Source organism: Zingiber officinale, chromosome 1A (genome assembly GCF_018446385.1).
Source record: "Zingiber officinale cultivar Zhangliang chromosome 1A, Zo_v1.1, whole genome shotgun sequence".
Lineage (NCBI taxonomy): Eukaryota > Viridiplantae > Streptophyta > Magnoliopsida > Zingiberales > Zingiberaceae > Zingiber > Zingiber officinale.
Window position 1 is genome coordinate 7,338,378 of NC_055987.1, and position 60,948 is coordinate 7,399,325.

The 60,948-nt window shown below is 44.4% G+C and overlaps 3 protein-coding genes and 1 non-coding gene across 5 annotated transcripts; 1 reads left to right on the plus strand and 3 right to left on the minus strand.

The window, feature by feature from the left end:
• Positions 1-18,513: 18,513 nt before the first annotated feature.
• Positions 18,514-22,528, minus strand: LOC122016808 (probable 3-hydroxyisobutyrate dehydrogenase-like 2, mitochondrial). 2 transcript variants are annotated; one of them, XM_042574222.1, is made up of 5 exons: positions 21,436-22,528; positions 19,885-19,965; positions 19,461-19,547; positions 18,724-19,365; positions 18,514-18,635 (listed from the first exon to the last, which is right to left on the minus strand). In XM_042574222.1, the coding sequence occupies exon 1, from the start codon at positions 22,414-22,416 to the stop codon at positions 21,451-21,453; it is 966 nt and encodes a 321-aa protein (XP_042430156.1). In that variant the 5' UTR covers positions 22,417-22,528; the 3' UTR covers positions 18,514-18,635; positions 18,724-19,365; positions 19,461-19,547; positions 19,885-19,965; positions 21,436-21,450. The 2 variants fall into 2 exon arrangements, with proteins under 2 accessions (XP_042430156.1, XP_042430148.1); XM_042574214.1 differs by having other exon boundaries at positions 18,724-19,547.
• A 19,189-nt stretch (positions 22,529-41,717) lies between these two features.
• LOC121996292 (protein MIZU-KUSSEI 1-like) lies at positions 41,718-42,359 on the plus strand. The gene has a single exon (XM_042550210.1). The coding sequence runs from the start codon at positions 41,718-41,720 to the stop codon at positions 42,357-42,359; it is 642 nt and encodes a 213-aa protein (XP_042406144.1).
• Positions 42,360-43,884: 1,525 nt separating this feature from the next.
• LOC121999477 (EEF1A lysine methyltransferase 4-like) lies at positions 43,885-46,634 on the minus strand. The gene is made up of 5 exons (XM_042554157.1): positions 46,400-46,634; positions 46,231-46,327; positions 46,004-46,142; positions 45,821-45,903; positions 43,885-44,277 (listed from the first exon to the last, which is right to left on the minus strand). The coding sequence occupies exons 1-5, from the start codon at positions 46,486-46,488 to the stop codon at positions 44,203-44,205; spliced, it is 483 nt and encodes a 160-aa protein (XP_042410091.1). The 5' UTR covers positions 46,489-46,634; the 3' UTR covers positions 43,885-44,202.
• Positions 46,602-46,673, minus strand: TRNAD-GUC. The gene has a single exon. It is a non-coding gene; the product is annotated as a tRNA-Asp (tRNA).
• Positions 46,674-60,948: the final 14,275 nt, after the last annotated feature.

A 60,948-nucleotide genomic window follows, 5' to 3' on the forward strand; every position in this document is an offset into this window, starting at 1 on the left:
TGCAACATTCCTCAGGTCAAGGTTGACCTGGTTGACCAAGCTTGAGTCTTGGTTTGGATTTCGATGTTTGACAATGCAAGGTTGATTGAAGAAGAGTCAAGTAGGTCAAGGATGACCGGATACTTGACTGGGAAGTCCTAACTGGGATGTTAGGCAGGAGGAAAATCCTGGTGAGTGAAGCCAGGTGAAAGACCTAGTGAGTGAAGCTAGGCAATTGGGAAGTCCTAGTGAGTGAAGCTAGGCAGGAGAAAAATCCTGGTGAGTGAAGTCAGGTGAAAGACCTAGTGAGTGAAGCTAGGCAATTGGTAAAGTCCTGGTGAGTGAAGCCAGTTGGGCAAGAGAAATCCAGATGGGTCAAGGTTGACCAGACATCTGGTGAGAGTCCAAGTAGGTCAAAGGGATTGACCGGATACTTGGCACGAGGAAGAAAAGTCCAAGTAGGTCTTAGGGAGTGACCGGATACTTGGCAAGAAGAGAAAAGTCCAAGTGGGTCAAAGAGATTGACCAGACACTTGGTGAGAGAGTCTTAGTTGGTCAAGGGTGACCGGATGCTAGGTCTTATGTACCAACAAGTCATGGTTGACTAGATGTTGGTTTAGGGGGCTTTGGGCTTGGTTTTGGGCAAAAACCAAAATCTGGATTGATCCGTGGATTGATCCAGCAGGTTTGGATTGATCCGTGGATTGATCCAGCAGGTTTGGATTGATCCGTGGATTGATCCAGCATGTTTGGATCGATCCACCGATCGATCCGGTGAGTCCCCGCGAACAGAACCCCTTTGGATCGATCCGTGGATCGATCCAGAGGTCTGATCGTCGATTGGAGCTGCGATTTCGCGCGATAAGGGCTGGATCGATCCGTGGATCGATCCGACTTTTCCGCGCGAAGGCGCTGGATCGATCCGTGGATCGATCCAAAGCCTCGAACGAGCTGAATCCAATCGTTGGGTTCGACCGTTGGCGCATTTAAAGGCATTGGCGTGCGATTTCTTCAGCAGAACTTCACCGATTGATTCCAGATTCATCACAGCTCCTCCCCAGCACTCTCTAAGCTCCTCACCGCCAGTTCTTGAAGGTTCTTGGAGGTTCATCCAAGTCAAGAGGCGAGTTGCAACGAGAAGAAGAAGAAGCTAGGGTTTTTACTGCATCTCTTGTAAGCTTTTGCTTATTCTTTACTACCCTTTCTTCTACTTGTATTGAGAGTCTTGTAGGGCTTCTCCGCCTTCGGTAGTTACCGAAAAGGAGTGTTTATTAGTGGAGGTGTGTGTGTGTGCGTGGATCCTTGGACTAGTCACCTCTTGTGAGGTGGATACCAAGTAAAATCCTATTGTTAGCATTGTTGTAGTTTGTTTCTTTGTATTTCGCTGCGCATCACTTTGAAGAAACAAGCAACGAAGCACGACGAGCACACGCGAAGCTATTCACCCCCCCTCTAGCTACTTTTTGGTCCCAACAAGTGGTATCAGAGCAAGGTTGCTCTTCACCGGAATCACCGCCGGAAGGGGCAAACATAACAAGCAAAGCTAGAGGGTGAAGAAGTTGGAGCAAATTCATCAAAGTCAAAGAATTCAAGAAGCTCAACTTCAAGATGCAATTCCAAGATGGACTTGGATTTGATACAAGGGTGGCTCCACCATACACATCCACAAGCTTCGATTCTTGGAGATCAAGAATTGAAAATTTCTTGATGATGGAGATAGAGCAATGATTTTCTCTAATGGAAGGTTTTAAGGCTCCAAGGAATTCAAAGGGCAAAGTTCTCAAAAGGAGCAAATGGAGCCAAGAAAAAATCCAAAGATGTGAGGCCAATGACAAAGTGACCAAGCTTTTGGTCAATCTATTGCCGAGCAACATCTTGGAGGAAATTGGAGAAGTTGAAGATGCCAAAGAGCTATGGAGCAAATTGGAAAAGGCTCATGAGATCCCCTCCACTGTACCTAACCAAGAAGAATCCAAAGAGGGTGACTCATTGGAGCAAGATCAAGAGGAGGACTCCGAAGTTGAGAGATGCTCAACTTCCGAAGAAGAGGAAATCCAAGAAGCTTCATTCTCAAGGGAGTGTAATCAAAAGAGCAAGGAAGGAGCATATTCCTTGTTTCATGTACAAGAGGATGAAGAAGAAGGTGAAGCCTCCACCTCTAGGATTGACGGGGAGCAACTCTTGGTGACACCGGATCAAGAAGAAGGAGAATCCTCCACATCCGGGTCAAGAGAAGAAGAGGATGAAGAAGCTTCCACCTCCACAAGTCAAGATAAATCAATTGGAGGGAAATCGATTTCGGATCAAGAGGAAGCCTCTACATTCATATCAAATGGAGGAGCAAGTGTCACCCCTACACAAGAAGGTATAAATAGTTCAATTAATAATAAGAATCATATTATATGTTTTGAATGTAGGGAACATGGGCACTACAAAAGCAAGTGCCCTAAATTGGCCAAGAAGAAGGGCCAAGTGGCACCTAAGGGCAAGGAGAAGCCAAAGGAGATCATCCCCGGAACAAAGAAGAGCAAGGAGCACATTGTGTGCTTCTCTTGCAATCAAAAGGGGCATTATCGGAGTCAATGCCCTAAGGGGAAGAAGATGGTCAAGGCTCAAGGAGGAAGCTCAAGTCAAGGGGGAGCCTCTAAGGTAAAAAGGAAGGTAACTTTTATTGAGCCTATTCCTTTACATTATGGTAAAAAGCATGCTAGTTCTAACTTATATCATTTTAATGCTATTTACCATAAGAATAGAGAGCATGGTAAAATTAAGGAAAATAATGTAGCTTACCATGCTAAAACTACCACACCTAGGATTAGGAAGGTAGATAAAAATCTAGGCAAACACACTAAGGACCTTAGCTACAAGCCTAGAAATAAAAATGCTCATAAATTTAATGGAAAACCAAAAACTAAGGACTTAGTGATAGAAAATCAAGTCTTGAGGTCAAGGCTTGATAAAATGGAAAAGACCCTAAAAAGGATGGAAAATATCCTAAAAGGGCAAAATGAGCATAGCCTAGGTCTAGGAGCACAAAGGTCATCTAATGGCCATAGGGGTTTGGGATACAAACCAAAGGCTAAGAAGGATGTAATCTCTTACCATAGAGTTCCATATAGTTATGGAACCAACCCTAGGTCTAGTGGTCAAGCCAAAAATACAAGGGAAGTTATCCCTAAGAGTATTTTTGCAACAAATGTGACTAAGACTTCTAAGAAGTCTAAGAAAGTCACAAAGAAGGTTACAAGGGAAGCAATCCCTAGAGTTGACCTAGAAAAAGTGACCAAGACTTCTAAGAAACCAAACAAGGTCACTAGGAAGGTATCTAGGGAAGTTATCCCTAGTGAATACCTAGAGCATCCAAGGAGCACCAATAGGTTTTGGGTTCCTAGGAGCATTTTCTCTATCCCATAGATGGGTTAGAGAGTGTCAACTCTGAGAAGAAGGGTAGTTAACCCAACTTTGAAGAAATTGACACTCAAGGAGCATTTTCAAGTGTTTTGTTAACCTTTGAAAATGAAATGGATTTATTGTTACTCTTGGAAAGAGTAAAATGTGCTATAAAGGAAGAAATTTGAGATGACTTTAAATGGCACAAGAAATCAAGTGTTAAGAAATACCAAATTGGGACTTTGGTATTGTCTTAGGAATTTAAGGCAAATCTAAGCCTTAATTTAAAGTGATTACTCTTATGGGAAAATGAAATATGCCAACATTTGAGGAATGTTTTAAATTTTAATTGGCACCATTAATTGAAGAGATTAAAGACCTGAACAGTTGGGTTTTGGCATTTTCCTAAGGAAATTGGGCAATCTAGGGTTTATGCTTTAGGATTAGCTAAGGGTTAAGGATATTTAGATAGATAATCTAGGTATATTTTAATTATGCAAAATCTTGCCATGTTTGGTTGCCCATTATATGCCATGACATCATGTTTTATTTGTGCATTCATGACTTATTATGAAAACTCAAAATACCATGTCATGACATACATACATCATGTAGTTATAGGAAATTTTCTTCTGAAAATTATTTCTTTTTGATGTATGCCATAACATTATCATGCATTATGTTATTTCCTTAAAATTAAGGACAAATGGCAGTTATCATCAAGTGGCATACCAAATGACATCCTAGGTGGATGGTCAATATCCACAAGATGACTAGATAAATATGCATGAACCCTAGGTTAGAGCAAAACCAAAATTAACATCTCACAAAGACCTATAAGATGACTTGTATGTGTTTTATGCACAATAGATACAAGTGAGATGTTAGGAAGACGAACAAAACTCAACATGCTGAGTTAGTGCATTTCCTTGAGTTTTAAGTTCATCAAAACACATAGTTATGTGTTTTCTCATCATTGGGAAAGCTAATGTACAAGTCATGTGCATTAAGCCCAAGGAACATGGTGGGATATTGGTTTTGAAAATGTTTTCAAAATAATTTTGGAAAACCTTGGTGAAGGCTATCTTTTGATAGTAATCACCATTGAATAGTTAGACACAAACTTGAAGAAAACACTAAAGTTTTTACAAGTTCTCAAGTTTGTGTCAATCTTTGAAAATATGATATATTTTCATAGAAAACTATTTTTCCATGATAAATTATACCCTAAATAATGTCTACATAAATTTTTACGATTTTTAGAATTTTGTAGAATTTTCTAGGGGTTTCTGAAATTGGCTGAAATTGAATTTCAGCAATTTCAGGCCTCTAATCGATCAGTGGATCGATTGGAGTGCCTCAATCGATCAGCCGATCGATTGAGAAGGTATTTCTCGCGAGCAGAAACTCGCTGGATCAATCAGCCGATCGATCCAAGAAGATTGAATCGATCAGTGGATCGATTCAGCAAGGTTCAATCGATTGGAACCCAACTCCAATCAATTGAAGATGCTGATTTTGGCTGGGAAAGCTTATTTTCAGCATTTTGAACCTATTTTAGTCTAGGTAACCATTCCAAACCCTTGAAAATACATTTGTATACATAAAAAGGGTGTTTTCGTGTGAAAAACAAGGATGGATTGGTTAAGAAAGGCTAAGTTGAAGTTTAGGTTGAGGTTTGTTTCAAATTTTGAATATTTGAACCTCAAAACTTCTAAAATTGGGTTTCCTAAAGTTTTGGGGATTCCAAGTCATTGTTGGTGCAATGACAGAAGTTACCACCATGTCTTTATGGGGAGGGACTCTTTAAAGACATAAAAATTATTTTTTCATGAACCTTGGAAGGTGGTTAACCTTCCGTTAAGAACATGCTCAAGGTTGAGCATTTGAACTTTAATGGGAAGTGGATATCCTCATTGTTCAAGTGGTTTCAAGTGGATAATGCTCAAGGATGGGCATTTTCCTACATTGAGGGAGAATGTAGGGTTAAGGTTAATGAAGGGTATGAGACATTCATTATCGTGCTGATCACAACGAGTGAAGTTGTGAACGACGATGAGCAACTCTTCAGGGGGAGAGTTTTCAACAAGTGAATCTGTTGATGTGTGCCCAAAAATGGGGCATGGTTTGATGTGTGCCAATAGGGGGAGAATGAAAGGGAGTAAGTTAGGCTTTTATCACCTAGAGGGAGTTTGCCCTCTTAGGGGGAGAATGAAGGGCTTAACTTATGTATTCATTACCTAGTGGCATGAAGAAGGTTTAGGCTATGGGATCAGCCTAACTTACATGTGGTATTGTAAGTGATAGTGTTGGTATTGTCAAACATCAAAAAGGGGGAGATTGTTGGTGCAACATTCCTCAGGTCAAGGTTGACCTGGTTGACCAAGCTTGAGTCTTGGTTTGGATTTCGATGTTTGACAATGCAAGGTTGATTGAAGAAGAGTCAAGTAGGTCAAGGATGACCGGATACTTGACTGGGAAGTCCTAGTGAGTGAAGCTAGGCAGGAGGAAAATCCTGGTGAGTGAAGTCAGGTGAAAGACCTAGTGAGTGAAGCTAGGCAATTGGGAAGTCCTAGTGAGTGAAGCTAGGCAGGAGAAAAATCCTGGTGAGTGAAGCCAGGTGAAAGACCTAGTGAGTGAAGCTAGGCAATTGGTAAAGTCCTGGTGAGTGAAGCCAGTTGGGCAAGAGAAATCCAGATGGGTCAAGGTTGACCAGACATCTGGTGAGAGTCCAAGTAGGTCAAAGGGATTGACCGGATACTTGGCACGAGGAAGAATAGTCCAAGTAGGTCTTAGGGAGTGGCCGGATACTTGGCAAGAAGAGAAAAGTCCAAGTGGGTCAAAGGGATTGACCAGACACTTGGTGAGAGAGTCCTAGCTGGTCAAGGGTGACCGGATGCTAGGTCTTATGTACCAACAAGTCATGGTTGACTAGATGTTGGTTTAGGGGGCTTTGGGCTTGGTTTTGGGCAAAAACCAAAATCTGAATTGATCCGTGGATTGATCCAGCAGGTTTGGATTGATCCGTGGATTGATCCAGCATGTTTGGATCGATCCACCGATCGATCCGGTGAGTCCCCGCGAACAGAACCCCTTTGGATCGATCCGTGGATCGATCCAGAGGTCCCAATCGATCAGTGGATCGATTGGGACGCTGCTGCTTCGCGCGATAAGCGCTGGATCGATCCGTGGATCGATCCAGGCATTTTTCCAGAGCACAGAGGCGCTTTGGATCGATCCGTGGATCGATCCAAAGCCTCCCCGATCGATTGGGAGCAATCCAATCGATTGGGATTCGACCGTTGGCGTCGTTTATAGCTGTTGGCGTGCGATTTCTTCAGCAGAACTTCACCGATTGATTCCAGATTCATCACAGCTCCTCCCCAGCACTCTCTAAGCTCCTCACCGCCAGTTCTTGAAGGTTCTTGGAGGTTCATCCAAGTCAAGAGGCGAGTTGCAACGAGAAGAAGAAGAAGCTAGGATTTTTACTACATCTCTTGTAAGCTTTTGCTTATTCTTTACTACCCTTTCTTCTACTTGTATTGAGAGTCTTGTAGGGCTTCTCCGCCTTCGGTAGTTACCGAAAAGGAGTGTTTATTAGTGAAGGTGTGTGTGTGTGCGTGGATCCTTGGACTAGTCACCTCTTGTGAGGTGGATACCAAGTAAAATCCTATTGTTAGCATTGTTGTAGTTTGTTTCTTTGTATTCCGCTGCGCATCACTTTGAAGAAACAAGCAACGAAGCACGACGAGCACACGCAAAGCTATTCACCTCCCCTCTAGCTACTTTTCGGTCCTAACAGAAAGCACACCACGTGCTCTTTGCCTTTGCATATCGGGACTCCGGCTTTCTTGACCTTTGGCGCCGGTGGAGACTTCCTAACCCTCTTTGGACACTTACTCTTGTAGTGCCCAAATTCCCTACACTCAAAGCAAATTATGTGTAATTTGCTAGAAATTAAAATGCTTGAGTTACCTAGATTTGAGGATGGATGAACGCTCTCTCCTTCATCCCTTCCGGAGGTAGAAGCTTCTTCTTCTTGCTCCGAGCTTCAAGAAGAACTCTCCTCTTCTTCTTTAGATGTTGAGTGGCCCTCAACTTCTAAATCCATTCCTCCATGATGTGAACTCCTTGGCTCACTTGACTCCTCTTCATGACTTGAAGTGGAGTTCTCCTCATGGAACTTTGCCAAGTTATTCCACAAATCCTTGGCATCATTATATCCACCTATCCTACACAAAATATCATTAGGTAAAGAAAATTCAATGATTTTCGTTACCTCATCATTGATGGTTGATTGATGGATTTGCTCCTTGGTCCACTCCTTTTTCTCTAGGGTTTCTCCTTTCTTGTCCATCGGAGGCTTGAAACCTAATTGAACACAACTCCAATTTTCAAGGTTAGTCATAAGAAAATACCTCATTCTTACCTTCCAATACGCGAAGTCGCAGCACTCGTAGAAGGGTGGAAACGTGATGTCTTCTCCGAGTCGATCCATTCTCTAGCTTGTGCTCCCACGGGTGTTAATCCGACGAAGAGCGCGCCTTGCTCTGATACCACTTGTTAGGATCCTTCGTACGGAGGCTAGAGAGGGGGGTGTGAATAGCCGACCCCAAATCGTCGCGTTTCTACACACTAGGGTTAGCGCAGCGGAAAATAACACGTAGAAACGAAGGAAAAGAAGACAAACCTCAAACAAACCGATGTAACGAGGTTCGGAGATGAACTCCTACTCCTCGGCGTGTCCGTAAGGTGGACGAAGCCTACCAATCCGTCGGTGAATGAGTCCCCGAAGAACCGGCTAATACAATATACTCCTTCTGGGTGGAGAAACCTCGCCACAATGTTTCTTGCACAAGCAAGATAGGAGTACAACAGATACAAGAAAGCAAAAGACAATACAAGTGTAAAAACAATCTTGCCTTCTCGTCGACTGGAAGAAGCAACAGCTCCAAGCGCCTACAACAGCAGATGGTCCAGCCGGAAGCTCACGCGAAGCTTTGGAGGATCTCAATCAAAGCTCAAGCACAGCAACACTTAGGGACAGGAAGAAGGAAAAAGGAGAGGCAGCACCAAAGCCTTGATCTCCTTTTATAACCTGCGAACCTGCACAGCGAAGACAGAAGCCAGCGGAGAAGACGGAGCGACCCGTTGTGACTCAACGGTCGAATGTGGACCGATCAGGCTTCATGCTGATCGGTCCCCTTCGATCGATGCCGGGACCGATCAGTGATCGGTCCCTAGACCGATCGTAATGCTTCACGTAGTAACCTATCTTTCATTGCGTTTCTGATCGATCGTGGACCGATCAGCACACCTGGATCGGTCCACACGATCCCACCTCTCTGTGAGAGAGGTGGCTGCGTCTCGATCGGTCGTGGAGACCGATCAGGCTTCATCCGATCGGTCCCGCACCGACCGCAAGCTCACGTAACTCGCTTTGCCTTACATTTGTTATCGATCGATCACGGACCGATCGATACACAACGATCATCGATCGCGAGATCGATCGAGTTTGGTTTTGCCCAAACCAAGTCCCAAGTCTCCCAAACCAACATCCGGTCAACCTTGACTGTTGGTACATCATGCTTAGCATCCGGCCACTCCCTTGACCTGCTAAGACTCTCCACCAAGTGTCCGGTCAACCTTTGACCCACTTGGACTTTTCTCTTCGTGTCAAGTATCCGGTCACTCCCTTGACTCCTTGACCTTCTTAACACCGGATGTCCGATCACCCTTGATCCATCCGGATTTTCCTTGCCCTCACTCACCGTGACTTTCACCTAGCTTCACTCACTAGGTTTTCACCGCTTCACTCACGATTTCAATCACTGCCTGCATCACTCACCGTGACTTTCCAGATGTCCGGCTTCACTCACTGGGACTTCCACTTTCACCTAGCTTCACTCACTAGGATTTTCACCGCCGCTTCACTCACCAGGACGGCTTCACTCACCAGGACTTCCACTGCCTGGCTTCACTCACCAGGACTTTTCCCCGTGCCAAACTCCCTGTTTGGACTTTCCCCGTGCCAAGTCTCCATACCTGGACTTTCCGCGTGCCAAGCTCCCTGCTTGGACTTTTCCCGAATCAGGTCAACTAGGTCAACCTTGACCTAAGGTTGCACCTACAATCTCCCAAACACCTATTCTTGTCAAACATCAAGAATACAACTCTCTTCTCGTCAAACATCGTCAAACATCAAAACACAACTCGAGCCAGGTCAACTCGAGTCAGGTCAACCAGGTCAACCTTGACCTAAGGTTGCACCAACAAATACTTCCCGGGGCGAGATCAACGTTATTGCTAGTGGACCGACCGGAGGAGACTCCAACCGAGCCAGAAAGGCGGGCGTCCGGCAGCTCCAGATCCACGCAGTCGGTTGCAGCCAAGAGCGGGCAAGTGGACCGGAAATCACTTTCGGGCCCGGGGACTTAGAAGGAGTTGAAGTGCCCCACGACGACGCTCTGCTCATTAAAGCGGTAATAACAAATTACACTATTCACCGCATATTTGTTGACACAGGGAGTTCGGTCAACATCATGTTCAAGAAGGCGTTTGACCAGCTGCAAATTGATCGAGCCGAGCTGCTTCCCATGACAACCCCTCTCTACGGGTTTATTGGTAACGAGGTTCAGCCGGTCGGGCAGATCCGGCTGGCTACCTCGCTGGGAGAGGAGCCGCTCAGGAGGACCAGGACAATAAATTTCGTGATGGTCGACTCTCCCTCGTCCTACAACGTCATTTTGGGACGACCGACGCTCGGCGAATTCCGAGCGGTCGTCTCAACCTTCCACCAGAAGATGAAGTTCCCCGTCGAAGACAAGGTGGGAGAAGTACGAGGAGATCAGTTAGCAGCTCGGCGATGCTACATCGAGATGGTCCGAGCAGAATCCAACTCCGCTCGGAAGGCGCCTCGAATCGAGGTAAATGCCATCACTGAAAAGCCACCCTCTTTAATTTATGAAGAAAAAGAGGAAGTGCAGATTCACCCGACCCGATCGGAGGCCACGACTTTTGTTGCCTTTGATCTGGAGGATAAGCAGAAGGAGGAGGTGATCCAATGCCTCCGACGAAATCATGATGCATTCGTCTGGTCGACACATGAGTTGCCCGGAATTTCGCCGAGCATAGCGCAGCATGAGTTGCATGTCCGACCGGACGCTCGGCCGATAAAGCAGAGAAAAAGAGATTTCAGTGCCGAGCAGAACTCCATCATCTGGGCGGAGGTCGAGAAGCTTACGAGAAGTACAGTTTCCGAGTTGGTTGGCTAACGTAGTATTAGTCTCCAAGCCGGGCGGCAAGTGGAGAGTCTGCATTGATTTTCGGGACTTGAACAAAGCATGCCCCAAGGACTTTTATCCTCTGCCCCGGATAGATCAGCTGGTGGACTCTACAGCCTGCTGCAAATTAATTTGTATGCTCGATGCCTACCAAGGCTATCATCAAGTGCCGCTCGCCCGGGAAGATTAAGAAAAAGTAAGCTTCGTAACGGCCGACGGCACATATTGCTATAATGTGATGCCGTTCGGATTGAAGAATGCCGGGGCCACCTATCAACGCTTGATGAACAAAGTGTTCAGGGAGCAGATCGGGCGGAATCTGGAAGTTTATGTGGACGACATTCTTATCAAATCCGCCCGAGCGGCCGATCTCTTCAAGGACATGGAAGAAACCTTCCGAACGCTACGCAAATATGGAGTCAAGCTAAATCCCCAGAAGTGCCTGTTCGGAGCAAAAGGAGGGCGTTTCTTGGGGTATATAGTGACCAAGCGGGGAATTGAAGCTAATCCCAGCAAGGTAAAAGCTCTACAAGACATGTCGCCTCCAAGAAATACAAGGGAAGTGCAGCGTTTGACCGGTCGGATAACCGCATTGTCCCGATTCATCTCCAAAACTGCCGACCGGAGCCTCCCTTTCTTCAAAATTTTGCGCAAGGCCATTAAATTTCACTGGGACGAGGAATGCGACCGAGCATTCGAAGAATTGAAGACATATCTTAATTCTCTGCCTATACTAGCCAAGCCGATCGGGGGTGAGTCACTTTATATTTATCTGTCTTCAACTGAGCATGCTGTAGGCTCGGCACTTGTAAGGTCCAGCGGCGAGGAACAGCCGGTGTATTTTCTGAGCCACATTTTAAAAGATGCCGAATCTCGTTACACTGGGCTCGAGAAGTTGGCCTTTGCTTTGGTTTTAGCCGCTCGGCGCCTTCGACCATATTTCTTGGCTCACACCATCATTGTCCGGACGAACAGTCCACTAGGAAGAGTACTGTTGAATCCAGAAGCGTCCGGACGGCTCATCAAGTAGACGACAGAACTAAGTGAATTTGACATCCAATACCAGCCCCGCTCGGCGATCAAAGCGCAATCCTTGGCTGATTTTGTGACCGAAGTGCAAAGGCCAGAGCTGGAAGCTATGTGGAAAATATGTGGATGGGTCTTCCACTCGGCTCGGAAGTGGGATTGGAATATTGCTGCTATCACCACAAGAAGAAAAGATGCACCTATCCGTCAGGCTAGACTACAAAGTCACCAGCAATGAAGCAGAGTATGAGGCCCTCATAGCCGGATTGCAGGCAGCACGGCATGTGGGAGCCGGTCGGGTGACTCTCTATTCGGATTCACAGTTGGCCGCTCAGCAACTTTCTGGCACCTTTGAGATCAACAGCGTTCGACTTAAACTTTACGTTGAGGCCTTTGAAAAACTTAAAGCTACTTTCCGAGAGGTTCTTTTTCAGAAGATTCCCCGAACGGAGAACCAAGCAGCCGATGAGTTGGCCAAACTAGCAAGTTTTATAACGCCGGTCGCCATTCAGCAACCAATTGAAAAAGTACTGCTGGTGGCGCACGTCGACCGGATGGAAAGCCTTACATTTCCAAGCGATTGGCGGACACCCATCATAGAATTCCTCCGCTCGGGCGCTGCACCATCCAATGCGTATGAAGCCCGGTTGCTAAGAAGGAGGGCCGGTCGGTTCGCACTCATCGGCGATCAGCTTTACAAGAAAGCTTTCTCGCGCCCGTTATTGAAATGCGTTAGCTCAGAGGACTCGGTTTACATCCTCCAGGAAGTGCATCAAGGATCATGCGGGGGGCATCCGGGCGGACGCTCGTTAGCCAAGAAGATCCTCCTGGCCGGGTATTTTTGGCTAACTTTGCAAGCAGACACCGCTCGGATAGTATCTACATGCCTTTCATGCCAGAAATATCACAACGTCTCCCACCGACCGGCCGAAGAAATGAAGGCATCCACCATTTCATTCCCGTTCGATCAATGGGGAATGGATATTGTCGGTCCATTTCCGATGGCGACCGGGCAGAGGAAATTTTCGCTAGTGGCCGTCGACTATTTTTCCAAGTGGGTGGAAGCCGAACCGCTGGCGAAGATCACCGAGCAGATGGTCAAAAAATTCATCTGGCAACACATCATCTGTCGGTTCGGCATCCCTCGCCGATTGGTTTCCGACAACGGGCGGCAATTCACAGGGAAGGTGCTAGAAGATTGGTGCAAAAGCTACGGCATCGAGCAACACTTCACGTTCGTGGCTTACCCCCAAAGCAACGGTCAAGCCGAAGTAGCCAATCGGGAAATTCTCCGTATTCTGCGCGCTCGGCTCGACCACTTGGGAGGAAGTTGGCCGGATGAAGTGCCGGGCGTTTTATGGGCCATCCGAACGACTCCTAAGGAAGGAACGGGTGTCACACCTTTTCATCTAGTGTACGGTGGCGAAGCGGTCATTCTGGTTGAAGTCGGCGTCGAGTCCGTCCGGGTCCAATGTTACGATGAAGGCAACGCCGAGCGGAGGAACATGGAGCTGGATTTGGTTGATGAGGAGCGGGCCAAGGCATCCGTTCGGCTGATGGCGTACCGTCAACGGATGAAGCAAAACTACAACCGGCGCGTCATTCCCAGATTATTCCAGGTCGGCGATCTTGTCTGGAAGAAAGTCAAGCCGGTCGGCGACGTCGGCAAGCTTGAAGCTTCGTGGGCAGGCCCCTTCAAAATCATCGAAAAGCTCCGCTCGGGCGCGTATTATTTGGAGGATGAGGACGGTCGGCAGCTAGATAGGCCGTGGAGCACGAACCATCTCCAGCCTTACCGGGCGGGGTGAAAGGTGTGCCAATGTAAATCATCCTGTATATTTTTTTCGACTGAATACTTGAAATGCAGAAATGAAAAATCAAGAGAACAAATATAAGGCACCGTCAACGAAAAAATGAAGGCCCCGAGCCGTTCGGCCGGAGGTATAATAATCGAGCCAAGCGCTCGACCAATTAAGGCCCCGAGCCGTTCGGCCGGAGGTATAATAACCGAGCCAAGCGCTCGACCAACGAAGGCCCCCGAGCCGATCGGCCTGGAGGGTTATATATTTAAACTCGTAAGCGAATGATCCGTGCTGTTCGGCCGGGCATAAATATTGTTCTAGCGCGGGATATGATACGAAGGCCAAGGTCGCTCGACCTGGTAAGGAGTTAGCCTTGAAAGGCCGACGAGTCCCGTCGTTAAAGATCGAGAGTCGCGCCGACCGGCTATAAATATCCGCGCCGTCTAGCCCAGACGTTAAACCGTAGAGACGAGCCGGCGTCTATAAACTCTCCGAGCGGAAGACCGTCTAGCCCAGACGTTAAACCGTAGAGACGAGCCGGCGTCTATAAACTCTCCGAGCGGAAGACCGTCTAGCCCAGACGTTAAACCGTAGAGACGAGCCGGCGTCTATAAATCCCCGAGCAGAAGACCGACGACCGACGAGCTCCGTCGTTAAAGATCGAGAGCCGCGCCGACCGGCTATAAATATCCGCACCAACGAGCTCCGTCGTTAAAAATCGAGAGCCGCGCCGACCGGCTACAAATATCCGCGACGTCGAGCTCCGACGTTAAAGATCGAGAGTCGAACCCGCGACTGTGAGCTTACTGGACGAAACTAAGGACGTCAAATAACGAGCGTTCGCAAGTACTAAATTGATTAAGTCCGATCGGCCATCAGTTTGCCAATACTTCGCATTCACTTAATGCAAACAGCATAGCCAAGCGCTAAACGACTTCGAGGAAAACAAGTCAACTTATTAACCTGATCGGTCGTCTAGTGGGGAACACGTGGAGCTTAACTGACTCTACGGATAAGCACCAAACAGACAAAAGAAGGGCAATGAAGGGCAAACAAAAATACAAGCAAAGGAACACAACTATGCCGAACGGCGCGTACAAAAATTTTACATCCGCAAAGCGGATGAAATACAGAAAGTACTTGGAAGAACTCGCCTCACTCCGGGTCTTCAAAGTTAAAGAAACCGTCCGAGATGTCGTCTATCATGGTCGCCAGATCGGAGGCGGGAATGTGCATTTCCGCCGGGAGGTGGCCACCCTTCTTCAAGTACGCCATGGTGACCTTGACCGCCTCGGTGAAAGTTGAGGAGACGTTGCCACCGAACTTTTCGCCGAACCGCTCCGAGCGGAGGTATTCTTGGCGCGCTGCTGCTAGGCGACGCGGCTCCCCCTCCTCGTACTTTCTGAGCGCTGCTCGGGAGGCAATTAGTGAATCTTGGAGAACTTTTTGGTCCACCTCTGCTTTAGTGCGTTCCGCGGAGCGCTCATCCCGTTCGGCAGCTAGTTGGGCTTCTAGCTTCTTAGATTGCTGATCTAGGGCTCGGACTTCAACTTTCATCTTGTCCAGATCAGCAATCGCCCGCTTCTTCCGGCTACTGGCGCGCTTCACGTCTCCGTCGCGCTTCTTCACCAAGTCTTCAAGTCGGGCCACTTCTGTAGCCAGGTCGGCGGACTTCTTCTGTTCGGCCTCGAGGGCTTGTTTCTCCCGCTCGGCCGATGGACCCCCCGAGACTTGGAGTTTTTCCATGAGATCCTCCAGCTCGGCTAGCCGATGGCTAGTGGCGATTTGCTCGGCCCAATGCTGTAATGGAAACAATAAAATCAGGAACCAAACAGCAGCAGGGCACAAGAAGAAAAATGAACCTACCTGAGTGGCCTGCTGCATGTGGTTATCGCCGAGCTGCTTAGGCGTCATGAGGGCCACCCGAATCTGGGCGTCCTCGAAAAGTTTGGCGAGCGGACCCGTCAAGGTTATCTCATGAACGGGGCTTGATGGCCGATCGGAATACAATAAATATTCCTCCGATGGGAATCGAAGGGTAGTCTTGATGGTCGGGTGGCCGGCCGGCACTTCCTCAGCCGCAGTCGCCTGGCCCGAGGACTCCCCTATGGTTGAAGTCTCGCCCAACCGTCGTAAGCGACGACGAGTCCGTGGAGGGGAGCCAGAGGGCTGTGCGGTGGGCGAGGCCACTGAGGTCCCGATCTGCGACGGCGTGCGATCTGGCGAAGCGACCTCGATCGGCGCCTGTGGTTCGCCCTCTTGGGTCGGCGGAAGGCTGGGGTCTCTTCGACGTTTCCGCCAAACTTCCAGTGGTGAATCCCCGGCCTGGGGGACTCCCAACTCGGCTGGAGCAGAGGAAATAGGATCCGCCTCAACCTCCGTTGAAGCGGATTGGGTAACTTCTGTTTCAGGGGCGGACTGCGTCCCCCCCTCTCCTGCATCTGCCGGCCGGCTGGGGATAAGACCCCGCGCGGCGAGTTCTTTTTTGGTAGCCGCCTCAATCTCCACGGCCTTCAATTTCAGATGATCGGTAGCCTTGGAGCGCCACATGACTTCAGCTGCAGTAGAAAAAATTAAAATCAGTTAGACAAAAAAGGCAAAGTGAGTAAAGAGTCCTTACCCATGCGGTAGGGAAGATTGGCCCGAACGGGAGATAATCCAAAAATGTACAACACCCCCTTGAGAAGCAACTGGTCGATTTTGTACCGCTGACCGGACAACCAGTTTGCCGCATGAAGGTAGGCCGGATTGCTTCTGAATTTGCCGAGTTCCGGCTGGGTCGGCACAGCGGTCTGCCATTTGGTTCGGAATGCTGGCCGCTCGGGAAGTCGTATATAGAAGAAGAACTCCTTCCAGTGCTTGTTGGAGGTCGGCATATTATCAAAAAATTTGAAGCCTATTCTACTTTGGAAAATAAAAGTGCCCAACTCGGATTGTTTGGGGTAGAAGAAGAAGTGGAATATTTTGGGGTCAAGTGGAATACTGTGCAGCCTAAAGAGGACGACCACCCCGCTCAGCAGCCTAAAGGAATTCGGCACAAGTTGGCCGAGCGGAATGCGGAAATAATTACAAACTTCCAAAATAAATGGATGGGTGGGAAATCTAAGGCCGCCCTGGAATTGGTCCAGAAAAAAATAAATGGTACCGATCGGCGGGTTATGGGGCCGGTCGGTCGGGTCGGCTATAACTATTTCATGGTCGTCCGGGACCCCGTACGTCCGAACGAGACGCCGAGCGCCCTCCTCGTCAAATTTACTCTCCATGGTCATATACCAGGGACCATGAACATCAACAGCGGGTACGGAAGTGCTCGCCATGACTAAAGTACCAAGAAAAAGAAAGAAGGAAGCCGAAAGAAACTCGGAAACGGAGGACAGATAAAAGTTCGCAAGCAAGGGGACGAAAGGAGTTCCCCGCGAAAGGGAAAGGCCGAACGAAAGGAAGGGAGAAGCTTACTAAGGGAAGATGAACGGAGAGGATCACCAGAAAGCCGAAAACCACCAAGAGGCAAGAACTATGACAGCCGGAACGACGCAGCCGTGGGCACCTTCGACGGAGGACGCGCAATTAAACAGAGAATGCAGCGTAAGGGCGAAGACGAAGGCTTTATGCGAACGAGGCTGGTCAGCCTCGTCCGTCGGATGCAGGTCACGAGAGACGAGGTCATCATCTAACCGTCCATTTCAAAACAATCGGCGTCCCATCGTACGGATCATCACCGCCACGCGAGAAGAGCCACGTGGCGCTCTGTCACCAGGCACAATTAATGCGCCCATCCCGCGCATGCTTCGACTTAATGAAAAGGATTTGCGTGATTTTCGAGAAGATTTAAACAAGCAAACATCCACGTTGAGCGCCAAGACATCCAAAACGAAGAGCCGAGCGGCTGAATTTGGCATAAAGGCCGAACGGCTCAAGGGATATGATAAGCGACGGTAAGGCGACGACCGCCCACATAGTCCAGTCGGTCGGACTCACCGCCTCCTTCGACTAGACTTGAAGGGAGGCAAGTGATCCGGAAGAATGGGGACCCACTTCAAGGGTCCCACTGAGGACGGATGGAGGGTCGACTAAGTGGGTAATGGCGCACAAGCGCTTGAGCAGTCCGAGCGAGAGATAACCCACCATAGGCTTGGGTTTCACGCCAAGTGGAGGATCGAATGGCCGAAGGGATCCGCCTTTGAACCGAAGGGCCGAGCGGGTGGTCCGTTCGGCCAGGATAAGGGCGAGAACACAAAGGTTAGCCGAGCGGCCTATTCGTTCGGCTCGGGATATGGGATGTCAGCAAAGGCATGTCTGATGATTATGCCGTACACAAGATTTCACGATAGAGGGTCTTGCCGTCACATCATGGAGAGGTTGATACAGTAGCGGTATGGCCTTATGGATGCCCTTCTGACAGACCCATACCTGGGCATGGTCGAAAGCAGGTGATTGCTTTGATTGACGCGCCCAGGCTCCTTCGAGAGGTCTATATAAGGCCTCCACTTCTTCAACCGAAGGTACGAGAGTCTTCATCCTGCAGCCACTTTCTTCATCTATCCCCTCGCCTGACTTGATCGTCGGAGGGCCGTCGCCGGGACACCCCCGGCTCGGTTTTGTTGCAGGTTGGCCGGAGCACTCGAGGATCCAGCAGGGAGCGCTACATCCCCAGCGTTCGTTGACCCCTGGTTCAGACAGGATCAACATTGATCACACATATTCACATAAATGAAATTTATAAATTTGTCTAGCTTTCCAGTTTTACCCAAAATAAAATGAAGTGACTAATTTGAATGAGTCCCTTGGAACATTGTGAGCATTCCGAAGAAGTCGCTGATCACTTGTCCATTCCAATCCATCAACGTTGTCTCCTTTCGTCCGCACCTTCATACTTCACACCCAAATTATTTGGGGCATTGCTTAGCTGTTCTCTGCATCCTCTTTAGTCTTTTTCTCTTCTTTATTATTACGGTAATATCACAGTTTATTCTTAATTATTACGGTAATATCACAGTTTACAATGTCACTGAAAATCCTTATCAGACTAAAAATGATTCTAAATAAACTAAAATTGATTAATTTCTCATCACAATAGTGAAACAGCTTGGGGTTCAAGGAAGATTTACTTACCAATATGAAGAAGAAGCTTTTCCTGGAGAGCGATTTAGAAATCCTAAAATTAGCAAGAAGGTTAAGTAGAATAATGATGCAATGCAAAATAGAAAGGGCGATCATAACGTTTTGGATTTTATAAAACTCACTGTGCCGTGCAGGTATGCATTCCACCACGTCAATAATTTGATATTGCACCAGTGTTAGGTCTTTGCACAAAAAGACGCTGATGATAATAATAAGCCTTGATGCATATGGGCACTCGCACAGAATGCCAAGCTAACTCCATGTGTAATTACTTACAAACCATCCTCTTTTGAATCTTGGAGTCCCGTCCCTTCCGCACTGTTTGCATCAAGTCTGGAGATTGATCCATGGATTCCCCAGCAGGCTCTTCCTTCCTCGGCAGCTGCATCAACCCTCACTCCTGCTGCCTGGTTCCGCGAGATCAATCCCGGTTTCACCTCCTCGGACAGGAAGAGGAAGAAGATGGAGATCTTGAGAGGAGGCAGAGGATCAACTGGCTCAGTATTCTCAAGAGATTGATGAAGAAAGGCAAGGGCATCTGCTGCTCAAAGCCACTCAGATTTGGCTATGATGAAGAGAGCTACTCAAAGAACTTCGATGATGGCCAGTGGAACAGGTGAGATTGGCTACTGTCAAGCTTATCAACCGGAAATTTGAAAGAAAAACTCTGCATTTGCTGAATTCTCATGCGCTGCAAAGTTCCAAGTCAGATGTAATGTCTTATGGCCATTTGCTTCATGTTTTTGGTTAATATAAGAATTCCCCTGTTTTCGAGTTAACAGACACAACTTTGTTAGATTTTTGGATAAGCAAATGTGAAGAGAAGATATAAATACGTAATCAGCAAAATTATAGCTACAATCTTGTTGTTTTCTGCCCCATATCCTTTGATCACTTCGAATGCGGTCCAACAATAATGACTAGCTGCACGCAATCCAAAGCTTACCTGCATATTACCAAAAAACAAAGAAAAAAAAAAGAAATACGAAATGTAAAGAAGCAAAAGGAAATTAAAAATATATATATAAGATTGGTTAGCCCAATAAAGTACGTGGACGCACTTTGTTGTTCTTGTAAGCAACTACTTTGATTGATATGATTGCTATGCTTGATATGATTGCTACTTGCTAGTTACATGAATCCATGACTAGTTTCAAGAACCATTTGACAGAAATATTATATAGTAACAATACTGGTTTTTGAAAGTCTCACTTCATAAACACACCAAGGTGATTACACTAACTCATCCGGATACATAATATACGAGGAAAGAAAAAAGTTACCATAAAATTGGATGTCTGATCTCTGGATCATTTATGTTACTACTATAGAGGTCTCGGCTCTGAGTTTGCTGATTGTGTTCCCTGTTGCAAATCATGCGATAGATAAGATCAGCATTAGGAGAAAGAAGTTTGTTTTTTGACTAATTACAGTTTCCTAATCTAATTACAATAAATGCAGGCCAAATATTAAAAAATATTAAATGAAAGATGCAACCAATGTAAGCTTAGATGGAAACTAGTTGACTTCATCATCAAATATACACTAATAGTTAAGGGAAACAAGATTATAGCAAAAATATATGTGCGCGCACACAAACATACTACATAGCAATCAAGTATGAGTCCTTGGCAAAAAAAAAATGAACATGTCCTCTGCATAGAACCATGGAATTGCCACAATCTATAGCACTCTCAGCTGCTTGTTCACGAAACCCGTGTCAATAAGCATCTTGTGAAGGAAGTCCACCATGAGAATGAAGAGGCAAACCTCCTTGTCATAGACCTCTTCTGCATTGGTCCAGCGGCCAAGTGGATTAAGACATGTATTGACTAGTTGAAACTTTGATTTGAGAAAATGAGAATGATGGCTCAAGCCTAACAATAAGCGCATCCTAACATAATTTCACAGAGAATAATTTTTTTTAATGAAGACCATCAAGTTCTCTCAATCCTCCTCTCCTCTCTCTACCTACTCTAGTGATATCTTCTTTTCTCTACATCTCTGCTACGTACTCCTCTCTTTTATTTAAGAATTTATCTTGGTTTACCTATCTCTACTCCCTTCTACCTTATTGCTCCTCCCTCTCTGTTGTCCTACCAACGGAAGACAAACGGTAGCAAAATCCTATATTTATTGAATGTCATATCCCATGTTTGATTTTGTTTTAATCTTTTGAATAAAAACTTGTAAATAATAATCCTCAGGATTACTTCATATGATGGTTAATGGATATAAGCTAAATAGGCTAAGCTTGAGTATTAGAGATTGTAATATAACTAAACTTTGCTAGTTAAATGCATCTATGACATTATGGATATAAGCCAACATAATTTCAAAATTTTCAAACACAATTCAATCCCTACATCATCTAAGTCTTATTTATCCTCAACCACGTTCATTTTTTATGTTCAAAATCTAGTTTAGTCAATGAAGATTTTTCTTTTCCAATAAAGCAAAGGGAATATCATTGCCAAGCCTCTATCCCGTGTCAGCATCACTTCACGCATTGAACACTACAACTTTTATTGTTAAAATATACTCATAAGGACCCAAATCAGTCATTCAACCAAAGACAACAATGAATTGATTGGTAACATCATGCATCAAATAAGCATGGTAACGCGTACTGCAATCAAGATTACCAATTACTTGTTTGAGTAAAACCATTACAACCAACTAATGATGAAATCTCTAGTTTCATTATGCAGGTAATTTCTATTTCTCTAGTTTACAAGTAAGAAAAGTAGAACAGGATGAAATGGAAGCCATAGGAAGATAGAGCAATTGCTCAAACAAGTCTCGTGCATTCTATAAAAGAACTCAAAATGTACCTCCATGTGCAGCATCTATGGCTGCTTTCCGTCGAGTCTCTCGATGACAGTGATCAGCCCATGGCTGCCCATCTTCCCGTCTCCATTGGCCACCATCGCCAGGTACAATTGCTGGCACAATGCCGTCCCCGGCAACACCACGTCCTTCACCGCTTCCTCCTTTCCCTCGCTCTCTCCTCCTCTTCTCAATCCCATCCCTAAGTCTTTCACCACGTACTCTGCAAATCCGCCGGGAGCAAAATCCCTCATCGTCATCCTCTTCCCGAAGATTTCCAACGCTCTCGACCCCGCCGCCCCACCACGCACCGCGTCCAAGAACAGAGGGACGTCCAGTCCGGCCCGTTCCGCAAACACCATTGCCTCACTGAGTCCCAGGATGGTGCCACTGATAGCGATCTGGTTAGCGATCTTGCTGCTCTGCCCGCTCCCCGCCGGCCCCATCCACGTAACCGTACCAAGCTTCTCGAACAGCGGCGACAGCCATCGAACTACCCCCTCATTGCCGCCGGCGAGGATAGCCAGCGTGCCATCCCTGGCCCCGACGTCCCCGCCCGAGACCGGCGCGTCCACAGTCCAGCACCCCTTGGCCGCCGCCGCCGCCTCGATCTCGCGCGCGAGGGTCGGATCGCTGCTGGTGCAGTCTACCGCGACTCCACCAGGGGGGAGGCCGGCGAGGGCACCGGTGGCGGGGTGGAGGAGGGTCTCGCGGACATCGGATGGATGGCCGACCATGGTGAATACGACATCAGCACCGCGGGAAGCGTCGGATGGAGAGGGAACGAAGTGGGCGCCGACACTGCGGAGGTGCTCGGCCTTGGAGGGGGTGCGGGCGTACACGGAGACGGAGTAGCCGGCGGTGCAAAGGCGAGCGGCCATGGCGGCGCCCATGACGCCAACGCCGATCCAACCGATCCGAGTCAGACCTGGGTGGATGGGTTGAGGATAAGCTCCGTTCCGTTCCAATTCCATGCCTGACTCCATAGCGACAAAACCTCAGACACCTCGTCGACTAGCCAGGCGACGAGGGAAACGAAGACCCGCAAGGCCACAACGCCAATCTACCATCATCATCCTCGCGAGCTGTACAATTGAACCGGCCGGTTCAATCAATTAACTGGAAAATCTTTTATGTGATGATGAGGCGTGCATGGAGGTTGGTCCGGCGGTAAGAATGGGAGACCCACAGATGGGGTCCCGTCCGAGCGGAACCAGAGATTACCCAGCCAAAGGTTTGGGTTTCCGACGTCAAAGCAGAAGAACTGGAGCCAAGTGGCCGAGCGGAGGTGTCCGCTCGGCCGTGGACAGAATGGCCGAGCGGAGGTGTCCGCTCGGCCGGAATCGTGGCGAGGGAACAGTGGTTAGCCGAGCGGCCTATTCGCTCGGCTCGGGATATGATATGTCAGCAAAGGCATGATGATTAGACTGTACGCAAGATGACACTATTAAAGGTCTCACCATCACGTCACGGACAGGTTGATACAGTAGCAGTATGGTCTTATGGATGCCCTTCTGACAGGCCCACACCTAGGCATGGTCGAAAGCAGGTGATCGCTTCGATTGGTGTGCCCAGGCTCCTTCGAGAGGTCTATATAAGGCCTCCATTTCTTCAACCGAAGGTACACAAGTCTCCATTTTCTCAGCCGCTTTCTTATTCCTTCGCCTGACTTGAGCGTCGGAGGGTCGTCGCCGGGACATCCCCCTCCCGGCTCGGTTTTGTTGCAGGTTCGCCGGAGCATTCGGGGATACAGCAAGGAGCGACACATCCCCAGCGTCCATTGAGCCGTCTGTGGGAACGCGCCTGTATCCGAGCAGAGGCAATGGACGAGGCTGGAAGACTACATACCGTGGCACTCTCACAAGAAGAGTTTGACGCTATAGTCGAGGCGAGGGCAGCCAAGGCAGTGGCGCAGCAAAAGGAGAAAGCACAGGCTGAGCGAGCGCAACAGCAAACAACCTCGGCTTCAGCAGGCCGGGCGGCGCAAGCAGACCGCCCGGAATATGTTTCAACAGGAGGGTTCCCTCAGGCACTCTTCCGCGCTCACGGGGAGCAAGGATCTTCATCCGATGAGCCTCCCGTTCGGGATCATAGGAAGGGCAAAGCTCCCCAAGCGAACGCACCACCCGAGCAGGTTCACCGACAGTTCTCTGAAGCCATACATCGGGATCTGTTACCAAAATACTATACACCACCGCCGATCGGAGCTTACAATGGGACGACTGACCCCGACGATCATTTGGGAAAGTTCGACAGCATCGCCACCTTGCATCAGTACTCCGATGGCGTAAAGTGCCGGGTATTTCTCACCACTCTATCGGAATCTGCACATAGGTGGTTTCGGAGGCTGCCGGACGGCTCTATCACTAGTTTCCAGGAGTTCCGAAAGGCATTTCTTCATCAACTTCAATCGGGATGACTGCTTCGCCTCCATATACCAACTGAAATGGAGTGACGCCCGTTCCCTCCTTTGGTGTCGTACGGAGAGCCCATAGGACGCCCGGCAACTCGTCTACCCAGCTGCCTCCTTCATGGTCGAGCCGAGCCCGTAAAATTCTGAGAATCTCTCGGTTGGTTACCTCGGCTTGACCGTTACTCTGGAGGTATGCCACCGATGTGAAGTGCTGCTCGATGCCATAACTTTCGCACCACTTCCCGAGCAGTTTCCCAGTGAATTGACGTCCGTTCGGGTACAAAATTATGATAAAGATAACGCCGAACGGAGGAGCATGGAGCTAGACTTGGTCGAAGAGGAAAGAGCTAAAGCGTCCGTCCGGCTGATGGCGTACTGGCAACGTATGAAACAGAACTACAACCGGCGCGTGATCCCCAGAGCCTTTCAAGTAGGCGACCTAGTCTGGAAGAAAGTCAAGCCGGTCGGAGATGTCGGCAAGTTGGAAGCTCCCTGGGCAGGACCCTTTGAAGTGGTCGAGAAGCTCCGTTCGGGCGCTTATTACCTCAAGGATGCGGAAGGTCGGATACTGGATCGGCCATGGAGTGCAAATCACCTTCAGCCATATAGAGCTGGGTGATAGGTGCGTTTTTGCTCTATTTTGTGTAAATTCAAAATAGCTGTACTCATTTTATCGCAGGAAACAAATTATTCCCAAGGCATTCTGTGTTCATAGCCGAACGGTTGGTTATCCGAAGGCCCCGTGCCGTTCGGCCGGTGGTAAATTATCCGAGCCAAAAGCTCGAGTATCGAAGGCCCCGTACCATTCGGACGGAGGTATATTTGCCGAGCCAAAGGCTCAATTCCGAAAGCCCCGTGCCGTTCGGCCTGTGGTAAATTATCCGAGCCAAAGGCTCGAGTATCGAAGGCCCCGTACCATTCAGACGAAGGTATATTAGCCGAGCCAAAGGCTCAATTCCGAAGGCCCCGTGCCGCTCGGCAGGAGGTAAATTATCGAAGCCAAGCGCTCGACGACGAAGGCCCCGAGCTGCTCAGCCGGAGGTGTATTGTACGAGCCAAAAGCTCAATTCCGCAGACCCTGTGTCGTTCGGTCAGGTAAACGTTGTCCAAATTAGGCTTAAAAGTCCGACGAGCTCCGTCGTTAAAGATCGAGAGCCGCGCCGACCGGCTATAAATATCCGCACCGTCGAGCTCCGACGTTAAAGATCGAGAGCCGCGCCGACCGGCTATATATCCGCGCCGAAGACCGACGAGCTGCGTCGTTAAAGATCGAGAGCCGCGCCGACCGGCTATAAATATCCGCGCCGACGAGCTCCGTCGTTAAAGATCGAGAGCCGCGCCGACCGGCTATAAATATCCGCACCGAAAACCGACGAGCTCCGTCGTTAAAGATTGAGAGCCGCGCCGACCGGCTATAAATATCCGCGCCGTCGAGCTCCGACGTTAAAGATCGAGAGCCGCGTCGACCGGCTATAAATATCCGCGCCGTCGAGCTCCGACGTAAAGATCGAGAGTCGCGCCGACCGGCTATAAATATCCGCGCCGTCGATCTCCGACGTTAAAGATCGAGAGCCGCGCCGACCGGCTATAAATATCCGCGTCGACGAGCTCCGTCGTTAAAGATCGAGAGCCGCGCCGACCGGCTATAAATATCCGAGCGGAAAATCGACGAGCTCCGTCGTTAAAGATCGAGAGCCGCGCCGTCGAGCTCCGACGTTAAAGATCGAGAGTCGCGCCGACCGGCTATAAATATCCGCGCCGAAGACCGACGAGCTCCGTCGTTAAAGATCGAGAGCCGCGCCGACCGGCTATAAATATCCGAGCGAAAAACCGACGAGCTCCGTCGTTAAAGATCGAGAGCCGCGCCGACCGGCTATAAATATCCGCGCCGACGAGCTCCGTCGTTAAAGATCGAGAGCCGCGCCGACCGATATCCGCGCCGACGAGCTCCGTCGTTAAAGATCGAGAGCCGCGCCGAGCGGCTATAAATATCCGCGTCGTCGAGCTCCGACGTTAAAAATCGAGAGACGAGTCGGCGTCTATAAATCCCCGAGCGGAAGATCAACGAGCTCGGTCGTTAAAGATCGAGAGCCGCACCGACCGGCTATAAATATCCGCGCCGACGAGCTCCGTCGTTAAAAATCGAGAGACGAGCCGGCGTCTATAAAAACCGAGCGGAAAACTGACGAGCACCATTGTTAAAAATCAAGAGTCGGTCCGGCGACTATAAATACCCCGGGCGGACGAACGAATATCAGAGAATAAGAAACCGCGGAAACCACAAGTATTAAAACATTTAGGCCCGCTCGGGCGTCAGTCCTTCAATACTTGGCGTTTGTCGACTTCGCACTGGCTAGATACGTGCAGAGCGAGTAGGCCATCCCGCTCGGACTTTGTTTTATGGGTTAAGCTGATCGGCCGCGTGGCGGAGAACACTTAGAGCATGATTGACTCTAAGCATAAACGTTAAGCAAACAGAAGAATATTATGGATAAGGATCAGAAAGACGCAAGCAAAGACATAATTGCATTAAAGGGAAAGCATGCCGGACGGCAAGTACAAAAAGTTGCGCTGGGCGTAAGAAACGCAAAAACATGATAGAGACGAGGAACACTCTTCACTCAGGGTCTTCGAAGTTGAAGAAACCGTCCGGAATGTCGTCTATCATGGCCGCCAGATCGGAGGCGGGAATGTGCATTCCCGCAGGAAGGTGGTCACCCTTCTTCAAGTAGGTCATAGTGACCTTAACGGCCTCGGCAAAGGTTGAAGAGACGCTGCCGCCAAATTTCGTGTCGAACCTCTCCGAGCGGAGGTAATCTTGACGTGCAGCAACCAGACGACTCGGCTCCCCTTCCTTGTACTTTCTAAGCGCCGCTCGGGAGGCAATCAGTGAATCTTGAAGAACTTTCTGGTCCACCTCCGCTTTAGTGCGTTCAGCTGAGCGCCCATCCCATTCGGTGGTTAGTTGGGCTTCCAGCTCCTTAGATCGCTGATCCAGGGCTCGAACTTCAACTTTCATCTTGTCCAGATCAGCGATCGCCCGCTTCTTCCGGCTACTGGCGCGTTTCACGTCTTCGTCGCGCTTGTTCACCAAGCCTTCAAGTCGAGCCACCTCAGTAGCCAAGTCGGCGGCCTTCTTCTGTTCGGCCTCGCGGGCTTGTTTCTCCCGCTCGGCCGATGGACCCCCTGAGACTTGGAGCTTTTCCATAAGATCCTCCAGCTCGGCTAGCCGATGGCTAGTGGCGATTTGCTCAGCCCAATGCTGTAAGGGAAATAATAAAATCAGGAACCGAACAGTAGCATGGCACAGGAAAATGAATGACCTGCTGCATGTGGTTATCGCCGAGTTGCTTGGGCGTCATGAGGCCACCGAATCTGGGCGTCCTCGAAAATTTTGGCGAGCGGACCCAAGGTTATTTCATGAACGGGCTTGATGGCCGATCGGCAGACAATAAATATTCCTCCGACGGAAATCGAAGGGTAGTCTTGATGGTCGGGTGGCCAGCCGGCTCCGCGGTCACCTGTCCCGAGGACTCCCTATGGTTGAAGTTTCACCCAACCGTCGTAAGCGACGACGAGTCCGTGGAGGAGAGCCGAGGGTTGTGCGGTGGGCGAGGCCACGGGGTCCTGATGCGAGGCGTGCGATCTGGAGAAGCGATCTCGATCGGCGCCTGCGGTTCGCCCTCTGGGGTCGGCGGAAGGTTGGACTCTCTTAGGCGCTTCCGCCGAACTTCCCGTGGCGAATCCCCGACCTGGGGGACTCCCAGCTCGGCTGGAGCAGAGGAAACAGGATCCGCCTCAACCTCCGTGTTGTAGCTGCCGGGCGGCTGGGGATAAGACCCCGCGCGGCGAGTTCTTTTTTGGTAGCCGCCTCAATTTCCACGACCTTCAATTTCAGATGATCGGTAGCCTTGGAGCGCCACATGACTTCAGCTGTAGTGGAAGAAATTAAAATCAGTCAGACAAAAAAGGCGAAGGGAGTAAAGAGTCCTTACCCATGCGGTAGGGGAGGTTGGCCCGAACGGGAGATAATCCAAAAATGTACAACACCCCCTTGAGAAGCAACTGGTCGATTTTGTACCGCTGACCGGACAAGCAATTTGCCGCATGGAGGTAGGCCGGATTGCTTCTGAATTTACCGAGCTCCGGCTGGGTCGGCACAGCGGTCTGCCATTTGGTTCTGAATGCTGGCCGCTCGGGAAGTCGTATATAGAAGAACTCCCTCCAGTGCTTGTTGGAGGTCGGCATGTTCTCAAAAAAATTGAAGCCTATTCTACTTTGGAAAATAAAAGTACCCAACTCGGATTGTTTGGGGTAGAAGAAGTAGTGGAATATTCTGGGGTCAAGTGGGATACTGTGCAGCCTAAAGAGGACGACAATCCCGCTCAGTAGCCTAAAGGAATTCGGCACAAGTTGGCCGAGCGGGATGCGGAAATAATTACAAACTTCCAAAATAAATGGATGAGTAGGAAATCTAAGGCCGCCCTGGAATTGGTCCAGAAAAAAACAAATTGTACATATCGGCGGGTTATGGGGCCGGTCGGTCGGGCTGGCTACAACTACTTCATGGTCGTGCGGGATCCCGTAGGTCCTAACAACGCGCCGGGCGTACTCCTCATCTAACCTACTCTCCATACTCATATACCACGGACCGTGAACCTCGGTAGCGGGTGCAGAAGTGCTCGCCATGACTCAAGAAGGGAAGGAAGCCTAGCAATACTCGGAAACAAGGGGACGAGAGAAGAGAAGAAGCTTACTTAGGGAAGATCAAAGGAAAGAAGCCCAGGAACTCGAAAACCACCGGAAAGCAAGCACTGGGAGTCGCCGGAGTAAGCTAGCAGCAGGCAGCTTCGACAGAGGACGCGCGATGAAACAGAGAATGCGGCGTGAAGGCCAAAACGAGGGCTTTATACAAACGAGACCGCTCAGCCTCGTCCGTCGGATGAAGGGCACAAGAGGCGAGGTCATCATCTAGCCGTTTATTTCAAAACAAAAGGCGTCCCATCGTACGGAGCGTCACCGCCACTAGAGACAAGCCACGTGGCACTCTGTCACCAAGCGCAATTAATGCGCCCATACCGCGCATGCTTCGGCTTAATGAAAAAGACTTGCGCGATTTTCAAGAGGATTTAGGCAAGCAAACATCCACGTTGGGCGCCAAGGCATACAAAGCGAAGAGCCGAGCGGATAAATTTGGCATGAGGGCCGAACGGCTCAAGGGATATCACCAGCAGCGATAAGGCGACGACCGCCCGCTCGGACACACAGTCCAGTCAGTCGAACTCACTGCCTCCTTCGACTAGACTTGAAGGGGAGGCAAGTGATCCGGCGGTAAGAATGGGGGACCCACAGATGGGGTCCCATCCGAGCGGAACCAGAGATTACCCAGCCAAATGTTTGAGTTTCCGACGCCAAAGCAGAAGAACCGGAGCCAAGTGGCCGAGCGGAGGTGTCCGCTCGGCCGTGGACAGAATGGCCGAGCGAGGTGTCCGCTCGGCCGGAATCGTGGCGAGGGAACAGTGGTTAGCCGAGCGGCCTATTCGCTCAGCTCGGGATATGATATGTCAGCAAAGGCATGATGATTAGACTGTACGCAAGATGGCACTATTAAAGGTCCCACCATCACGTCACGGACAGGTTGATACAGTATCAGTATGGTCTTATGGATGCCCTTCTGACAGGCCCACACCTAGGCATGGTCGAAAGCAGGTGATCGCTTCGATTGGTGTGCCCAGGCTCCTTCGAGAGGTCTATATAAGGCCTCTATTTCTTCAACCGAAGGTACACAAGTCTCCATTTTCTCAGCCGCTTTCTTATTCCTTCGCCTGACTTGAGCGTCGGAGGGTCGTCGCCGGGACATCCCCCTCCCGGCTCGGTTTTGTTGCAGGTTCGCCGGAGCATTCGAGGATACAGCAGGGAGCGCCACATCCCCAGCGTCCATTGACCCAGGTTCGGACAGGATCAGAGGTATTTAAGGTATTTTTGATATTTTAGATATTTTTTATTTTTTTATTTTTTTAATCTATTTAAAGATTTTAGAATTATAAGTCTTTTTTATTTTATCATGATTCCTTTTCTTTCATTATCAAATTTAGAATTTGAGTCTATATATTGGGATTTATTTTCTTTCTTTGAGTCTTAAGGTTAGAGTGTATAAAAATACATATTTAGTTGTTTGAGAAACTTATTCTCGAATATTAAATAAAAATTTTTTTTTCGAAAAGATCGGGAGGCAGCGGTTATCTCTTCTTACTTTCGTCTGATCAAGCCTCCTTCTTATCAGTCTATAGGATAATCATTATCATGAAATGATAGTAAAAGATATTATTTGGTTTGTGAGTTTGGAAATGACAATTTGGGAATGATTTCTAGATTTTTGAGAATCAACAAAACTCATATAACTAAGTGGATTTCATTTTCATTCTCATTCCCATTCCACCTTACTATCAAACATATACCTATAATTATTTCCATCATTTAACCAAACGCCACCTAAATGTTTAGAGTCCAAGAAATAATGTAGACCATAAAATAAATTATCACAATAATATGGACCAAAGAAAAATAATTGACCATTTACCTCATTTACAAGAGCCTCATGAACCCTGAATACTGCATCATGTTGTCCCCTCGGATGGGTCTAGTGGCTAGCACATGAGGTGTTGTCATCATGAGGTCTGAGATTCGAATCTTGGGAAAATCGAGGTAAATACCTCCCTTATGTGCTAGTCACTATTTCAAAGGCTAGTAAATGTCCATAATTTATCTTCTTCGTGTTGACTCTGAGACGAATTGGTGAAAAAATTGAAGACGAACGTATTCACCTTTTTATGTCATCCTGAATACTACATCATGTTAATCAATCTCCTGCCCCAATTCCGTCTTTTAAAAGGTCCCCTGAGTTCCCAACAGCACAAGTTCTGAACTGGCGAGCATAGAATGCAGTGTATTTATTATTATTATTATTATTATTAAAAAAGAACATGATTTTCAGCCAACACAGAAAAATATTATTTATGTGAATTTTTATTATTATTTTGGGTGAGAAAAAAAAATCTAATTTACTAGATTTCTTTTGAAAATTAAAGATTATGTTATTTTTGGAGTTTAAAGATTGAAGAAGAGGCAGCATGACATTCATTTTTCTATTTTCAGGATTCTATTTTTTTTTTTTTAATATTCAACTTCTTCACGAACAAAATTAAAAATGAATAATAAACTTCAAATTTCTATAATCCTTTTTATTTTTCTCTCTCTCTCTTGTTTTTTTTCAGATGCCGCGATAAAAGATAAATAGTTTGTTTTTCGAATTTATAACTTAAAAAAATAATGAAAATTTTAAATGTTGACCCTTAAATTTATATGTGTTTTGGGAAGTGTTAGGCTTGATGGATATAACAGAAATGAGCTAAATTAAGTCATAAAATTAAAATATGTAGTAAATTTCTTCTTCTGTAACGACAATTTGACATTTTCAGAATAAATTATTTTCAGTAAATTGTTAAATTTATGTTAATTTTATTTAGTTAATGATTTATTATAAATTTAAAATTATGATATAATTATCATACAGCCCTAAATTTAGAATCTATTAATATATCCATCGTGTCATTTATTTATTTTTATCTAATTATTGTTAAGCATCGTGACACATTGATAATGCACGTAGTTAATAATTTAATCATTCATATGTCTCACACTAATTTATTAAACATAAAAAAGAAATAATATAATTAAATAATTTTAATAGGAGGTGTGATGGCAAATAAAGGCTTAAGAGCAATGTATAATCTACAAAATGTAGTATAGATTGACATCTTTGATGTAATGAGTCTTAAAAATTTAGGATCTGATATTCATCCTATCCTATATCACTCAATTATGTGTTGGGAATAAATCCGTTCAGAAGCTCTATTTTACGCTTCTGAGTCCATACTAAATGCACCAGTACTTACAATCAAGAAGGTTTGAGCAGATAATCTCAAACTGTCGACTTTAGTGAGTCGATCCAAGCGCCGAGTAGGTGAGTTGCGGACACCGTGAGTTGTCGAGCAGCGCCAAGTTGTTACCGAGAGTTGTTGACAGGATGTGCGGAGCTGCAACACGAACTCAAAGTGGATGTCGAGTCCAGCAGAACGTTGTCTCCTTAAAACAGATTCGGCCCCTCCACGGTGCTCAGAGGATTATGTGGACGTCTGTCTCCCAGGATAAAACGGCAGGATCACGAACACAACCGAGCACTGGTTGTCCTGACGATCTGAACTAGATCCGAAAACTATCACGATTTCTGTTGAGCAAAAGAAAGGCCCAACAAAAAGAAAGAGAATATGGGGATTCAAAGAGGAAGGAAAGAGCACACAAAGCTCACTTGAACGTTTCTCATACAAATTCTCTCTTGAATTTTGCTCAGCTCTCTTCATTCCTCTCCAGGTCTTTATATAGACTTGTGCTTGCCTTGGCTTGCAAGCACTTGGCTTGCAAGCACAACAAGCACAGCAAGTGGCTTGCATGTTTGCCAGCAAGCCACAACGTGACTTGCTGTTGGCTGCACCTTGCCAGCAAGCCACGCTTGGCTTGCATGTTTGCCAGCAAGCCACAACGTGGCTTGCTGTTAGCTGCAAGCAAGCCACGTTGTGGCTTGCATGCTTGCATGCTTGCCAAGTGGTTAGCTACCACTTGGCCTGTCATGTGGCGTGCAACGTGTCCTGATCGAGCAATGGGTTGATATCCTCCGGGCCCTAGAGTTTCACCCCCTTTGTTCCGAATCAGCCGGAAAGCCTTGCTTTCAATCGTTGTGGGACTACAACCCACACGTCGCGTTTTCATTCAATTTTTCCAACAATCCCCCACATGAATGAAAACAAGGATTGGTGATAGTTTTCGACAGTTGAGTCGAGTATAGGATAGGTAGGTGTTACCCTTTGAACTTTCCCTTGTAAACTCTGTTTGCTCACTGGCTGATTAGTAGACACGATGTCTTTGAACTGTTCGGCCGGTGGTGTAAGCATGGACAGATCTTACCCAAGACTCTCCCTGATATAGCTCAGGTCTCATGAGTGTGTTCGTTCTTGGCCATGAACACGCCTTGTTCTGTGAGAAGCTCTCAGAATTGTGCCTCCAATTCTCTTCGAAGCGGCCCCACTTCTTTCTCACATAGGTGATCCCTCAAGAGTTACTATCTACTCTTTTTTGATCATTAAAAGTCCATCGGCTTATCCTGGTCTCGTCACTGTTTCATGGAACTTCCCCTACAGTGTGTCTAGTCAGTGCAGATTAGTTGTCCCTTTGAACCTAGTTCTTGGGATCTCCAGTCAGCATAGGTTGGGTGTCCTCTGTACTGATCGCTGATAACGGCATCAAGTCATTCCCTGTGATGAGCTTGCAACTAACTCTCGATTTAACCCTTTGGTTAGCGGATCCGCTAGGTTATCTTTTGACTTCACATAGTCAACATTGATAACTCCAGTTGAGAGTAGTTGTCTAATGGTATTATGTCTACGACGTATATGTCTAGACTTACCATTATACAGATGGCTCTGTGCCCGACCAATTGTTGATTGACTATCGCAATGTATGCAAATTGCCGGCACAGGTTTTGGCCATCGTGGAATATCTTCTAAGAATTGTCGTAGTCATTCAGCCTCTTCACCATATTTGTCAAAAGCTACAAACTCAGATTCCATCGTGGATCTGGTTATTACAATTTGCTTAGAATATTTCCAGGAAATGGCTGCACCAGCTAGAGTGAAGACATATCCACTAGTAGACTTAGAGTCTTTTATATCAGATATCCAACTTGCATCGCTGTATCCTTCTATTACAGCAGGATATCTTGTATAGTGCAGTCCATAGTCACGAGTATACCTTAAGTACCTCAATACTCTTGTTATCCCTTTCCAGTGCTCAACACCGGGATTACTCGTGTATCTACTCAGTTTGCTTACTGCGTAGGCCAAGTCTGGTCGAGTACAACTCATCAAGTACATCAAACTTCCAATAACTCGAGAGTACTCTATCTGCGAGATACTTTCATCTCGATTTTTCGATAAATGTTGACTCGTATCTATCGGCGTTCGTGCCAACGCAGTATCACCCTTGGTGAATTTCTCAAGAATCTTGTCCACGTAATGGGACTGACTAAGAACAAGTCCTTCTGTTGTTATAAGAATTTTGATTCCTAGAATCATATCAGCTAGGCCCATGTCTTTCATGTCAAATCTTGAATTCAACATATCTTTAGTGGATTTGATTATCTTATCATTGCTCCCAATGATAAGTATGTCATCTACATAGAGACACAAGATGACATAGTCACTCTCTGTGGCTCTCATGTAGACACATTTATCACATTCATTGATCTTGAATCCACATTCCTTCATAGCATTATCGAATTTCTCATGCCACTGCTTTGGTGCTTGTTTCAAGCTATATAATGACTTCACCAATCTACAGACCTTGTTTTTCTGTCCTAGCACAGAAAACCCCTCAGGTTGGTCCATGTATATTTCCTCTTCTAAATTCCCGTTTAGAAAGGCTGTCTTGACATCCATTTTATGTATTTCGAGATTCCATAGAGCAGTAATAGCCAACAATACTCTAATGGAAGTGATTCTCGATACCGGAGAGTATGTATCGAAGTAATCAAGGCCTTCTTGTTGTCGATATCCTTTGATTACCAATCTGGCCTTGTATTTATCGATTGTGCCATCTGATTTCATTTTCTTCTTGAAGATCCACTTGCAACCTAATGGTTTACTTCCTGGAGGAAGATCCACGAGTTCCCAAGTGTGATTTTGCAAGATAGATTCTATCTCAGATGCAATTGCCTCTTTCCAGTGAGGGCCATCAGACGAGCTTACTGCTTCTGAGTAACTCCGGGGCTCACTTTCCAGCATGAAAGTGATAAAATCTGATCCATAGGATTTTTCTACTCGAGCTCGTTTACTCCGTCTAAGCTCAACCTCCACTGGTTCAGCATCTTTTTCTTTGTCTTGTGTTTCATATGCCCGTTTTGAGGAGCTAGCATCCTCTCGGGTCTTAAAAGGAAATACATGCTCAAAGAATGAGGCATTTCTTGATTCGATTATCGAGTTCTTGTGTATCTCCGGTATGTGTGACTCAAACACACAAAATCTATACGCAGAGCTGTTTTGTGCATATCCAATAAATATGCAATCAACAGTCTTTGGTCCTATCTTAATCCTTTTCGGATCAGGCACCAACACTTTGGCAAGACACCCCTACATTCGTAAATATTTGTAGGACGATTGTCTTCCATTCCACAACTCATAAGGGCTCTTATCTATTTTCTTCCGGGGCACCTTATTTAAAAGGTAATTAGCTGTTAACACAGCTTCCCCCCACATGGACTTTGGCAATCCAGAGCTTAATAGAAGAGCATTCATCATCTCCTTAAGCGTTCGGTTCTTTCGCTCAGCAACTCCATTTTGCTGAGGAGTATAAGGAGCTGTTGTTTCGTGTCTGATCCCATGTTCAGCACATAACTCAGCGAACGGTGACACATATTCACCGCCTCGGTCACTTCGAACCACCTTAATCTTTCTATTAAGCTGGTTTTCAACCTCGTTCTTATAGAGAGCAAATTTCTCTATAGCTTCATCCTTACTTTTGAGAAGATACACATAACAGTATTTTGTGTTATCATCTACAAAAGTGATGAAATATTTATTACCACCACGTGTTGGCGTACCTTTTAGGTCGCACACATCAGTGTGGATTAGGTCAAGTGGTTTATTGCTTCTTTCAATATGTTGAAAGGATGACCTTGTCATTTTTGTTTCAACACAAATCTCACACTTGTGTTTTGGGTCAAGGTGGAATGTAGGTATGCTTTGCATGTTTATTAATCTACGCAACACATCGTAGTTAACATGTCCTAGTCTACCATGCCATAAACACGAAGACTCAAGCATATAAGTGGAAGAGCTTTCATTTTTATTTATCTTGGGCCTAATGGTCATTACATTGAGCTTAAACAGCCCATCAGATACATAGCCTCTCCCTATAAACACTCCATTTTTGGACAATACAACTCTGTCCGACTCAAAAACAATGCGAAAGCCATGCTTGCTCAACAGTGAGCCGGATACTAGATTCTTTCGAATCTCCGGAACATACAGCACATTGTTTAGAGTGAGATCCTTGCCCGAGGTCATTTTCAGCACCACTTTTCCTTGGCCTATGACGTCCGAGGTTGCTGAGTTCCCCATGAACAGTTTATCTCCAGTGACTTCTTCGAAGTTGCAGCACACATGTCTGGTGGCTCCAGTATCAATCCACCATTGCCGAGGATTGGAACCTATTAGGTTCACTTCAGAGATCACGGCGCAGAGATCCATATCATGTTCTCCTGCCAGGTTGGCCTCAGGCTTTTTCTTCTTTGGCCTTTTACAGTCTGAAGCCTTGTGACCCATACGATCACAATTGTAGCATTTCCCTAAGAACTTCTTTTTCATGTTTTGTCCTTTGGGTTGCATCGTGGAAGATTTTGGATGCTTCCGTTTTGAGCTTTGTCCGTGCTCAACAATATTGGCTTTTACAGTAGCCTGAGAGAACAATTTTCTCTCTGAATTCTTGTTGTCTTCTTCTATACGAAGGCGAACAACAAGTTCCTCCAGGTTCATTTTCTTCCGCTTGTGCTTCAGATAATTCTTAAAGTCCTTCCAGCCAGTTGGTAACTTTTCAATGATAGCTGCCACTTGGAAGGTTTCGCTCAGTGTCATACCTTCTGAGTGAATTTCTTGTAAGAGTACTTGAAGCTCCTGGACTTGACTGATTACAGACTTCGAGTCACTCATCTTATAGTCCAGGAAACGACCAACAATAAACTTTTTGGCCCCAGCATCCTCCGATTTATATTTCTTGTCCAGAGATTCCCACAATTCCTTTGCCGTTTTTATCTCACAATACACAAGATAGAGTGAGTCGGCAAGATTGTTAAGGATGTAGTTTCGACAGAGGAACTCAGATTCGTTCCATTTGTCAAGCAGAAGGAGGGTGTTTACCTCATCTACACCCTTAACAACCTTGGGAATTTCTTCGGTCAAGATACGTGTCAGACCTAGCGTGGTTAAGTAAAAGAACATCTTCTACTGCCACCGCTTGAAATTCACTCCTGTGAATTTTTCTGGCTTTTCCCGTGATTGATTGGCACATTCCCAATCGGGGCGGAGGAGGCCGGCACATGTTGAGCCTGTTGCATCTCAACATTTTCTACCGCCATGGTAACAGAACGAATCTGTTTTAAGTTTTGTTGGGAATAAACCCGTTCAGAAGCTCTGTTTCACGCTTCTGAGTCCATACCAAATGCACAAGTACTTACAATCAAGAAGGTTTGAGCAGATAATCTCAAACTGTCGACTCTAGTGAGTCGATCCAAGCGTCGAGTAGGTGAGTTGCGGACACCGTGAGTTGTCGAGCAGCGCCAAGTTGCTGCCGAGAGTTGTTGACAGGATGTCCGGAGCTGCAACACAAACTCAAAGTGGATGCCGAGTCCAGCAGAGCGCTGTCTCCTTAGAACAGATTCGGCCCCTCCACGGTGCTCAGAGGATTAGGTGGACGTCTGTCTCCCAGGATAAAACGGCAGGATCACGAACACAACCGAGCACTGGTTGTCGTGACGATCTGAACTAGATCCGAAAACTATCACGATTTCTGTTGAGCAAAAGAAAGGCCCAACAAAAAGGAAGAGAATATGGGGATTCAAAGAGGAAGGAAAGAGCACACAAAGCTCACTTGAACGTTTCTCATACAAATTCTCTCTTGAATTTTGCTCTGCTCTCTTCATTCCTCTCCAGGTCTTTATATAGACTTGTGCTTGCCTTGGCTTGCAAGCACAACAAGCACAGTTGTGGCTTGCATGTTTGCCAGCAAGCCACAACGTGGCTTGCTGTTGGCTGCACCTTGCCAGCAAGCCACGCTTGGCTTGCATGTTTGCCAGCAAGCCACAACGTGGCTTGCTTGCAGCAAGCCACGTTGTGGCTTGCATGCTTGCCAAGTGGTTAGCTACCACTTGGCCTGTCATGTGACGTGCAACGTGTCCTGATCGAGCAATGGGTTGATATCCTCCGGGCCCTAGAGTTTCACCCCCTTTGTTCCGAATCAGTCGGAAAGTCTTGCTTTCAATCGTTGTGGGACTACAACCCACACGTCGCGTTTTCATTCAATTTTTCCAACATTATGTATCTATATTCTCAGTGACGGATCCAGATAAATATTTAGAGGGGTATTCAAAAAAAAAGATTAAAAAAAAATTCTTACTATCAAATAAATATATTAAAAGATTAAAATACTAAATTGATAATGATAATGATACAAACATAAAATATGTGCATACCAATAATATAATTATTTTTTTATACTTGAACCACCAACATCAGATCTAGACATACAAACAAGAGGAGGCAACGGATCCTACGAGTGTTCATCTATTGAAAATGTTGTAAAATTTACTCATTTTCAATTGTAGCAAAAATATCTTTCTCGATGTATACTACCAACTGTCATTCATCCACTCATCCCCCATCCTATTACGCAAATCAGTCTTGATAATTTTCATCGCAGAAAAAACTCTTTCAACAGAAGTAGTTGCAACTGGTAAAACTAATGCTAACTCGATCAAACGATATACCAATGAAAAAATTGTATTCTTGCCCGTTTCAACCATCTTTTTAGCAAGACTTCCCAAATCTTCAATCATAGAAAATTCTACTCGTACATTTTGAATGTAAGTCTCAAGTTGGTCCTCAACTATTACACGATCAGTCAATGAAAAATCCTCCGGATAAAGTTCAACAAGGTAAAGTAGCTTACCAATATCAAATTGAGAAAAAAAGTCCTTTGGATCTAAGCAAGCAATGCAAGTAAGTACTTCCGTACTTGATCCTGAAAACCGATTATTCATCTTTTGAACCATCATATCAAGAACCTAATATTGTAATAATAAAAAATGAATAAAAAATATTATTAGAAAATTAAAATTCTATAAAATATTTAAAAATAATACCTGACAAAAAATTTGAACACAATAGTGATGAAAATTAGTACTCATTTGTCCATTACGTCTACTGCGACCACGAGTTCTCATATTTCTTCCATATTCGGTACTGGGATCATATGGTTACTACAAAATTTTGTTGACAACATCCAAAAAATTCTCCCATCCTTCCTCTCTCAATTTTTGTAATCGATCTTTCATTGTCTTGATCAAACTGACAGCTAGTACAATGTTTTGATCCTTTTGTTGTAAGGCAAGTGACAATTCATTTGTGATTCCCAATAAAGATTTCATCAAATGGATCACAAACACAAATTCATAACTCTCCATCTTATCAATCAAACTGGTGGTGATACCACTATTATCATCATTAGTACCATCATCATACATATTTTCAAACAGTTTTAAAACAGAAGTACATGTAGACATCAAACGGATAATAGTCATGTAATGTGAACCCCAACAAGTATCCCCTGGTCGTTTTAAACTAATTTTCATTCATGGTCTTGGCAACCTCATCATTTCTTTGGGTATACTACTCAATCAATTCAAGAAAGTTATCTTTATTTGAGGAACTCAATGACTCGTCATGTCCACGGAAAGGCAAACCTTGTTTCAAAAGAAAGCGTATAACATCTAAAGTTGCCATTAATCGAGTGCGATATGCAACCTTCATTCCACGCCCCCTGTGCTTGTAGCAAATGTGACACACTTTGTTGTTGTTTTTGAAAAGTCTCAAGTTGTGTTCTTGCATCATTGTAAGCAGTAGCTACACCACCAACATGCGTATTAAATACTTCCATTGCTTTTCTCCAATTAGTTATCCCTGAATTAGTAAATGTCTCATCTCCAACTCGACATCCTCTATGAGAATTTTTAAAGAGATAACACCAAAAACAAAAAGCTGCATCTTTTGATATGTTGTATTCTAACCATGAAAATTTTTTAAACCAAGCAACTTGGAAACTTCTATGCTCTTTACCAAATTGTCTTTGGGGATAACTATGACCAAATGGTTGACAAGATCCTCTAATCAAATATTCTCTTCGAATCTGATCTCTAATAGAAATATCAAATTCATTAATTGGTTTGCGTAGCCCTAGGTCACTAACAACATCATCCAGATTGAATTCAACGCGAGAATATTTTTTCTTACTATTTTCTTCCATAGAATTCTTAGAAGACTCAATATTTCGTTTTAAAAATTTCTCCATAACCTATGTCAACTTCTCAAAATTATTAATTTATGCAATCAACATAATAATTAATGTACTACCAAGTATAAATCATGAAATTAGAAATTAGAAATTAGAAATTAGAAATTAGATGAAATAAGAAACAAGATTCACCTAAAATTGAAGAGATTTTGCTTGTTGTGGAGGATCATCGGCGAAGCACAGTGGCAGCGGCATCAACAGTGGCAGCGCCGTCGACGGAACAAGCGAACCGCGAACAGTAGTGGCGTCACTGGCGTGAGGCGTCGATAAAGTGAAGAGACAACAAAGATGAGTGCAATGATTTGAGGAGACCGGAGAGGGGGAAACAATGAGATCTCTTAGTGCGATTAGGGTTTTTGGTTTGAAGAAGAAAGGATTGACTTGGAAAATGAAGGTTTGACTGTTGAAAAAGCTGCTGGAAAAATAATCGAGAACGAGAAAGAAACAAAACGAAAGCTGCTTGGAAAAGGATCGGCAATGAGAAAGGAAGAGAAAAGGTGTTTTTATGACACTTTTGTGAAAAAGTTCAATAAATTTAAAAAATTATAATTATACCCTTTATTTTATATATATATATATATATATATATATATATATATATATATATATATATATATATATTGTCAGAAGCAAGGGGGTGCTTCCGCACCCCCATCGCACCCCTGTCTCCGCCAGTGTATATTCTCCTCCCTCTATACTTATAAGGTCGGCTTAGGACTGTTAAGATAGTGATTATATTTTTTTAAAAAAGAGATTTATAAATAAATAAATGTCATGAAATTTTTGTTACAAATTTAATAAATTTATTCATTTAAAAGTTAATGACAGTTTCCTTCAAACATGTAAAATCCACGGTAGGCATCTCATTTTTGAGAGTGAGGTTTGAGATTTTAGTGTAAGAGCTGAAAATTGTAGGCATCTCATTTTTGAGAGTGAGGTTTGAGATTTTAGTGTAAGAGCTGAAAATTTGAATTTATTTATTTTTAATTGAAAGTTAGCTGGTAATTAATAAAAATATTAAATGTAAGAGATATTAACGTGACACATTAGAGATTACATGCTTAGGGGTCATCTCCTGAACCATAAAAAACGGTCCAGAGGATCGGTTCTAAAAAAAAAAGTTCGGATTCTCTGGACCACTTTTTGCGATTTAGGGGATGGTCCCTAGACATGCATTGATGGGGATGAATGATTCTCACCTATTTTATAAGTGAGAGTCATATATTCTACCAATACATGCTTAGGGACCCTCCCTTGAATTGCAAAAAGCAGTCCAGAGGATCTGTCCTAAAAATAAAAGTCCGGATTCTCTGGACCGTTTTTTGCGATCCAGGAGATGGTCCCTAGATATGCATTGGTGGAGATGAATGATTCCCACTTATTTTATAAGTGAAAGTCATGTATTCCACTAATATATGCTTAAGGACCATCTTAAATCGTAAAAAATGATTTAGAGGATTTGCCCAGAAAAAAAAAATCTCTCTAACCATTGGAGATGTCGGAGTAATTAGGAAAAATCATTTCCCTTGTGAAAAATAAAAATAAATACTAATTAACACAGAATTGATGGACAGGAAAATGGGGGCGCATCTGTTTATTTTGTGTATATTTCATGCGAAACAATTTACTAAAATTTCTCATATGGCAGACACACCTTCCAGAGAAGCCGCCGCCGACGACAGCGGTGGCGAAGCAAGATGGTGGAGAGCTTTTAGTTGGCTCGCCGACGCCCTGCTCCTCCCCTGCAAACCCTTCCTCTTCCTCCCCCAATCTTACAGCTCCGCCTCCTCCTCCCCCTCCGCAGTCGCAGCTCACGTCGCCGGCACCTTCTTTTGCCGCCCCCACGAGAGGGACCACCGCATCACTCTCTGCCTCCAGCAGGCAGCCGGCGCGGTCCCCGTGATAATCGACCTGCCAATCGGAGTGTCCGAGCTGAACGGCGCCGGGCGGGTTGCGCTGGAGTGCGACCGGCTCAGGTGGGCCGGGCCGCTCCTGGAAGCGCCTAGATGGGCTGTGCGCTGCGGCGGGCGGAGGGCGGGATTCGGCGGCCCGAGGCCGGCGACAGGGGCGGAAGCGCGAGCCCTCGAGGCCTTGAAGGCTGTCACCTCCGGGGCCGGAAGGCTGCCCCCGCCGCCGCCTAGCGGCGGACGGGGAGAGTTGTTTGCGTATGTACGCGGGAACTTCGAGAGGGTGGTGGGGTCCACCTACAGCGAGTCCTACCATCTGGTGGACCCCACTGGAAGCTTGGGCCTTCAGCTCAGCCTCTTCTTCCTCCGCGTCTGAGAGTAGCCTGCGCAAATCGAACGGGTCGGGTTTGGTCCGTTATCCGGTTATAATTCTGGAAGCTTGACTGCATCTTGTATTTAACCCATCGAGGAGCTTGAATATGTCGTTGTGGTATGCCTCCTGTTTAAGACACGTGACGAAGGCAATTCTTTTTTTTTTAAAAATTCTAGAGGACTTAAACCTTTGAGTTTAATATATTTTACCCATTTTCAATTCATAAGGACAAATTTGCATAATTATGACATCATAAGGACACACAACCTCAATGGATAAATTTAGGGATATATTTCCTACAAAATTAGGGATTGCTACAAGTTAGCAATTGCATACCTGACATTTCATCTAACATTTCATCTAGCATTTTTAATGAATGACCCTTCATCTAGTCATGATTAACCTATAAATAGCCTAGGCAGTGTCTCCCAAAGGCATACTTGAATCCTTTGAAAACTTGCTGTCCAAGTGTTACAAAAATTTGTCCAAACCTCATCACATTTCGTGCAAGTTTCTGCCTAAATTTTGATCAACAAGTGCAAGTTCAAGCCCCGTAAAATTTCTGTCCAAAATTGAAAAAAATTCTGACAAGGTAAGTGAGCTTTTCATTTCGAGTGTAGCTACAGAATATGTTTGCATTTCATCATTTTATATTACAAATTCATTTCTTTTTATTCCAAGATGTACTATTATGACTCAAGTTAAATATGGTAAAGAAAATTTTCGAAAATATGATAAGATATGACAAGTTATGACTTGATGCAGTGGGTAATAATAATCGATATATGACCATGATACAGTGAGTAATAATAACTGATATACGACATCGCCTCTTAGAGGAATTACATATAGGGGATTGATCAATAAAGAGAATTTCTAAAAACATGATAAGATACGACAAGTTATGGCCCTGATGCGGTGGGTAATAATAACCGATATATGACCTTACTCCTTAGAGAAATTACATATAAGAGGCTGATCAGTAATACCATGAAAAACAAGATGATCAACAGTGTTATGTTTTCGATTAAGTGCTATGTTTTTCATTAAGTTATATTTCTGTCATGAATGCTAAATGTCTTGCTAAAAGTATATGTTTTCGATTAAGTTATGTTTCTGTCATGTTTCATAAAATATGTTTTCGTCATGAATTTTGAATGTCTTGCTATGTTTTGTATTCTGTCATGTTATGTTCAATCGATCCCACTTACTAAGTGTTTCCCAAGCACTCACCCTCCCTTACTCTCATCCCTAGATAAAGACGAGGAACAAGTCGAGAAGGAAGAGCAAGAGATGTTTTGGGACTGGTAATGAAGTCGTGTCCAAGTGATTCGTCCTTTTAGTCCATGTCATCTTTATTTGTACACTTTCACTTTTGGATTGTAAAGATAATATTTTCATTATATTATTACTGGTTTAGTATGCAATTTATGAGACTTATTATTTTTTAGTATTTATATTCGCGAACAACGCCGGTGTCACGTGCCTAGGTCACGAGACATGACAGCAATCCTTTAGAACAAACAAGTGATCAGAATTTGATTCTTTAGATCTCAAGCTCATTGCATAAGGTGGTATAAAACATGTAATCCCTGGGATCATGGTATCATGATAAGACATCCAGATTATCACTCAGACACTCGAGATTCGAATCCCAGTTATGACGTATTTGTAAAATATTTTCCTCCAAATAGAGGGCATAACCAAAGGATGCTGGATTTCTGGACTGACCGTCGCGTGCACTTTTCAATTTATCCTGATAATCGATGAAAAACTTTCATAAAATCGAATCGATCATCTAAGGATAATCAATGAGACTAACTAAAAATCTTCGCCGTGCAGTTCTTCATGTAATAAATTGATAAGACGGAACACTCGATCTTTCATCTTCGGACTCATCACTTTTCATTGTCCTCCTCCCCTGAAAAATGCAAATGAGAAATTCATTTTGACCAATCATAACAAGCACTAAGGACAAATGCCTTCTAAGGAGCATCTGAAAAGCAACTAAAGAAGATGCAGAAGAAATAATAGAAAAATTCCCCAACGGTCTTCCACTCTATAGACCAGGTAAAGCCGGCTCTTTCAAATAGAGGCCGCCGGAAATGTGGCTACGAGTTAAACTAGCAATGTGAGAAATGGTAAAATACAGAGATGTAGGAGACTAAGTGGATGAACCGTATTCAGCTGATGACCTGTCCAAAAGAAATTGAAATAAAGATGCCTTCTGGTTTTAGAACACTATGAACACCTTCAAACATTTTCATCACCTTATTTAGTGTTTGGGGATGGGGGTTCCATGAATCACCGCGGTTCACAAACAACACATCCTTTAAAAAGGATGTTTAGTGACAGAAAATTAAGACATTTATTAAAAGACTAATGTCAGCTCACAAAAACTAACTACTAAAATTAATGATACAAACTTATGAACATTCCTAGCAGTGATAAAAACAAAAGCATGAATTAAGATTTAAAAGGTTTCCATGAGGAAGATAAACTATCTGCGGCATGTCTATAAACATGCATGGCATCGCAAACACTGAATATTCTGTACAAACAACATTTATGAAAGTATTTGAGTTATTTCCATAAAGAAAATTAAGAAAAGAATGAGAGGATAGACAGAAAAATGAGCACAAGGAAATTGATTTGGGATAAGTAATAACATTTAGTTTGATTTGAAAACTACTATCTGGAAAGATGAAAGTGTGGAAAAGACCAGATCTAGATTTACACATTCTCACTCGTAGCTAGGTGGACTGGAGTAGATTAACCAGAGACATTTTTCAAAATATTGATAAAAAACATGCAGAGCCAAGACCTTTTGCTGGGATGCAATTATAATTGATTGGTGGCCACTTGCCCCAAAAGCTTATGTTGTTAGAAAAGATGCCAACTTATGTTGTTAGAAAAGAACCTAATCAAGACTTATATGTTAGTAATAGCTATATAGAAAAAGATGTCCAGTGGATATTAAGTGGTTCATTGCTCTCCTTAAAATGAGCTATCCAAGCAAAAGAATGCAAATCTCATCTCTCATTTCTCCTTCAAACCCTTCCACCAAAGAAGCAATGCCCATCATTCCTTATGAAGAACCAACGCCCATCATTCCTTATGAAGAATTAACAACAAGTGCATGTGTTTGGAATTTTTTGTCAAGGGTAAAAAAGAATACTAGGATTAACTCATAGCCATTCAAACTAGCATTATTCGGTTAGTTTAACAACTTGAATAAAATAAAATTCACTGCATGCTAGGACATCTAACTAAAACTACAGCCACTAAAGAACATGCATAAACTAATAGAAATAGTTCTTCAGTTGATTTCAATAACAGTAAGCATGTTGATATAATGAGACATGAATAACAACAATCAAGCAAGGTGGAAGAAAATGGAAAATGCAGTTATGATACAGATTGCAAAAGTGAATTATTCGTCCAAAGAGCATTTCAGCCTTTACCATGGTGCCTTTCCCGATCACGATATCGAAGGGCTCACTTCCAAAAGATAGGTCTAGCATGTCGGCCTGAACCACCTTGATGCCTAGCGGTGCAAGGGAAAAACAACCTCCATGTCAGACCGTCAAAGTTGACATTTCAACAAGCAACGCAAGAGCAGCGGAAATCCTACTCAGAATCATCACCTTCAAGTCCCTTGTCTCTAAAGCGGCTCCGCATCCTTTCAACCGCCACAGGAGAGATATCGACGCAGGTCATGTCGGCCACGCCATCCTTGCGAAGCTCCTCGCAGAGCCGCGAGTTGCCGCAACCGATCTCCAACACCTAGCAATACCAAAGAATCTAAATTGAATGCTATAACTATGCACGCATGCCGGACGCGTCAGTGAGAAAGCGAACACGGTGAAGCTACCGAGTGGGATGGATCGAGGAAGGGGAGGACGAGGTGTTGGAAGTGGGAGTAGTCTTTGGACCATTCATAGTGCTCCTCGGTGGCGAACCTCTCGTCCCTATTAAGTCAGAACAGAGATTGAGGCAGGAAGCGAAGGAAAATAGGAGGAGAAAAGTGGCGAAGGCCAGACCAATAGTGGGGATCGAGATAGGAGGTGGCGGTGCGCGGGGCGAAGTCAACGGGACTGCTGCGGCGATTTTGATCGCCTGAATCGTCCATCGGTGGCAGTGAGCCCTAAGCTGCTCTGTCGATTGAAGCTCATGAGTTGGCTTTGAAGCAGAAACCAGCACAAAATGAATTATCGGGCCAGTGGAATTAAAAAATACAGAACACGCCGTTGCCGGGGATCGAACCCGGGTCACCCGCGTGACAGGCGGGAATACTCACCACTATACTACAACGACATTGATGTTATTATGAGGTTGGCTAAATTACTCGAGTCTCTTTTAGTGCAATTTAGAAAAAGGACAAATTTAAAAAAAAAACAAAAAAAAAAAAAACCGGCAACCCAGTTAACCGCCTGACAAACGGGAATACTCACCACTATACGACAACAACATTGGTGTTATCGGTGTCTCATAAAAGTTTATAAATAAATCTTCCTTTCGTACAAAAATCGAGAGTATATTGTATCTCCATTGATAAATATTTATTTCCAGACTTAAATTCCCCCGACTTGAATACGATGATATCAACCTTCTATTTATGCAAGAATTGAGTACATATCGTATGTCGATTGACAAATGATAGTTTCTAGATCCAGACATGAGACACCCTTGACTTGGAAGTGGTCAGGGTCGAGGTCAAAGGTTCAATGATGACAACTTCTCGCCCTCAATTGGGACTGAGCACATGAGGCTCAGATCCTCTTTGTCGCTTAACCGGATTTCTTATGAACTTCAATCGAAGTTTTCCTTTGACTCCTTTATCGACAATGAATGGACCTTTCTTACAATGTTAAGATAACAAGAAGTTGGAAGATAGACAGTAAAACTTCCAACAGATTTTTCATTACGCCGGGAGATTAATTACAACTGGTTAGCCCTCCAAAAGAAAATTAAAGATGTAACATTTAAGTTAGGTCGACTAGACTTCTTCAAGAATGCTATCAGTAATCTTTGATAAACTGATGGTTGTGGTGACACGTAAGGTGGAAGACTCTCATTCTTTAGCAGTTGCTTCATTACACCTTTCATCCTATATTGCACCATCTTAACAATGCGGGTGTCGAGTAGATCATAGAACTACTCAAAGCATAGGAATTCTTTTTTCTTGATAGTCTAGTGCTTGCCCATCCCGGTCTGATACTCTTAAACTTCTGCTTCTTTATTCTCTACCCTGTGGCCACTAATGCCACATGCAACTCCGACTTTGAGGCTTCCAAGGCCTCAAACTCAACTTTAGCTGCCTTTGCCTTAGCTTGGGTAAACTCCAATTTGGTTCGCTGAGTCTCAACCAAGGACTTGTTTGTGTCGGCTTTGTCTTTGGTGGCTTCTAGTTCCACCTTTAGAAGCCCCAACTCAATCCTACTCGCCTCCAACTCAACTTTAGTCATCTCCAGCTCAGTTTTCTGCACCTCAAACATAGCCATTAAGTCGCCCAGAACCTTTCGCCACTTCTTTCACCCCGACTTCATCTTTTTAACCTTGGCTTCTAAATATTTTACCTTTCTATTCACTTTGTCAAGTCATAATGCGCTAGGCATTTCTCCACTATCTCGTCAACTACTGCTCTTTTCAGTCGGTCAATCTCCACATGTGCTGAGGCGGGGACTTGGTCGGTGAGAGCTAGTTGAGCCTCCAACTCAGTCAGTCGACCTTGCATAACTCAGTACTCTCCCAAGAACGTGGGAAATCGTTGGTCGAACGATATCAGGTCGGTTTAGTGCTGCAACATGCATTAAAAGCATCAACATCATTACCCAAAAAGAGGACCTCCAATGCTTACCCCTGTTCCTTGCAATACTATTGCATCGACTAATGACCTGAGGAACATGTTATCGGATGCCTCCTTAACATCCGACCATGTATCCACTAGCAGTTCAAAGTGGGAGATGTCAAGCCGATAGTCGGGATCTGCCAAAGCCTCTTGCTCTTGGGGCATGTCTGGAATAGTCGGGATAGCGTCTTAGTTTACATCGAGATGGGGAGACTCTGCCGCAGGGCTACTCAGAGGAATCAGGAAACTAAAGTCCGGGTGTGGATGCGAAGAACTTGGCTCGACCTGGAGACCTCCCGACCCAGCAAGTGAAGTCAGGGTTAAAACCATCAGTGACAAGGACCGACCAGATGGAGTCCTTAGCGAACGACGTCTCTTCTTTGTCATTCTTAAGGGTGTCCTTGACTCACCCGAGTGGACTAGCTTCATAGCTTACAATTAGGAGGCAACCTCTAGCGGAGCCAAGGTAGGGGCAAGTAATGTCTTCTCCTTGGGCACAACTTCATCCACGGTTAAATAAAAAACACCACATCTCTCTCCACCAATTTAGTCTCAGTCGTCTTCACTGTGGGTACTTTTGAGAGCATGAAACTAAACCTAAATAAAGATAAAACAATGCGGAAACCATAAACACTCATAGTGATCTCCTGAAGAACCGCAACCGAAGACGTCGATCGATGAAGAGATTGCCGCTGTCATAAGCACAATCACGGAATTGCCGGAAAGCGCTTCAAGGTTCACGAGCCAAATCCCAACCTACGGATGTTCTTCCATTGCTCTCACACGATCACCTCCGCTGCTCCTCTGATCACCTCGATTGCTTGCTCGCTGTTCACCTCCTCTTCGGATCTGTGCTTGGACGCACCTTAAATAAGAAGGCTGAGGAAGACGAAGGGGAAAGGACACCCCTTCGTCTCCCTGGCGTTTGCAGCAGCGAAAGGGACGAACCCTTTCGTCTCTAGTAACGCCTAAACGTCCAACATCTCCCACTCGTCCAAGTCAATCCATATGGTCACATAGACCATGTCAGTCACATAGACTACAAGGTGATCAAGTCACGAAGACCAGAGCGGAATTAGTCTCAGACTAAATAAGTCACATAGACTTTATGAGGATCAAGTCACGAAGACCAGAGCAAAATTTAGTCACAAAAATCAAATAAGTCACGAAGACTTTATGAGGATCAAGTCATGAACACCAGAGCAAAATTTAGTCACAAAAGACCAAATAAGTCACGTAGACTTTATGAGGATCAAGTCACGAAGACCAGAGCAAAATTTAGTCACAAAGACCAAATAAGAACATTCATTCCATACATTAGGGAAAATGGTTCGTGCGACAGCAAGCACAGTGAGCATTCAATTGCTAAGAAGATAGTCACACCTTACTTAGTTACTCCATAGAACAAATCAGAGACATAAATGTCCATAAAACGAATCAAAGACATAAATGGCTTGCTTTTACCCCAGATTAAATTATTTACATCATCATGAACATCTCTAATCCCTCATATTGACCATATGTCAAGAGCATGTTCAACATCTCCAATCAAACAAATTATTCACAATTACATTTTATGTACTGAACTAAAAATGTAACCAGTACCAGTGAATAAATGTCACAGATGTAAATCAATCTTAATCTTCCTTTTTAGCTAGAATCCATTCATTCTAATCAGTAGCTTTCCTAGTTATGCTCCATAGACCGAATCATCCATAGCCAATAGGAAACATGCTAAAGTAGCAGACACTGATCAGAACTTCAAGTAAACAGCTAAATAGTCACTTAAGGTAAAATTGAGATTAACTTATAATCTCAAGGGTCTCACATAGTAGAGAAGTAGGGATCCATTCTCCTACTACCCTTCTTGTCGCCATAGCACATGTGGTATAAATCACATGTTACGATGTTATTCTCTTTACCAAAAAGAGTACATGTTTTTCTCAAATTTAACATCGTACAGATTTCGATCTAGACATTCCCAATGTCTAATCTTGAATTCAACATATGAATTCTAATCTGGCTTCAAGCAGATTCAGTAAATGGTGGGTGCATTTACTCCAATCATTACACAAATGATCTCATCTTGACACAAATATCAAGGCGACCTTAACTTATGGGTATGTCTCTATTCACAACTACATAAGTTGTCCCATAAGCAACGGTCTTACCTCTATTCGTACTTAACAAATAGAGATGATTGTCCATGTGAATGGACCAATCCCAATCTACCAACATGCTTATCGAGACTTTTATTCGAATGTAACCAAGACATATACACTGAATAGATCATGACATTTTTCATTTATCAAAATGTCTTTATAATTGTTACATTCTTCGAAGTCCCAAAGACTTCATATGCCCATGAAATGACTCTTTAGTCAATGTCTTAGTAAAAGGATCAGCAAGCATATTTCGTGTAGGGATGTACTCAAGAATAACCTTTTTCTTGTCAATAATGTCTCTTACAAAATTATACTTAATTTATATATGTTTGCCTTTGCTGTGATATTTGGGATCCTTGGAAAAAGCTATCACAGCAAGACTCCCACTATCCTCAGCAATCTTCAGATACTTCAGGCACCTTCTTAGCCATACAGCCTCTTTCACAGCCGCTGCACAAGCCACATACTCAGCTTCCATTGTCGACAAGGCTACATAAGCCTGCTTCTTGCTGTTCCATGAGATGGCGCTACCATTCAGCAAGAAGACATAGCCAGATGTGGATTTCCTGTCATCAAGGTCCCCTTCCCAATCTGCATCTGAGTAGACACTAAGGCTCATATCTGATCCTTGGAAACAGACACAATAATCAGCTGTTCCTTTAAGATATCTGAATATTCTCTTCACCACTTTCCAGTGTCTCGATCCTGGGTTTGACTGGAAACGACTAACTAAGCCAACAATATAGGTTATATCGGGACGAGTACACAACATAGTGTACATCAAACTACCAATAGCACTGGCATATAGTTTTTTCTTCATTTCGGCTATTTCCTCAGGAGTCTTGGGATACATACTTTTGCTCAAAACAGTACCTTTTGCTATAGGCGTCTGTTCAATATTGCAATCTCACATATTGAAGTGTTGCAGCATCTTAGTGATATAAGCTTCTTGAGACAAACCCAAAAGCCTCTTTGATCGGCCTCTAACTATCTTCACTCCTAAGATGTACTCTGCTTCTCCCATATCTATTATGTCAAATTGTGATGAAAGCCAACTTTTGACTTCTATCACACTCTTTATGTCACTTCCAGCTATTAGCATATCATCAACATATAATGATAAAATGACAAGCTTTCCTTTTTCCTTTCTTAGGTAAACACAATGATCTTCATTGATCATTTCAAAATCATAAGATAATATTACTTCATTAAATCTTATGTTCCATTGTCTTGACGCTTGCTTTAGCCCATATATAGACTTCCGAAGTCTACATACTCTTTTCTCTTGGCCTTCAGCAACATAACCTTCTGGTTGTACCATATAGATTTCTTCATCAAGATTACCATTAAGGAAAGCCGTTTTTACATTCATCTGATGTAATTCCATGTCATAGTGTGCTACTATAGCTAGGATGACACGTATTGACACAAACTTTACAACTGAGGAGAATATCTCTTCAAAGTCAATACCCTCCATTTGGGTATATCCTTTTGCAACCAATCGAGCTTAGTATCGATTAATCGATCCATCTGCTTTCCTCTTTACTTTGAGAATCCACTTATTCCCAATAGCCCTTCGGCCCGGAGGAAGATCGACTAAATCCCAAACTTTATTCTTTCTCATTGACTCCATTTCTTCATCCATTGCAACTTTCCATTCTTTTCTAACTGAGCTACTCAAAGCTTCCTCAACTGTTCGAGATTCCTCATCGTCAACTGGGAGAACCATTAATGCCTCATTCTCAATATCAAACCTTCTCCGAGTAATAATCTGATGACTACTTCTTCGAAGGTTAGAGTGTTGAGAAACTGACTCATTCAGTGGCAAATTACTCTCACTCGGTTGACTAGATTCAGGCATCTCTGATTCGTTGATAAAGGAACATTATCCTCCTCCTCTATCTCATATAGAGGAATTGTCTTATCAACTTCACCTCATGTTGGGAACTCAGTTTCTAGAAAAGTAGCATCTCTTGACTCTATCACAGAGATGGTTCCATCTTGTCGCTCACCAATAAAAACATAACCCTTAGAAGTCTCAAAGTACCTTATAAAGATACACTTCTTACCTCTGGGTCCTAATTTTTTATATTCGTGAGTCTTATCATGAACGTAGGCAGCTAACCCTCAAGGTCTCAGATTACTCAAATCCGGCTTTCTGCCTGTCCAATATTCATGTGGGGTAGCTGGAACTGACTTTGAAGACACTTTGTTAAGTATATAGGTTGCAACTGATGGATCGAAAGCGCTAGAGGGGGGGGTGGGGGTGAATAGCGCTCGTGGCTATTTTATCGATTTTAAAACACAGAGTAGAAACACAGCGGAAAAAAACCAAACACACAGAGACGCAAGTGTTTTACTTCGTTCGAAGCCTATAGCGACTCCTACTCGAAGGCCCGCGGTCCTTAACCGCTTTTGGTGGGCAACAACTATAATATCAGAATTATTACAATCTAGAGTACAATTAGTGCAATAAAGAAATTATACCAACGAAAAGAAGAATAGAGAACTTTGGAGTTGATTCGTTGGAGTAGCAGAGCGTTGTTGAGGCGTTAGCAGCAGCACACGGAAGAGCGCAGTTTTCTTGTTCGAATTCGATGATATGAGCTGCACCTCGAGGCCTCCTTTTATAGCTTTGCAAGGTCTGATCCAGATCCCCAAGTCTCGGGATCAACTTTGACCCGAAGCGGATCGGTCGACCGATCCTCACGTTCGATCGACCGATCCTCATGTTCGGTCGACCGATCAGATGATCTCCACCACATCTGATCCGTCGATATATCGCTCCGCTTCGATCTGGTCAAAACTCTATCCCTGCGTTCGGTCGACCGATCCCAGGGTCCGGTCGACCGATCAGTCTCCTCTGACCCGCACACCTCGGCTTGATCCAGTCGACACCTATCCCAGGTTCGATCGACCGATCCCGAGGTCCGGTCGACCGATCCCGAGGTCCGGTCGACCGATCCCTGGTCGAGCCCGGTCCAACTTCTGGAGATCTGATCTGGTAGCTTGGAGGTTCGGTCGACCGAATCCAAGGTTCGTTTGACCAATCCCAGTCAGTTCTAACCCTGCACGAAAATATTAGTTTCCTGTAAAACAGAGTTAGAACACAAAAAGATAATACGATAAATAAAATTGTCAGTCATCGGACTGACCGGGTCTGACTTCAAGTTTCCGACCGGAAACCCTAGGTCGACCCGACGCCTACTGTTCCCTCTACGGGGAACGCGTCCTCACCTACTCCACTCAGGATATTTACCTGATGCCAGTCCGGTCCTCCAGACCGACTGGACTTTCCGCCTAGGGTTACCACCCCCTAGGACCTAGGGTTACCGCCCCCTAGGGGTTTTCTCCACCTAGGGTTACCCCCCCCTATGCCCTAAGGTTCCCCCCCCCCCCCCCCCCCTTAGGATTTTCCTCCACCTAGGGTTACCACCCCCTAGGACCTAAGGTTACCGCCCCTTAGGGTTTTTCTCATTCACCTAGGGTTACCACCCCCTAGGACCTAAGGTTAGCACCCCTTAGGATTTTCACCTGCCTAACCGCAGTTAGGACTTTCCTGAAACCTTATTTAAGCACGTTAGATAACAAGGAATCTTAACTTTGAATCCCTTTGCCATTATCAAAACTGAGGTTCGATCGCCGGATGTTTCCCGCACCAACAATCTCCCCCTTTTTTATTATGGCAACCGAAATTCAAAGTTAAGTAAAAAATGCAATAAAGATAAGCATAAATAAACACAGGCATAAATAAAGCATAGGCACATACAAAATAAAAATTCCTTTTTAATTTTCTTTGAATTTTAATTTTCTTTGAATTTCTTTATACTCTCCCCCTTTGTCATACATCAAAATACCCTAGAGAGTGAAGAAAATCTAGGTCTTAGCTTAACTTTCAAAAATAAGTTTTATCTTTGAAAGACTTTTAGCTAGGTGAAATCAAAAATGTTATCATTAACTTTTGAAAGCCAAAATTCTTTCTTTAGTTTGAGAGATACTTTTAGCTGAGATAAATTTTAACTTAGCAAATTTTGAGATATCAAAACACTTTAAATTCTTAGTTTTTTTTTTTTAATGTTTTGATGAAATTTTGAGAGTGCTTTGGGAAATACTTAGCATTTTCAGCAAAACTTAGTGATCCTGTCCGAACGATGAATCAACGGACGCTGGGCACGTGCCGCTCTCCGAACTGATGACGTGGATCTCCGGCCGGTCGTAGAGATCTCCGGCGAACCTGCAAAGAAGTCGGGCCGGGAAGGGGTTCCCGGCGACGACCCTCCAACGCTCAAGTCAGGCAAGAGGAAAATGAGAGTGGCTCCGAGTATGCGAGAATGCGTAATTTTGTGAATACGTACCTCCGGCGAAGTGTGAGAACCCTTATATGGAGCTGCGAAGAGGCTTGTGCACACATACCGAGGTGAATATGTGTCCCCTTACCATACCTCAGTATAGGTTTGTCAGAGGAGCTTGCCTGACACCATACCGCTATAGTCCGAGCACCTCTCTGATGGGACGGCAGGACCTTCTGTCGTAAGGTTCAACGTATGACTTGGTCGTGGGACATGCCTGTTGTCAGAGGATGTTTCCCGATGTTCTTGTCCCTTCTGTTCCCACGCCGAGCGTCCGACCGCTCAGCAATCCCATCACGTCCGACCGGACGTAGGTACTGATCCGGTCGGGAGATTCCAGGTCGTGTGCTCGGATGAAACTGTTCTCAGCATTACTACTTTACGCCTCGACCGAGCGGGCTACTCGCTTGGCTCGGCGACCCTATTCACCATGAGCATCGGAAACCCGGCTCTCCGTCGGGTTGTCTTTGATTCTATTCTGACTCGTCCGGCCGGCTGTTCCGCCCCTTACCCGATCGGTCGAAACTCATCTTGCCCTTAGGCGTTTTACCTCCACGTGGCGTTGACTTCCCACAAAAGGGGTCCCCCGTCTTTACTGCCGGATCACTTAGCATTTGAAAAACAATTGCTTTGAGAGACACTTTGCTAAATTTTTTTTAAAAAAAAAAAAACTTTAAAAAGTACTTAGCTAAATGTTTTTGAAAAAAGAAAAAAAATATTTAGCTAAATTTAAAAATTCTTAGCTATATATTCAGCTTAAACATGATTGCCTTGAGAAAATATCTTGCCAAATAGCTAAGATTAGAGTATAATCTAACTAAGTTTAGTTAAAGAAGACTTGATTGAGTACTTAGCTTAAAGAGGTTTTACATAAAGGCTTAGCTTTGAAAACATTCTAGAAGAGTTGTAATTTAAAAGTCAGGTCATAAATAATTTAAATTTTAAAGCTAAGTTAAAAATAACTTGACTTTTCGAAGACATGCCAAAAATAGTTTTTAATTTTGAGGTCAAGTCAAAATTTTATTTTAAAGAAAAACTAATTTTAAAACCAACTCAAAAGCACTACCCCTTAATTAATGCCTTAATAAATTCTTTGAGTTCGGGAGTCCAAGCATGAGAGGTTAAAAAAAATTATTTTCCTAACTTTCCATCTCACTCATTCTAGATTAACAAGCATGTTTAGCATATGAGTGAGCGTGAGATGGAGTTGTCTTTTAAGTTGATATATCAAATAATTTTAAAATGATTTTTCAAATAATTTTAAAATAATTTTTTAAATAATTTTAAATGATTTTTCAAAAAAATTTAAAATGATATTTCAAATAAAAATGATTTTCAAATAATTTTAAAATGATTTTCCAAATAATTTTAAAATGATTTTTCTTAAAATGATTTTTCAAATAATTTTAAAATGATTTCAAATAAATTTAAAATGATTTTTCAAATAAATTTAAAATGATTTCATTTGAGAAAAAATAATATTAATTATGAATTTAATTTGAATTTGAATTAATTATAATTATGAATTTAGTTTTGAATTAATTTTAATTTTGAATTTGAATTTCTTAGTCATCTCACCCGATCTAAATTTTCAATCAAGAACTCCTATAATTTTGTGAGATGAATTGAGGTTTAATTTTAGGATTATGTTTAACTTTGTGTTAGATTCAGGTTTAGCTTTGGGTTCAACAAGTAAGCATTCTTTGGATAAACTTTTGGGCTATGGTGAGTCACAAGGAACTCATTAAAGTAACCATTCCTTCGAGGTTTTCCAAATAGTCCTACCCATTGAACTTAATACTAAACATTGGTCTAATTAGTTAGGATCCATTTAAGGGTAGCTTTAGTTAGTTCCACTTGGCCAAATGCACCAGGTCGAAGTCATATCTTCCTAGACATACGATGCCCAATCTTCTCTAACGTACTATCATCCAAAAACTTCACCAGTACCGTGGGTCAAGTTAAACCTAGCCTATTTTATCTAACTTAAATTACTCTGCCAGGTAGTCTACTCTTGTTTATCCATTTCGGGTAGATTAAGTTTGGTTACCCAGTCGGGTAGTTTAGTTGCGGGCGCTAGCTATTCTGGATCCTCCTTCTATTTTCAATTGAATTTAGAATATTAAGTTTAATTTCGAATTTGGATTTAATTGAATTTTCTGATTTTAATTTTTAAATTTAATTTTTAATTTTTGATTTTAATTTCGAAATTTTAATTTAATTTTTATTTTTAATTTTTTATTTTAATTTCGAATTTTTAATTTAATTTTTGATTTTAATTTCAAATTTTTTATTTAATTTTTGATTTTAATTTCGAATTTTTAATTTAATTTTTTATTTTAATTTCAAATTTTTAATTTAATTTTTTATTTTTATTTTTATTTTTATTTTTAATTAAATTTTGAATTTTGAATTTTAATCGTTTTAGCTCCCCCTGGATCATAGTCTCGATATGGTCTATCGAGGTAATGTATTTGATCCTTGGGAATCCAATATTGTCCGAGTCCAACTTGATTGATCAGGTTGGACTTGGCAACCCATGCTTGGACCATTTTTCTATTTGTTCTTTGTATGAGAGATAAATATGACTTATACTTCTTTTTCGATTTGTATCCTAGTCCAGTTTTATTGTAGATTGTCCTTTGTGTTCCAAGAATCAAGTCAAGATTCTTGGATCCCAAGGAAAATCGTTCTAAGGTTGTCTTCAAATCTTTGACTTGACTTTTCGGGTTGGAATTCTCTTCCTCAAGTTTTTGAACTTGAGTTGAGGTTCCAGTCTGAACTGGATCAGTCAAGGATTCGTTATTAGTCGTTTCTTTAAGGAGTGTTACCTCCTTCAGAAGCGACTTGATTCGAATTTTGGACTTAGCTACTTTATGCATTAAATAATTAATCAAGCTATATAAACGATTTGTACTTACAGAGGGGTTTGGCCCTTCAGAAACGGATGTGGATCCGTGGCTTCTCTCGGACTCGGCTTCCGATTCGTCCTCGCTTCCGGATTCGTTGGTGTAGTCCCGGGCTGTCAACGCGAGAAAATTCGTCTGCTCGAGTTCTTTGTCGTCAGATTCCTCGGAAGAAGACTCGTCCCACGTTGCTTTCAAGGCCTTCTTCCTCCTTGGTTTCTTTAGATCTTTTTTATTCGGGCAGTTTGCCTTGATGTGCCCCTTTTGATTGCACCCGTAGCAGGTCACTTCGAATTTGGCCTTCGAGCTTGGTTGGACTTCTTTGGACTGGATGGCCTTTCTGACATCCTTTTTGTTGAAGCCCTTCTTTTTGCAGAGTTTCTTTACCAAGTTGACTATTTCAGTTGTAAGCTCGTCGTCGTCTTCCGAATCTGATTCTTCTTCTGACTCTGGTTCGGTTCTACGCTTTATCTTTGATTCGCGCATTCTCCCTGTTCCTACAACCAAAGTCAATCCTTTCTCGGTCGGGCGTGCATTAGTCTGTTCATGAAGTTCGAATTCTGTAAAAAGTTCATCTAACTTAATGGTAGATAAATCCTTAGAAACCTTGTAGGCATCTACCATGGATGCCCACAAGGTGTTCCTCGGAAAGGCATTTAAAGAATACCTTATGATGTCCCGGTTATCTACCTTTTGTCCAATTGCATGAAGACCGTTGAGCAAATCTTGAATCCGGGCGTGGAGTTGGACAGTTGTCTCACCTTCCTGCAGTTTGATATTAAATAATTTATTAAAGATTAGGTCTCTTTTACTTACTTTAGTGTCAGACGTTCCTTCGTGGAGTTCAATGAGCTTCTCCCACAACTCCTTGGCACTGTTGAAGGGGTCGACGCGATTGAGTTCTTCTTTTGATAGGCCACACTGGAGGGTGCAGGTTGTCTTGGCATTTGCTTCCACCTTCTTAATCAGAGATGCGTCCCAGTTCTCGTATGGTAGTGGTTTGCCGGCGCTGTCAGTTGGTAGTTGGAGTCCGATTTTGACTATCATCCAGACTTCAAAATGAGTCTGGAGATATGCCTCCATCCGACCTTTCCAGTACCCGAAGTCGTCTCCGGTGAATAGCGGGGGGCGGGCTGTATACTGTAGCCTTCTTGAAGAGCCATTTCAGATTAACTAAAAAGAAATAAACAACAAGAAAATTTCAGGACTTGGTCCTGGATTAGTAGTGCGGGAAGTATATAAAAATAGAATACGAACTCGGGTGGTGTTGCACCAACCTCAAGTAAAAACCGATTCGATAAAAGAATTAGAATATAGCTATAAAGCTAAATTCTAATTGACTCCGTAAAATCTGAAAATACCACGAAAAAATTTGTTTTGAATGGTGGTTGCACTGATTCAAAACGACCCCGCTCTGATACCAATTGATGGATCGAAAGCGCTAGAGGGGGGGGGGGTGAATAGCGCTCGTGGCTATTTTATCGATTTTAAAACACAGAGTAGAAACGCAGCGGAAAAAAAACAAACACACAGAGACGCAAGTGTTTTACTTCGTTCGGAGCCTATAGCGACTCCTACTGCCCGCGGTCCTCGACCGCTTTCGGTGGGCAACAACTATAATATCGGAATTATTACAATCTAGAGTACAATTAGTGCAATAAAGAAATTATACCAACGAAAAGAAGAATAGAGAACTTTGGAGTTGATTCGTTGGAGTAGCAGAGCGTTGTTGAGGCGTTAGCAGCAGCACACGGAAGAGCGCAGTTTTCTTGTTCGAATTCGATGATATAAGCTGCACCTCGAGGCCTCCTTTTATAGCTCTGCAAGGTCTGATCTAGATCCCCAAGTCTCGGGACCAGCTTTGACCCGAAGCAGATCGGTCGACCGATTCTCACGTTCGGTCGACCGATCAGATGATCTCCACCGCATCTGATCCGTCGATCTGTCGCTCCGCTTCGATCTGGTCAAAACTCTATCCCTGCGTTCGGTCGACCGATCCCAGGGTCTGGTCGACCGATCAGTCTCCTCTGACCCGCACACCTCGGCTTGATCCAGTCGACACATATCCCAGGTTTGGTCGACCGATCCCGAGGTCCGGTCGACCGATCCCTGGTCGAGCCCGGTCCAACTTCTGAAGATCTGATCAAGTAGCTTGGAGGTTCGGTCGACCGAATCCAAGGTTCGGTCGACAGATCCCGGTCAGTTCTAACCCTGCAAGAAAATATTAGTTTCCTGTAAAACAGAGTTAGAACACAAAAAGATAATACGATAAATAAAATTGTCAGTCATCGGACTGACCGGGTTTGACTTCAAGTTTCCGACCGGAAACCCTAGGTCGACCCGACGCTACTGTTCCCTCTACGGGAAACGCGTCCTCACCTACTCCACTCAGGAGATTTACCTGATGTCAGTTCGGTCCTCCAAACCGACTGGACTTTCCGCCTAGGGTTACCACCCCCTAGGACCTAGGGTTACCGCCCCCTAGGGTTTTTCTCCACCTAGGGTTACCACCCCCTAGGACCTAAGGTTACCCCCCCTTATTTTCCTCCACCTAGGGATACCACCCCCTACAACCTAAGGTTACCGCCCCTTAGGGTTTTTCTCCTTCACCTAGGGTTACCACCCCCTAGGACCTAAGGTTACCACCCCTTAGGATTTTCACCTGCTTAACCGCAGTTAGGACTTTCTTGAAACCTTATTTAAGCACGTTAGATAATAAGGAATCTTAACTTTGAATCCCTTTGCCATTATCAAAACTGAGATTCGATCGTCGGATGCTTCCCGCACCAATAGCAACTAATAATGCATTTCCCCAATAGGAGATTGGCAAATTAGCCTTCGCCATCATAGACCTAACCATTTCAAGAAAAGTCCTATTTCTTCTTTCAGCAATCCCATTTTGCTGTGGAGTTCCAGGGATAGTCAGTTGTCTAATAATCCCTTTCTCATTACACATTGTCTTGAACTGATCAGACAAATATTCTCCTCCACGGTCAGTGCGCAAGGTTTTAACCTTACGTTCTAATTGATTCTCAACTTCGTTCAAGTAACAAATAAAGCAATCCAATGCTTCAGATTTATGAGAAATCAAATACACATGACCAAAACGTGTGAAGTCATCGATAAATGTAATGAAATAAGAACTCACATTTCTAGCTTTCACATTCATTGGATCACAAATATCCGAATGAATTAATTGCAATGGTGATTCAGCCCTAATAGCCTTACCAAATGATTTTCTAATTGTCTTTCCTGCAAGACAATGCTCACATAGACAAGTTAATCTTAGCATGAGTGCCTAAGAGGCCCTCCTTAGCTAAT

Bases quoted from the DNA above. Each gene is read 5' to 3' on its own strand.
- LOC121999477 (XM_042554157.1), bottom strand. From the start codon at position 46,488: ATGGACGATTCAGGCGATCAAAATCGCCGCAGCAGTCCCGTTGACTTC. The intron at 46,328-46,399 runs GTCTGGCCTTCG...CTGACTTAATAG, and splicing joins TATCTCGATCCCCACTATTG to GGACGAGAGGTTCGCCACCG. The intron at 45,904-46,003 runs GTGATGATTCTG...TTGCACCGCTAG, and splicing joins TAGAGACAAGGGACTTGAAG to GCATCAAGGTGGTTCAGGCC.
- LOC121996292 (XM_042550210.1), top strand. From the start codon at position 41,718: ATGGCAGACACACCTTCCAGAGAAGCCGCCGCCGACGACAGCGGTGGC.
- LOC122016808 (XM_042574222.1), bottom strand. From the start codon at position 22,416: ATGGAGTCAGGCATGGAATTGGAACGGAACGGAGCTTATCCTCAACCC.